Genomic DNA, 72,089 nt, shown 5'->3' with positions numbered 1-72,089 from the left:
TACCTGGGATAGATAACTGCTCTTATGTGCTTGGCTTTTATTCTACTCTAGCAAACAATTTGGGGTTGGTCATATGGTTATGATTTTTATGTTTATTGGTTGAAGAGTGAAGATTAGTTCTCAAGTCCAGTCCAGGTATTTTGAAATATAATCTACACAACTGAATTTCTAAACCTTGCAACTGTTTAGAAATATATGAAAATAAGACAGCAGCCAACAATTATATAGAAGAGTTTTTCATTGTAATATTTGAACGAATAAAAAAGGTGATTCAAATTCTATGCCACAAAAAAGCAGTTTTTAAACATGTCCTCCCTGTAATTTCAATTTATATTTTCTGACCTATTGAATGTTCCCACATTTTACTTTGGGAATTTCCATGACATGGTCACTCTCAAGACAATGCAAATAATGCAAATTAATATAATTCAGGAACATTCATGAGGGAACTCCTCAGTGCATTGCTTAGTCTTTACTGTTAACATGGTTGGGTAGAAAACACACCCTTTGGTGTGTTCAAAGGCTATTTCTAGAAGTAATTAGATCAACAAGGCATTAACCCATGCATAGTTTAATCCATTGAGTGATTCAAAATTTGAACAGTGTTTAGAGTCTGTGGAATTGTATTAGAGGGAGCAGGTTAGAGGAATTGGGTAGATGGAGATGAGCCATCCAGGGCTAGAGCCAGTGTGGGTCTTCTTTGTTGCCATTCCACTCTGCTCCCAGTGTTTCTTGAGGTGAAGAAACTCCACTTTCTTGATCCCACTGATAGGCTCTGTCCACTCAAAGGAAGTAAGCAACCAGGGACAGAAATATCTGTAACCAAGAAAAATATAGAGATGGCTGAGCACTTTAAAAGTGTTCTCCTTCACATGAACTCAATGGAGGGCTCTTTGACACCCCCCCCAAGGGAGGAATAGCCTTTCCAGGCCACAGAGGAGGACATTGCAGCCATTCCTGATGAAACCTGTTAAACTAGGGTCAGATGGAATGGGAGGAGGACCTCCTCTACCAGTGGACTTGGAGAGGTTCAGGAGGAGATGAGGGAGGGAGGGTGAGATTGGGAGGGAATTAGGGAGAGAGTTATGGCTGGTATACAAAGTAAATAACCTGTGATTAATATAAAAATAAAAAAATATATATAAAAGTGTGTTCTCCATCCAGAAGACCCAAAATCTATTCCCAATACCCAAAATTGGAGACTCATAACTTGTGTCTCCACAGGCAGAAACATAGATATAGTACACATAATCTCATGCAGGCACAGACAGACACATAAACTTACAAAAATACCTTTCAAAAAAGGCATAACTAACAACTTCTTCCTTTAAATTGTGTCTTAAAGTGTAGTTAATGCATATGGTACTGTATTCTGTTAAGGCATTCACATGTCTTCAAATGTTTAATGTTCAGTTCAGACTGTTTCTTGGCTCTGCCACTGTCTTCCTTTTTCGCTTCACTAACCTGAAACTACAAATCTTGAATAGTTGGTTGTAACCTATCTGACTATTTTTCATCAATTCTTACCTGTTCTTTTTTTTTCAATCAGTGTCCATTTCCTTTATAAGCCACAAGAAGATATATTAATAACTAATTCTCCAGTCAAGCAAAGGGATCAAGAAAATGCCAGAATCCATGGTGGGTTGGAAGCACAATGGCTGCAACAAAATAGGGCCTTTACTTAACTGCACTCTGCCTAATGTACTCAATACTTCAGAATGAATTTAAAACAAATACATCATAAATAAATACATGCATATGCATGAATTTTTAGAATATAATTTAATCAATATAACATATTTTAAATGTTTTTAAATAGTTTATTATTATAGATGTTAATGAGTGCTTTGTGGAAATGAAGATACAAAATCTTGCTGAAGTATACATATGCTATAGTCCTTTTATATTTATGTACTTTACTTGAGTTGAAGTATAAATTAAATTCTTATATATAAATATTTTACATAATAGTTTTCTAATTCTTACTCTTTTTTCACATAAAATTTAACCATTTATCTGGAAAAATGAATCCATTTAATTGAACAATAAAAAAGACTAGGACTTTTTTAATTTTGACCTAATTAGAATCATAAAGTTGAAAACACTTATTGTCTGTGACATAATTTAAAAATCTATTAGTATTTCTGAGTTGTCACTGGTCAAGCAGTTTTTGAAATCCTACCAGGTTTGATTGTAGATATTGTTTTTTTTCCATTTTTTATTAATCACATTTTATTCACTTTGTATCCCCCCATAAGCCCCTTCCTCCTCCCCTCCCTATCCCAACCTCTCACCCCCTTCTTCACGAATGCCCCTCCCCAAGTCCACTGATAGGTTAGGCCCTCCTCTCCTTCCTTCTGATCTTAGTCTATCAGATCTCACCAGGAGTGGCTGCATTGTCATCTTCTGTGGCCTGGTAAGGCTGCTCCCCCTTCAGGGGGAAGTAATAAAAGAGACAGTATCTCTTCCCATTACTATGTAACCCACTTGGACAATGAATTGCCACGGGTTACATCTGTGCAGGGGTTCTAGGTTATCTCCATGCCCGGTACTTGATTGGAGTATGAGTCTCTGGGAAGACCCCTATGTTCAAATTTCTGGTTCTATTGCTCTCCTTGTGGAGTTCCTGTCCTCTCCAGATCTTAATATTTCCCACTTCTTACATAAATTCCCTGCACTCTGCCCAAAGGTTGCCCATAAGTCTCAGCATCTACTTTGATAGTCTGCAGGGCAGAGCCTTTCAGAAGCCCTCTGTGGCAGGTTTCTAGCTTGATTCCTGTTTTCTTCTTCTTCTGATGTCCTTCCTCTTTGCCTTTAGGGATGGGGATTGAGCATTTTAGTCACGGTCCTCTCTCTTGATTATTTTCTTTAGATATACAGATTTTAGTAGTTTTATCCTATATTATATGTCTATATGAGTGAGTATATACCATGTGTGTCCTTCTGCTTCTGGGACATTCACTCAGGATGATCCTATCCAGGTCCCACCATTTACCTGCAAATTTCATGATTTCCTTATTTTTCATTACTGAGTAAAATTCCTTTGTGTAGATGTACCACAAATTTTGCATCCATTCTCCAGTTGAGGGGCATCTTGGCTCTTTCCAGCTTTTGGCAATTACAAATAAAGCTACTTCAGACATGGTTGACAAAATGTCCTTATTGTGTACTTGAGCCTCTTTTGGCTATATGCCTAGGGGTGGTATGGCTGGATCTTGAGGAAGCACTATTCCTAGTTGTCTGAGAAAGTGCCAGGTTGATTTCCAGAGTGATTGTACAAGTTTCCATTCCCACCAGCAGTGGAGGAGGGCTCCCCTTTCTCTACAGCCTCTCCAGCATGTGTTGTCACTTGAATTTTTCATCTTGGCCATTCTGAGGGAGTAAGGTGATATCTCAAGGTCATTTTGATTTGCATCTCTCTGATAGCTAAGGATGGTGAGCATCTTTTTAAGTGTTTCTTTGCCATTCTATATTCTTATGCAGAGAATTCTCTGTTTAGCTCTGTTCCCCATTTTTTAATTGGATTGCTTGGTTTGCTGCTTTTCAGCTTTTTTAGTTCTTTATATATAATGGATATTAGCCCTCTGTCAGATAAAGGGTTGGTGAAGAGTCTTTCCCAATCTGTAGGCAGTCATTTTGTTTTGATGATGGTGTCCTTTGTTTTACAGAAGCTTTTCAGTTTTATGAGGTCACATTTATTGATTGTTGCTCTTAGAGCCTGTGCTGTTGGTGTTCTGTTCAGGACGTTGCCTCCTGTACCAATGAGTTCTAGGGTCTTCACCACTTTTTCTTCTAACTGATTTAATGTGTCTGGTTTTATGTTGAGGTCTTCGATCCACTTGGACTTTAGTTTTGTGCAGTGTGATAAGTATCGATCTATTTTCATTTTTCTACATGTAGACATCCAGTTAGACCAGCACCATTTGTTGAAGATGCTATCTTTTTTTCCATGGAAAAAAAGCACCTGATCTTTGTCAAAGATCAGGTGTCCATAAGTATGGGGGTTTATTTCTGGGGCTTCTGTTCAGTTCTATTGATCCACCATTCTGTTTCTACGCCAGTACCATGCAGTTTTTATTACTGTTGCTATATAGTACAGCTTAAGATCAGGGATGGAGATACCTCCAGAAGATCTTTTATTGTAGAGGATTGTTTTAGCAATTCTGGGTTTCTTGTTATTCTATATGAAGTTGTGCAGCAGACCGGCCCAGCTGGGGCCCCACAACCGTGGGGAATCAGTTGTTTGGATTTTCAGGTTAGGCACAGGTAGGCAGATTGACAGTCAGAGACCAGACCAAGTAGTGTTTTGAATCTGTTGTGCTCTACTGACATCAAGCCAACACTTTTATAGTGAATACATATAGAAGCACCTGAAGTTGACATATTTCTCAGAACATTTACAAAGTTTATATTTTAACTGAAAGGCGATCTGGTAAAAGGCATTGTCTACAAAAAACCTTGGCCTAAAAGCCTCTTAAGCAGAGCAAACATAGGACTAGTGACTATTTACACAGAGTTATTGCTGCTAATTTAGTGAGTAGAGGGCCAGGAGCTGTTAAACTTGTGGTTTGCTTATGTAGTTTATTGTTATTAGCTAGGGCCTGTTAATAGTCCTCCAAGATAAGTCGCCTAAAAATTTACAATTCTTCCTAGAGATAAGCATCAGGAGGAATTCCTCCTGTTTGCCTTGCTAAGGATTTAAAATCTTTCTTTAGAGATAAGGCACCAAGGGGTACTCGCTCAAGCCAGTCTGTCCATAACATCCATAGTATAATATAAAACCTTCTGAAGTCCTATGATTGCCTATCTTCTTTCTGCCTCATCATAAACACTTGTGTTTGGTAATGGTTTTATAGTAGTTTTACTGCAGTGGTATTATCCAGAGCATTTATCCTAACAGATCCTGATTAAATATTTTCTTAAAAAGCCCTAAAACTCTTGTCCTTTTATTACCTACAATGTTTGGTTTTTCCACAAGCAATTCCTGATGCTGAATCTGATTTATTACCTCTCCTAAAATTTTATTTTCCTTTCACTCATATTTGCTAAATCTTTTAGTAATCTATCAGAAATGTGTTTCCTTGAATAGTTAACTGTGCTGTTCCAAGAATCATAGAGAAACAGCAAAAAAGCTCATCAATCCGACCCTGTAATTGAGTAAGCATGGGATTCTCAGAATAAGTCTTTCTGGCTTAGGTGGCCATGTTATGGTTCTTGCCAGTGACCTCCAGGGAGCTTATTTCTGAAGAAAAACGTATCTACCGTCTAGTAGCAAAATCTATTGATGTATTACAGCGATGATGCTGGAGAGGGTGTAGCAAAGTTGAGAATTTCTTTTTCCATGTCTGTAAAGAATTTTGTTGGTAATTTGATGGGAATTGCATTGAATGTGTAGATTTCTTTTGGTAAGATGGCCATTTTTACTATGTTAAACCTGCCAAGCCATGAGCATGGGAGATATTTCCATCTTCTGATATCTTCTTCTAATTCTTTCTTCAGAGACTTGAAATTTTTTTTCATACAAGCCTTGACTTGCTTGGTTAGGTTTACACCAAGGTACTTTATGTCATTTATGGCTATTGTGAAGGGTGTTGTTTTCCTAATTTCTTTCTCAGCCCTTTTCTCTTTTGTATACAGTAGGGCTATTGATTTTTTTTGAGTTATTTTTCTATCCGGCCACTTTGCTGAAGGTGTTTATCAGCTGTAGGTGTTCTCTGTAGAATTTTTGGGGTCACTCAGGTATACAATTATATCGTCTGCAAATAGTGATAATTTTCCTTCTTCCTTTCCAATTTGTATCCCCTTGATCTCCTTCAACTGTCAATTGCTCTAGCAAGGACTTCCAGCACTATGTTGAAGAGATATGGAGAGAGTGGGCAGCCTTGTCTTGTCCCTGATTTCAGTGGGATTGCTTTAAGTTTCTCTCCGTTCAGTTTGATGTTGGCTATAGGCTTGTTGTATATTGCCTTTTCTATGTCTAGATATGTGCCTTGTATCCCTGACCTCTCCAATACTTTAAACATGAATGGATGTTGGATTTTGTCAAATGCTTTTTCAGCATCTAGGGAGATTATCATGTGATTTTTTTTCTTTCAGTTTATTTATATGGTGGATCACATTGATGGATTTCCGTATATTAAACCACCCATGCATACCTGGGATGAAGCCAACTTGGTCATAGTGGATAATATCTTTGATGTGTTCTTGGATTCTGTTTAAAAGTATTTTGTTAAGTATTTTTGCATCAATGTTCATAAGGGAGATTGGCCTGAAATTCTCTTTCTTTGTTGAGTCTTTGTGAGGTTTAGGTACCAAGGTGACTGTGGCTTCATAGAATGAGTTTGGTAATGTTCCTTCTGTTTCTATTTTGTGGAATAGTTTGAAGAGAATTGGTGTTAGCTCTTCTTTGAAGGTCTGGTAGAATTCTGTGCTGAAGCCATCTGGTCCTGGGCTTTTTTTTGGATGGGAGACTTTTGATGACTGCTTCTATTTCTTTGAGGGATATAGGACTATTTAATTGATTTACCTGGTCCTGATTCAGCTTTGGTAAGTCAAATAGATCAAGAAAATTGTCCATTTTCATTTAGATTTTCAAATTTTGTGGCATATACACTTTTGAAGTAAGTCCCAATGATTGTTAGGATTTCCTCAGTGTCTGTAGTTATGTCCCCCTTTTCATTTCTGATTTTGTTGATTTCGGTGGTATCTCTCTACCTTTTAGATAGCTTGGCTAAGGGTTTGTCGAGCTTCTTGATTTTCTCAAAGAACCAGCTCTTGGTTTCATTGATTCTTTGAATTGTTTTATTTGTTTCCAATTGATTTATTTCAGCCCTGAGTTTGATTATTTCCAGCCGTCTACTCCTTCTTAGTGTGTCTGCTTCTTCTTTTTCTAGGGTGTTTAAGTGAGCCATTAAGTTGCTTGAATGAGCTGTCTTAAATTTCTTTTTGAAGGCACTTAGTGCTATGAACTTTCCTCTTAGCACTGCCTTCATTGTGTCCCACAAGTTTGGGTATGTTGCGTCTTCATTTTCATTGATTTCTAGAAAGACTTTAATTTCTTTCTTTATTTCTTCCCTGACCCAGCTGTCATGTAGTAACAAGTTTTTCAGTTTCCATGTGTGTGTAGGCTTTTTGCTATTTCTGTAATTGTTGAGGTCCAGCTTTATTCCATGGTGATCAGACAAGATTCAAGGGATTATGTCAGTCTTCTTGTATCTGTTGAGGCTTGCTTTGTGACCAACTATATGGTCTATTTTGGAGAAGGTTCCATGAGGTGCTAAGAAGAAGGTAAATTCTTTTGTGTTTGGATGTAAAGTTCTGTAAATGTCTGTTAGGTCCATTTGATTCATGACCTCTGTTAGAGACATTGTTTCTTTGTTTAATTTCTGTTTTGTTGACCTGTCCTTTGTTGAGAGTGGGGTGTTGAAGTCTCCCACTATTAATGTGTGGGGATCTATATGTGGTTTAAATTTTATCAATGTTTCTTTAACAAATGTGGGTGCTCTTGCATTTGGGGCATAGATGTTCAGGATTGTGATGTCTTCCTGGTGGAATTTTCCTTTGATGAGTATGAAGTGTCCTTCCTCATTCTTTTGATTAATTTTGGTTGAAATTCTATTTTATCAGATATTAGAATGGCTACTCTTGCTTGCTTCTTGGGCCCATTTGCTTGGAAAGTCATCTTCCAACGTTTTACCCTCAGGAAATATCTCTCTTTGTGCCTTAGGTGTATTTCTTGTATGCAACAGATTGATGGGTTTTGTTTACATATACAACCTGCCACAGAGGGCCTCTGAAAGCCTCTGCCCTGCAGACTATCAAAGCAGATGCTGAGCCTGATGGCCAACTGTCAGGCAGAGTGAATGGAATTTTATGTAAGAAGTGGGAAATAGCAAGAGCTGGAGAGGACAGGAACTCCACAAGGAGAGCAACAGAACAAGAAAATTTGAACACAGGGAACTTTCCAGAGACTCATACTCCAACCAAGGACTATTCATGGAGATAACCTAGAACCCCTGCACAGATGTAGCCCATGGCAGTTCAGTGTTCAAGTGGATTACATAGTAATGGGAAAAGGGACTGCCTCTGACACAATCTGATTGGCCTGCCCTTTGATCACCTCCCCTTGAGGGGGGAGCAGCCTTACTAGGCCACAGAAGATGACAAAGCAGCCATTTCTGATGTGATCTGATATACTAAGTTCAGAAGGAAGGAGAGGAGGATCTTCCCTATCAGTGGACTTGGGGAGGAGCATGCATGCAGAAAGAGGAGGAAGGGTGGGATCAGGAGGGGAGGAGGGAGGTGCTTATGGGGGGATACAAATGAATAAAGTGTAATTAATAATAATAATAATAATAATAATAATAAAAAAGAAAGAAAACAGTGTTCTGTATATATTTTTAAAATTGCAATAACCAAAATGTTTTAATTTATGTAAGAGATATTAATTTATTTATATATTATTATTTATTCTTACATAATTTTTCTTACATTTTTCACCCTCCAGAGACTTAGGCAAATACTCTTTGTTCTTTTGAAAATTCAAGCCACTTTTTCATAAACTTTTTATATGCTTAACATGTCAAATTTTGATATGTAATATATTATGCTATATTATGATACCAGGAATATATAACAAACCACTGAATTTTATCAAGGGTACTTATTATAAATAGTATTACAGGAAAAGGAAAATGTGTAGAAATGAAATAGTATTCTTTTCAGTTGTTGTTAGGAGACAGTTGCCTAAGTCCAGTCACCCCAGGAAAAAAAACACATTTTTTATTGATTATTACAATTAATTCACTTTGTATACTGAATGTAGGCCCATCCCTCACCTTCTGCATGTCACAACCTACCTCCTTTTCTCCCTATACCCCTCTCCTAGTCCACTTATGGGGAAGTCCTCCTCCCCTACTATATTATACTAGCCTATTTTATCAGAACTCACTAGGAATGGCTGCACCCCACCCGCTTCTTCTATGGCCTGGCAAGGCTGCACCTCTCAGGAGTAGGTGATCAAAGAGCCAGCCACTGAGTTCATGTCAGAGAAAGCCCTTGCTACCCTTACTAGGAAATCCACATGGAGACTGAGATACTTATGGGCTACATCTGAACAGGGGCTCTAGTTGTCCTCCATGCATGGTCCTTGGTTGGAGCAGGAACCCCAGGGCCCATATTTATTTTGCTCTGTTGGTCTCCTTGTGGAGTGCCTGGTCCATCCAGATCTTTATCTCCTGAATCTTCCATATGATTCTGTGCTCTCTACCCAAAGTTTTTTCTATCAGTCTAAGCATCTGCTTCAATACCCTGCTAGGTAGATTATTTTAGAGGCCCTCTGTGCTAGGTTCCTGCCCTGTTCCCTGTCTTCTCACGTTAACAATGTCTATCCCATTTGCCTTTCTGAATGAGGATTAAGCATCTTCCCTAGGGTCCTCCCTGTTGGTTATCTTCCTTAGGACTATAGATTTTCGTATGCTTCATTCTATATTACATGACTTATATCCACTTAGAAGTGAGTATATACCATGTGTGTCTTTCTGAGTCTGATACTTCACTGAGATGATCTTTCCTAGTTGTATCCATTTGCCTGCTGATTTCCTTGTTATTAAATACTGAGTAGTACTGCACTGTGTAAGTGTGCCACAATTTCTGTATCCACTCCTCAGTTGTGGGACATCATCTAGGTTGTTTCCAGATTCTGGCTATTATGAACAAAGCTGCTATGAGAATAGTTGAGCAAATGTCCTTGTTGTATGGTTAAAAATCTTCTGATTGTATGCTCAGGGGTGGTATAGCTGAATCTTGAAGTAGCATTATTCATAATTTTCTGAGAAAGCACCAGTCTGATTTCCAAAGTGGTTGTACAAGTTTACATTTCCACCAGCAATGGAGGAGGGTTCCCTTTTCTCCATATCCAATCCAGCATGTGTTGCAGATGATGTGATAGTACATATGAATAAGCTTAAAAATTCAACCAGGGAACTCCTACAACTGAAAAACACATTCAGTATGGTTGCTGGATACAAAATTAAATAAAAAAATATATCTGAAGCCTTCCTGTATACAAAAGACAAAACTTTAAGGAAGATATCAGAAGATGGAAAGATCTCCCATGCTCCAAGATTGGTGGGATTAACATAGTAAAAAATGGCCGCTCTACCAAAAGAAATCTGCAGACTCAATGGAATTACAATCAAAATACCAACACAACTCTTTACAGACCTTGAAAGAACAATTCTCAGTTTCATATGGAAAACAAAAAACCCAGAATTGATAAAAAACATGCCTGTTCAATAAGAGATTTCCTGGTGGTAATTTCATCATGGATCTCAAGTAGTATTATAGAGCAACAGTAATAAAAAATGGTATGGCACTGGCACCTGTACTTTAAATCTTAAAGGGTGTGCATCTACTCATTAATCATTTTTATTAAATCTTCAAGAAGCTGAGGAGAAAACACAAACATAGGAGAATCTCAGTTTTAGAGATTTTCAGTTTTAGACCCAGTTTGAGAGTACCCAGACTGTCAATGCCACCTTGGCCTATTGTTTCAGCCCATCAACCTTAAAACATCCCTGGCTTTACTATTAATAGTGTACTTTTATTAACTTTAAATTGTTCTCTAAGATTTTTATACCAGAGCCATAAGCAAAAACATCTTCCCTGACCTTGTTAAACAATCTATTTTTCCAAATTCTTTCTAAGTATAATGGTGATTGCTAACAATCTACATCTATGGCTCCTTTCAAGGGCAGTGGTTGATTCATTAATCTGCTCCAGTAAACATGTGAAAAGAGATCAAGCATTGTTAATTTTAAATGCTAGTGATATTGCCCAGTGATGGGCTAGAAGCCTCCTTATAGTTTTCATACTCCTCATGTTTTGAGGAATATGGGCATCATAAGGGCAACAAGCAGAGATATGCTACATAAGAGTTCAAAGTCCTCAGGAAAAGCAGTTCTTGGGATTATGCTTCTCCAAGACAAACTCATCGTGACTATGCTAACAGGAGAGCCATATTCCATGAGTTCTACAGCTGTGCTGTTGCTCCTGCATGGCTCTTGACAGGATCAGGTAACCAAAATAGTTTGCCTATATATGGGTGAGGGGGGAGTAAGGTTAGCTCAGGCCCTGGGAAGAAGAATTCAGGGCATTTTATGGGCTATACTATCCTGGAGGAACAGATAACATGGAAGGACTGAAGGATTGCTGGGAGAAAATGACAGGTAGGTTTAATTTGATATGTTAACTAGGAACCTCTGCCATTAGTTCCAGGTTTGAATCCTACTTATATGGTAACACAAACTTCAGAGAGAGAAGAATGGTCTCCATTGGATAATGATTATCATGTGAGCCCACAGGGAAGAAAGGTGGTAAAGACAAAGATTCTGTTTTTCTTTTCTTTGTATATATCTTCTTTCTTTTCTATGAGGGAGGGTGGTTACCTAAACTGGACTCAAATTATTGCTATTATGTTTATTTTTCTGACTATTTTTTTATTAATTGTTTTTATTTTTTCACAATTTATTCATATATATGCTGATTGAAGTTCACTCCCTCAACTCCTTCTGGCCCCACCCTCCCTCCATCTTTCCCCCCCTCCACTTTCCCTAGTCCATACCAAAGGGCAGTTCCTCTCTTCTGCCATCTACCTATACATGATCAGAACAATACTCAGTTATTAAAACAGAAAAAAAATGTCTGCTCTTATTTATTTTCCACAGTTCACTGTACTCACATCAGAAGACTTCATACCATGAAGCTTGCCTTCAACCTTACCGTGAAATAAACACTAGGTATAACTCATTTTAAAGAGTCCTACTGCCAAGACACTGTTTGATTTACCATCTCACATCCAGAATCATGTGAAATTGAAATGCTATGAACTTTGAAACATTTTATTACAAGAATTTCAGAGAACATGATTCTCTTGCTGCCTGGAGGGCTGTTTCCCACCAGCCCAGGAAGGCACGAGGGGAAAAAGATGAGGTATAAAGCTTGGAAAGCCTGAAAGGATAACAGTGATCTGCCAATCTGGGAACTACCTCAGAAAGTAAGTTCAACTTTAATTCCAGAAAACAGAGGCTTATACCCCTTGGGGAGTGACTGCATGCTTCAAGCATAGGTGTAGATAATTGTTTAATACTAGCCAATTCAAGGATGCTCAATTTGCATTAAACAGCACATTCCTATCATATGAACAAGAAGAACAAGAACACAGAACCAAATTACCCTATATTTGAAGAGAGGGGAGGTATATCTATCAAATATGGTTGGTGGTATCTATGTCTAAAGACACTTTCCAGATGAAGCCAGGCAGAGAAAACTCACCCTTGACAAGGTTACACATCTAGGCCAGAAGCAGGCTCATACATGGAAAAGAAAGCTTCCTCCCTCATATCTCAAAATTCAGTGTGGGTTGTGATGTTTTTCAGTAGTTCCCCTGGAGCAATAGATATGTGAACAAAAGAAACTTCTACAGGCTACCACCTTTGTGATTCTCTCAGAAAACTTCCTGGCTGGTGTTAGTTCACCATTCCCTACATATTCATCCACTGGACTAATAGTTTCTTGTGTAAAGTGAGGCAATTGAAAACAATAAATGTTGAGAATCAGGATTATCAGTAAGTCTTCCCTAAGCACTTTATAATATTTTTGTGTGTAATTGATATTTGCCATTGTATTCTTTTTAAAAATAAGTTTATTTACTTTACATTCCAATCATAGTCCCCCTCCCTTCTCTCCCACAGTACTACCCTCCATTCCTATTGCCCCTATCCACTTCCCCCTTCTCCTTCAGAAAAGGGAGGTCATTTCCATTGAGCTAGTTTTACAGTTCTGTTGGATCTCAGTGGACCAAAGTACACAAAGACCTTTCCACATTGCTTATACTCACAGAATTCCTCTCCAGTAAGGATACTTTTATGATGATGATGACTCTAGATTTGTGCAAGTCCTCACCATTTTAACACATTCATAAGTGTTCTCTCCAGCATGAATCCTTTCATGATGATGAAGATTATACAAATGTGGAATGTTTTCACCATTTTAAAAGCATTATAGGCTTTCTGTACATTAGGATCCCTTTCATGAATGTGAAGATGATTCTGAAGTCCAAAAGTTTTTTTCACATTGGTTACAGTCAGACAGCTTCTTTCCAGTATGTGTTCTTTTACGTATTAGGAAATGTTATGTGCAAAGGCTTCGCCACATAGTTATATTCATATGTTTACCCTCCAGAATGTGTTGTTGTCTTAGGAGATGATTGTTACATGCAAAGGCTTTATCACACTAATTACCCTCACAAGGCTTCTCTCCACTGTGTTTTTTCATGTTTTCGGAGACTGCTGTGCAAAGGCTTTATCATATTGGGTATATTCATAAGGTTTCTTTCCAGTATGTGTTCTTTTATGGCTTATGAGATTATTGTTGCGTGCAAAGGCTTTACCACACTCATTACATTCATAAGGTTTCTCTCCAGTGTGTGTTCTTTTATGCCATATGAGAGTACTGTATTCTGCAAAGGCTTTACCACACTGATTACATTCATGAGGTTTCTCTCCAGTGTGTGTTCTTTTATGACTTAAGAGATGACTGTTTCGTGCAAAGGCTTTACCACACTGGTCACATTCATAAGCTTTTTCTCCAGTGTGTGTTCTTTTATGCCATATGAGAGTACTGTGTTGTGCAAAGGCTTTACCACACTGATTACATTCATGAGGTTTCTCTCCAGTGTGTGTTCTTTTATGGCTTACGAGAGTACTGTTTTCTGTAAGGGCTTTACCAGACTGTTTACATTCATAAGGTTTTTCTCCAGTGTGTGTTCTTTTATGGTTTATGAGATGACTGTTTTGTGCAAAGGCTTTACCACACTGGTTACATTCATAAGGTTTCTCTCCAGTGTGTGTTCTTGTATGGCTTAAGAGATTACTGTTTTCTGCAAAGGCTTTACCACATTGGTTACATTCATAAGGTTTCTCTCCAGTGTGTGTTCTTTTATGCCTTATGAGAGTACTGTTTTTTGCAAAGGCTTTACCACATTGATTACATTTGTAAGACTTATCTCCTGTGTGTGATCTTTTATGACATATGAGAACAGTGATATTGGGGAAGGCTTTACCACAGAGAGTGCATTTAAAGGGTTTCTCTCCAGTATGACAGCTTTCATGCCTGCAAAGAAAAGTGGCACATGTGAAACATTTACCACAGTAATTTCATTACACTAATAAATATATTTATCTATATGAATTAATTTTATAATTTGGTCTAATGGTAAAGAAGAATCAAATTTTAAAGTTTTATCACTTTTTTTTACATTCATGGTATTCCCCTTCATTATGGGTATTTTTGAAGATCCTTGTGATGGTAAGAGCATTTGTTATGTGGTTCATTTTATAGCATCATTTTTCTATAAGAGGTTTTCTCCTATATATAAAGAGTATTGTAAGAATTCAGAGTTTTATCACAGCAATCCCATTCACAAATTTTTGTATTGTATGAATAATACGTCATTTACAAAGTAAATGACCAGGACCAGCAGAAAAAATTCCAAATTCCTAATATTCATAGGTATTTTCAGCAGTATGAGTTTGTTGATGAATTCTCAGTGAAGTTGCAAACCAATTAGCAGTAACCATTTATCACATTCAGAAAATTTACTCAAAGTGGGGACTACTACAAAACCAATTGTTCTTGGAGAAAGACAGGGACACTGCTTCTTTCAATATCCCTATGCTCATGTGTCTTAAAAACATTTTGACATACGTTATACCAGTTTAATTTACAAGAATAATAAAAGAAAGATTCCCACATTGAATTAACACATTTTGTTTTTTGTTCATCATAGACATGTCATATAGGGATTAAGGTTTCTCCACAACAATAATCTTGACTCTCATAAGCTGCTCCTTTCACTAAACTTTACAATGTTACTGCATGAAAATGAGTAACACTGGTTGTACTATGAAATTTTTGCTTATTAGAAGGTTTTGGACACATACTGATCACCAATTCAATGTGTATACCTCGTACAATATCTGAGTAGATAGAATGAGACTAAACAGATTGGCAGTTCAACTCAGTAGCTGTAATGTCCATATGATTCAAATGGTATTTTCTGTTACAACATTATTTTATTTTCTTCTGTCTTAGGGGAGTGCCTTGTAAACACAAATCAGATATATGACATTGAAGTACATGGAATTGTGAGGTTTTAATGATCATCAGTACACTTAAAGCAGTGCTGTTTTTATGCTGTTGCTTTTCTTTAAAACTTCCAGGACACAACTAGGTGTGCTGGTACATGTCTTTAATCCCAGCACTTGTAGAGGCAGAACCAGGCAGATTTGTGTGATGTTGAGGTCAGGCTGGCCTAACAAGCAAGTCTAAGTCAAGCCACAGCTACACAGAAAAAATAAACTATTTCAAAAACTGAAAACAAAAAGCAGCCAACAAACAAACAGACAAAAAAACTTCCAGGACACATTAAAATTTTTTAAGATTCATATCTGTATCAGCATGCAGATAAAGTTACCTTTTATTACTTGTAGAACTATGAAAATGTTCTTCAATATTATGGTGTTCCCAATTGTAGCCTAAAATATAGTACCAGAAAATATATATTATTGGAAATATATTATTATTAAGGCAAAACTTAAATCACTATCTTCTGTGACCCTTAGAACCATGCCTTATTTATTCACTTCATTCCTCCTCAGTCTCAACTGGAATTACAGAAGAGAATCAATAACAAAATAAGAGTTTTCTCCTTATTTTAAAAGTGAAAGAAAATTTACAGTCTTACTTATAGCAGTGAGGTTTTTACAGGTCTCTAGCATCACATCTTTGTAGAGTTGCTTCTGGGAAGATTCCAGCGAAGCCCACTCTTCTTGGCGGAATTTCACATGCACATCATTGAAGGTCACTGAATTCTAAAATATGCCATACATTTGTACAACAGAAACAGTGGCAACAATATAAATTTATATTTCATTGGCAATATAATCATACAATTCTAGTGATTCTTCCATTTATATTCTGACACAGAAGTGCTAATGTTAGACAGTTGGGTGAAGGAGGAGAGAAGAAAAAGCTTAAACGTTAAATTGTAAGGGAAACCAAAGGCGTGCTTTGAAAACCTGTGTTAAAGGAGTTTCATTAGTTTGTAAGACATGAAAATGAAGTAGCCATTAGTTGGATTCTTGAGTGATCTATGAATCATCTTTAGTTACTTGGGCAAGCAGGTCAGGACCCTGTCATAAGACAGGTGGGAGGAAAAAACACAGTCGTGATGTTTTATCTAGCAACAAATGAGATGTGGCTATCAGGGGATGGTGAACAAATGGGTGATGTCAGTCAAATGACAATATGGCACTGAATATCATGTTTTGACCAGGGATCAGAGATATGGCACATCAGTATATGAAAAGGGGAGCTCATATATTTGTGGAAGGGAAAGTGGACTACAGTGAATAGATGGATAAAAATAATGTGAGTGGCAAGCAACAATGATCATACCTGATAACATCATATTTCTGAGTGACCAAACAAAAGATAAGGCATAGAACACATGATTATTCTTTGATCATTGTTTTGTATATTCTCCCTTCTAAATCATGTATAGTGTATAATTTAAAAATAAATAATAAAACTTTTCTATTAAAAAAGAAGTGTTAATGTTATCACTAAGTCACTTTAGAAGAAAACTGAATTTGAGGTTTAACTGTGTCATATCTCAACTTTTTGAATAGGATATAGCTTTGGAATAGACATGCCAATTAATGTGGACAAATACAAACTGAGAAGAGAGTGAAATAAAAAGAGAGAGACAGAGACACACAGAGAGAAATTAAGAGATGGACAGTACTAAGTACACATCAGAGAAATTTATGAACAGTTACTAACGACAAAAAATGATGGACAAGCTGGGTGTATTCTGTCATGCCTTTAATTACATCACTCCGGAGGTAGAGGCAGGTGTATCTTATTGAATTGGATGTCAGCATGATCTATGCAAAGAGTTCCAGGACAGCCAGACCTATATAGTAAGACAGAGTCTCCCCTAAAAGTCAATCAAACAAACACAAAAGATTGAAAGAACTGAGAGGTCTTTACTGAAGCTTCTACAAGGAATTATACATTCACTCCAGTTGTGTATTCATTTTCCAGAAATCTGCACTGCCCTAGCTTAAACTGCAACTTTAATAAGATCTTACTAAAAGGGAATGCATGTTTAAACAGCTAAAAATAGAAAGGTGAAAATATTAGCAATGTAAATGATGATCATAAATAAGCAACATAAGGCAGGAGGGATGGCTTAGCAGTGAGGAGCTCTTGCTGCGCTTGCAAATAATTGGGCTCAATTGTCAGTGTTTAACTGGGACCCGATACTATCGATTCCTATAAGTTCATGAGTTATGAACACATCTTTGGACTAATGTGAGGATCAGGCACACAAGAGGTTCATATTCATGCATACAATCAAAATACTCATATTCAGTAAAAATTAAAAACAGATCCCAGATGGCAGAGCTGATTGCACACTGTGTCTGATCAACGGGGTAGCAGAGACTGCATAGTGACAAATAGTTGGGACTGTTGGCCCCCAAACACCATTGACTGTGTTTACTAGGTGATAAGAAACCCACTGATGAGAAAAACAATTGGGTTCAATCACAGAGCACCCAGCTAATCCCTGGAAAATTTCCTGGGCTGTTTTGGCAGGAGTAAGGTTTTCAAGCAAATAGACCCAAGAAGCACATCCTGATCGCCTCCCCAGGCTGAACTGTGCACCCCAGGGCAACAAAGACTGAGAGTCCCAGTTTCAAGAACACCCACAGGGAAGGAAGCAAGTGGGACTGACCGAAGGTCACATAGTCTATCCCTGGAAAAGGTCCTGCAGACCTGTGGGCGCACAGTAGCCAGCCCTGAGTGGGGTTCCAGTCACCAGCCCCTCGTACCCGACTCTTCATCACAGACAGAACTGTGTGCCCCAGGGCACTAGAGGCTGGGTTTCCCTGTTGGGAGAAAACCCACAGGGAGGGAAACAGCAGATCCCAGCTTAGAGCACTCAGCTGACCCCTCCCCCACTACCACCACCACATACGGGAATGTTCTTGGGAAAAGTTCTCAGGTTCCTGTCCAGTAACCAGCTTGGAGCAACAACTCACAAGCGAGTGCCTATGCACTCTACATGCCCACCCCCCAAAAAATACAGACTGGGTCTTCCTGTTGGGAGAAAACCCAAAGAACACCTAGCTCCAGAAAAGTTTCTGGTTATCCACAGGCTCCAGACTCAAGCCTCCTGCTGCACACATGAGAGTGGCGCTCACCTCTTGGGTACTGGGATACAAAGGTCCAAACTTAGACCTACAGAAGCCTAGGTTCCCTGAGATCAACCCCCAGATACTGCTCCAAGGGGCAACCAGTTATCCCTAAGTAAACTGACCAAACCATGGGGTACCCAGGCTAAAGCTGCAACTCACTAAATTTATAGCAAGAAACCTAGAAGCAGGGCAGCTGTCTCCAGAACTTCTCTGGGTGAGAGGAGAGCCCCCTTGACTAATACAGACCACAATTACCACTCAGGTCTGTACGTCTGTGGCAATTCCTGAAAAACCTGCCATTCAGTGACTGTACCCCAAAAGCTGAGGAGGCCTCCTTTGGGAAAAATTACCTTCCTGCCAAGGGGATTCTCCACACCACAAGGTTCCAGGAAGCACCAGAAACTAACACTCAACACCTAAGATACCCAAATGGGTAGAGTGTAAAATTTCAACGAACAAAAGACACAGCAAAATGGCATCTCCAGAACCCAGTTATCCTGGGGCAAGTAGCCCTGGACACACTAGCGTAAGTGAAATTCGAGAAGATAACCTTACATCTATGCTTAAGAAGAGAATAATAGAGGAAACAAATAAACTATGTAAATAACTAGAGGAAGATAGTCTATCAAGATCTGCAAAGAAATGGAAGAAGATAAAGACAAACAGATTATGGCCATCCATAAAGAAATACAGGAAGTTCCAGCCAAACAATTTGTGGCCTTTACAGAAGAAATACTTAAATCACTGAAAGAAATTAAAGAAACAGATGATTGTTCAAACAAACAGCTGAAGGAATTGAAGGAAAATACAGTCAGACAGGTGAAGTACTTCAACAAAACAGCTCAAGATCTGAAGATAGAATTGGAAAAATGAAAGAAAACATAAATGAAGGATATTCTGGAGAGAAAGAATTTAGGGAAGAAAACAGGAACTATAGAGGTAAGCACAACCTATTGAGATGGTTATAACTATAAGAGATGGAAGAAAGAATCTCAACTGTGAAAGACACAATAGAAGGAATCGATGTATCCATCAAAAAAATGTTAAATCTAAAAAATTCTTGACACAGACCATCCAAGAAATCCAAGAAAACATGAAAAGACAAAACCTAAGAATAATAGGAATAGAGGAAAAAGATTCCCTCCTACAAGGCCCAGAAAATATTTTCAGCAAAATCATAAAAGAAAAAATCCCCAACTTAAGGGAGAGGTCTAAAAGAACACAAGAGGCCTACAGAACACCCAATAAAATAGACCAGAAAAGAAAATCCTCCCACCACATAATAATAAAAACAGTAAGTATACAGAACAAAGAAAAATACTAAAAGCTGCAAGGGAAAAAGGCCAAGTAACAACCCAACAGAATCACACCTGACTTCTCAACAGAGACTATGAAAGCTAAAAGGGCCTGGACAGATATCATCCAGACCCTAAGAGAACATAGATTTTAGCCCAGGCTACTATACCCTCATAGACTCTCAGTATTCATAGATTGAGAAAACAAGATTTTCAACGACAAAAGCAAATTTCAACAATACCTACACACAAATCCAGTGTTACAGAAGACACTAGATGGAAAAATACAACCCAAGAAACCAACTACTTTCAAGAAAACACAGGAAATAATTAATCTCACTACAGCAAAACAAAAAGTAGCCAAGCACACAAACTTACTATCACAGTCAATATCAAAATCAAAGGATCTAACAGCCACTGGTCATTAATCTCTCTCTCAATGGACCCAATTCTCCAATAAAAAAGATGCAGACTAACAGAATGGATGCCTAAATAAGACCCAACAATCTGCTGCATACAAGAAACACACCTAAGTCACAAGTTATTACCTGAGGGTAAAGTTCTGGAAGCCATTTTTCCAAGAAAATGGAACCAAGAATCAAGCAGGAGTAGCCATTCTAATATCTGATAAAATAGACTTTCAACCAAAATTAATAAAAAAAGAGATGGGGAAGGACACTTCATACATATCAAGAGAAAAATTCCACCAGGAAGATATCACAATCCTGAATATCCATGCCCCAAATACAAAGGCACCCATGTTTATAAAAGAAACATTAATAAAACTTAAACCACACATAGATCACCATACATTAATAGTGGGAGACTTCAACACCCCACTCTCAACAAAGAACAGGTTGACAAAACAGAGAAAAAAAGAAACAATATCTCTAACACAGACCATCCAAGAAATCCAGGGGTCATGAATCAAATGGACCTAACAGACATCCAAAGAACCTTACACTCAAACACAAAAGAATTTACCTTCTTCTCAGCACCTCATGGAACCTTCTCCAAAACAGACCATATAGTTGATTACAAAGCAAGCCTCAACAGATACAAGAAGATTGAAATAATCCCTTGTATCCTATTTGATCACCATGGAATAAAGCTGGACCTTAACAACAACAGAAACATCAAAAAGACTACACAAACATGGAAACTGAATAACTCACTACTAAATGACAGCTGGGTCAGAGAAGAAATAAAGAAAGAAATTAAAGTCTTCTTAGAATTCAATGCAAATGAAGACACCAGATACCCAAACTTATGGGACATGATGAAAGCAGTGCTAAAAGGAAAGTTCATAGCACTGAGTGCCTTCAAAAAGAAATTTGAAACATCTCATTCAAGAAACTTAATGGCTTACCTAAAAGCCCCAGGGGAAAAAAAGAAGCAGACACACAAAAAAGGAATAGATGACTGGAAATAATCAAATTCAGGGCTGAAATCAATCAATTAGAAACAAATAAAACAATTAAAAGAATCAATGAAACAAAGAGCTTGTTCTTTGAGAAAATGAGGAAGATAGAAAAACCCTTAGCCAAACTAATTAGAAGGCAGAGAGACACTATCCAAATTAACAAAATCAGAAAAGTAAAGGGGGAGAAAACAATAGACACTCAGGAAATCCAAACAATTAGGACTTACTTCAAAAGTCTATATGCCACAAAATTTGAAAATCTAAATAAAATGGACAATTTTCTTGATCAATTCCACTTACCAAAGCTGAATCAAGACCAGGTAAATCAACTAAATAGACCTATAGCTCCTAAGGAAATAGAAGCATTCATCAAAATTCTCAGATTCATGAAAAGCCCAGGGCCAGGTGGTTTCAGTGCAGAATTCTACCAGACTATCAAAGAAGAGCTAACTCCAGTTCTCTTCAATCTATTCCACAAAATAGAAACATAAGGAACACTACCAAACTTATTCATTGAAGGCACAGTCACCTTGGTACCTAAACCTCACAAAGACCCAACAAAGAAAGCCTGTTTCAGGGCAACCTCCCATATGAACATTGATGCAAAAATACTCAACAAAATACTTTGCAAACTGAATACAAGATCACATCAAAGATATCATTCACTATGAGCATGTAGGCTTCATTCCAGGCATGCAGGGGTGGTTCAATATACAGAAATCCATCAATGTGATCCACCATATTAACAAACTGAAAGAAAAAAACTACATGATAATCTCCTTAGAAGCTGAAAATGCATTTGACAAAATCCGGCATCCATTCATGTTTAAAGTATTGGAGGTATCAGGGATACAAGGCACATACCTAAATATAGTAAAATCAATATACAGCAAACCTATAGCCAACATCAAACTAAATGGAGAGAAACTTAAATCAATCCCACCGAAATCAGAAACAAGACAAGGCTGCCCAGTATACCTGAGTGACCCCAAAAATTCTACCAGGGAACTCCTAAAGCTAACAAACACTTTTAGCAAAGTGGCTGTATACAAAATCAAGTAAAAAAATAAGTAGCCCTCCTGTATACAAAAGAAAAAAGGGCTGAGAAAGAAATTAGGTAAACAACACCCTTCACAATAGTCGCAAAGGACATAAAGTACCTTGGTGGGACCCAAAACAAGGAAGGCACAAACTTGTATGAAAAAAAATTCAAGTCTTTAAAGAAAGAATTACAAAAAGATATCAGAAGATAGAAAGTACTCACGTGCTCATGGCTTGGAAGGATTAACATAGTAAAAATGGTCCTCTTACCAAAAGCAATCTACAGATTTAATGCAATTCCCATCACATTACCAAAACAATTCTTTACATACCTTGAAAGAAAAATTCTCAACTTCATATGGAATAACAAGAAACCCAGAATTGCTAAAACAATCCTCCATAATAAAAGATCTTCTGGAGGTATCTCCATCACTAATCTTACACTTTTCTGTAGAGCAACAGTAATAAAAACTGCATGGTACTTGCATAGAAACCAATTAGTGGATCAACGGAATCAGATAGAAGTCCCAGAAATATACCCACACACTATGGACACTTTATTTTTGACAAAGATGCCAAAACCATACAATGGAAAAAAGATAGCATCTTCAACAAGTGGTGCAGGTCTAACTGGATGTCTACATGTAGGAAAATGCAAATAGATCCATATTTATCACTTTGCACAAAACTAAAGTTCTGGTGGATCAAAGACCTCAGTATAAAATCAGACATACTAACCCTGTTAGAAGAAAAAGTGAGGAAGAGCCTTGAACTCATTGGCACAAGAGACAACTTCCCGCACCAACAGCACAGGCTCTAAGAACAACAATCAATAAATGGGACCTCATGAAACTGAAAAACTTCTATAAGTCAAAGGAAACTGTTATCATAGCAAAATGACTGCCTGCAGATTGGGAAAGGATCTTCACCAACCCTATATCTGACAGAAGGTTAATAGCCAGTATTTATAAAGATTTCAAGAAGTTAAACACCAACAAATCAAGTAACCCAAATTAAAAAATGGGGTACAGAGCTAAACAGAGAATTCTCAATAGAGGAATATAGAATGGCAGAGAAACCCTTAAAGAAATGTTCAGCATTCTTAGTCATCAGGGCAATGCAAATCAAAAGCACCCTGAGATTTCACCTTATACCCATCAAAATGACTGAGACAAATAACTCAAGTGACAACTCATGCTGGATAGGATTTGGAGAAAGGGGAACCCTCCTTCATTGCTGGTGGGAATGTAAACTTATACAACCACTTTACAAATCAATCTGACACTTTCTCAGACAATTAAGAATAGCGCCTCCTCAAGATCCAGCTATACCACTCCTAAGCATATATCCAAAAGGCACTCAAGTATACAACAAGGACATCTGCTCAACTAAGTTTGTAATAGCTTTATTTGTAATAGCAGAAGCCAGAAACAGCACAGTTGGCCCTCAGTTGAGGAATGGATACAGAAATTGTGGTATATCTATATGATGGAATATTACTCAGCAATGAAAAACAAGGAAAACATAAAATTTGCAGGTAAATAGTGGTAAGTGGAAAAGATCATCCTGAGTGAGGTATCCCAGAAGCAGAAAGACTCACAGGGTGTATACTCACTCATAAGTGGATATTGGATATAAAATATAGGATAAAAATACTAAAATCTGTACACTTAAGGAAGTTAATCAGGAAGGAATATGCTGGCTAAGATCCTCAAACCCCATGCAGAAAGGCAAAGAGGATGGACATCAGATGAGAGAGAGAACAGGGACAGGACAGGAGCCTACCACAGAGGGCCTTTGAAAGGCACTACCCTGCAGGGTATCGAGGCAGATTCTGAGACTCATAGCCAAACTTTGGGCAAAGTGCAGGGAATCTTATGGAAGAAGTGGGAGATAGTAAGACCTGGAGAGGACAGGAGCTCCACAAGGACAGAAACAGTTCCAAAAATTCTGGACACAGGGGTCTTTTTGAAACTGGTGCTCCAGCCAAGGACCACTCATGGAGATGGCCTGAAATCCCTGCACAGAGGTAGACTATGGCAGTTCAGTATTCAAGTGGGCTTCATAGTAATGGGGACAGGGACTGTCTCTGACAGGAACTTATTGGTCTGCTCTTTGATCACTTCCCCCTGAGTGGGGGAGCAGCCTTGCCATGCCACAGAAGAAGACAATGCAGCCACTCCTGATAAGAACTGATAGATTAGGATCAGAGTGAAAGGGAGGAGGACCTCCCTTATCAGTGGACTAGGAGAGGGACAGGGGTGGGGAAGACCTAGGGTCAGATTGGGAGGGCAGGAAGGAGGAAGTTACAGGGGGATATAAATTGAATAAACTGTTATTAATAAAAATTAAATAGCACAATTTCTGTACCCATTCCACCGTTGATGGACATCTGGGTTGTTTCCAGGTTCTGGCTATTACAAATAGAGCTGCTATAAACATGGTTGAGCAAGTGTCTTTTTTGTGTACTTGAACAAACTTTGGGTATATACCTAGCAGTGGTATAGCTGGGTCTGGAGGAAGCACTATTCCTATTTGTCTTAGAAAGCGCCAGATAGCTTTCCAGAGTGGTTGTACCAGTTTACATTCCCACCAGCAGTGGAGCAGGGTTCCCCTTTCTCCACAACCTCTCCAGCATGTGTTATCGCTTGAGTTTTTCATCTTGGCCATTCTGATGGGTGTAAGGTGATATCTCAGGGTCGTTTTGATTTGCATTTCCCTGATGGCTAATGAGGATGAGCATTTCTTTAAGTGTTTTTCTGCCATTCGATATTCCTCTGTCGAGAATTCTCTGTTTAGCTCTGTTCCCCATTTTTTAATTGGATTACTTGGATTGCTGCTTTTCAGCTTCTTTAGTTCTTTGTATATACTGGATATTAGTTAAAACAGGATCAGATGAATGGGGAGGAGGTCCCCCCCATCAGTGGACTTGGAAAGGGGCACGGTGGAGATGAGGGAGGGAGGGAGGGAGGGACTGGGAGGGAATGAGGGATCGGGACACGGCTGGGATACAGAGTTAATAAAATGTAACTGATAAAAAATAAAATAAAATAAAATAAAAATTAAATAAGAAAAAAGAAGACAGTAAAATGTTGAAAGATTTTTTTAAAAACTATGCTGTTACACATATGTTCAAACTTTGAAAATATTGACTGATATCAGTTATTGCTCCTAAATTAAAAAATACTAAATAAATAAATAAAAAGAAATTAGGAAGGATACTTCATACTCATTAAAGGAAATTTCCACCAAGATGGCATCTGTATTCTGAGCATCAATGCCTTAAATACAAGGACACCCACATTTGTAAAAGAAATGTTAATAAAGCTTAAAGAATATATTAATCACCATTCATTAATAGTGGGAGATGTCAATATGTCACTATCATCAAGGGACAGAGCAATGGAACAGAACTTAAACTGAGAGATAATGACACTAACGGATGTCATGAATCAAATGGACCTAATAGATATCTAGAGAAATTTTTAACCCAAACAGAAAAGAATATATCTTCTTTCAGCACCTCATGGACCCTTCTCTAATACTGACCATACAATAGGTCTCAAACCAGGCCTCAAAAGATACAACAAGATTGAAATAATGTCTTGTATCCTATCAGACCATGATGGACTAAAGATGGACATCAACAATAACAGAAATAATAAAAAGCCTACACACATGTGGGAACTGAACAACTCCCTACTCAATGAAATCTAGGTCAGGGGAGAAAGAAAGAAAGAACTTCCTACAGTTCAATGAAAATGAATGCACATCATACCCAAACTCATGGGATGCAATAAAAGCAGTCCTAAGAGGAGTTTTAATAGCACTAAAGGCCTTCATAACCTATTGGAGACATCCCATACAAGCAACTTAATGGCACACCTGAAAGCCCTTAAAAAAAAAGAAGCAAACACACCCAACAGGAGTAGACCACTAGGAATAACCAAACTCAGGGCTGAAATCAATAAATTAGAAACAAAGAGAATAATTCAAAGAATCAACGAAACCAAGAGAAAATCAAATACATAGACAAACTCTTAGCCAAACTAAGTAAAAGACACTATCCAAATCAGCAAAGTCTGACAGGAAGAGAGAGATAACAGACACTGAGAAAATCCAAAGAACTATTAGCTCTTATGTCAAAAGCCTATATGCCACAAAATTTGAAAAATCTAAATGAAATATAAAATTCTTTTGTTAGATTCCACTTACCAAAGTTGAATCAAAATCAGGTAAAGATATTAAATAGTCTTATACTGCCTAAAAAAATAGAAGCAGCCATCAAAATCCTTCTAACCAAAAAAAAAAAGCCAAGTGCGAGATGATTTCAGAGCAGAATTCTACAAGACCTTCAATGAAGAGTGAAAACTGATATTCTTCAAATTATTCCACAAAATAGAAATGGACACAACATGACCAAACTCCTTTTGTAAGACAACAGTCACCTTGATAAATCCTCAAAGACCAAAAAATAGAAAGAGATCTTCAGACTAATCTCTTTTATGAACAATGATGCAAAAATACTCAACAAAATAATCGCAAACCAAATCCCAGAACATACCAAAAATATCATCCAACATGACCAAGTAGGCTTCATGTCAGGCATGCAGAAATGGTTCAATATATGGAATCTTAATCCATCATATAAACAAATTTAAAAAAAAGCACAGGATCATTGTCTTATAAGCCAAAAAAGCATTTGATAATATCCAACAGTTATTCTTGTTTAAAGTCTTGGAGAGACTGGGGACACAGGCACAGATCTAAAAATAGTAAAGACAATGTACAGCAATCCTATAGCTAACATCAAACTAAATGGAAAGAAAGTTAAATCAATTCCACTGAACTCGGGGACAAGACAAGGCCACACACTCTCTCCAAATCTCTTCAATACAGTACTCAATGTCCTATCTAGGGCAATAAGACAACTAAAGGAGATCAAGGGGATACAATTTGATAAGGAATAAGTCAAAGTATTGCTCTTCACAGATGATATGACAGGTAACAAAAGTGACCCCAAAAATTCTACTGTAGGGAACTCCTACAGTTGAAAGTGGTTGGATATAAAGTTAACTCAAAAATTTAGTTGCACACCTGTATGCAAAAGAAAAATGGACTGAGAAAGAATTAGGAAAACAACACCCTTCACAATAGGCAGGAAAAAAACTGACGTATCTTGGCGTTATCCTCAACAAGCCAGTGAAAAACCTATATGAAAAACAAAACAAAACAAAACAACAACTTCAAGACTCTGGAGAAAGAAATTGAAAAAGATACCAGAAGATAGAAATATCTCTCATGCTCATGGATCAGTAGGATCAACATAGTAAAAATTGCCATCTTACCAAAAAACAATCTACAGATTCAATGATATTCCCATCAAAATATCAACACAATTCCCCCTGGACCTTGAAAAAACAATTCTCAGCTTTATATGGAAAAATAAAAATTCCAGAATAGCTAAAATAATCCTGTACAATAGCAGATCTTCAGGAGGTATCCCCACCCCTGTTCTCAAGCTCTACTATAAATCAATAGTAATAAAAACTGCATGGTACTAGAATAAAAACAGACTGGTGGATAAATGGAATTAAAGTGAAGGCCCATAAAAAATACCCACACACCTATGGACATTTGATTTTTGTCAAAGAATCCAAAACCATGCAATGGAAAAAGGACAGCATCTTCAAGGAAATGTGCTGGTCTAACTGGAGGTCCACATGTGGAAAAATAAAAATAGATCCGTATTTATCACCCTGCAGTAAACTAAAGTTCAAGTTGATCAAAGACTTCCAACATAAAACCAGATACGCTAAATCTGTTAGAAGAAAAAGTGGGAAAGAGCCTTGATCTCATTGGCATAGAAGATAACTCCCTAAACAGAGTACCAAGAGCACTGGCTCTAAAATCAACAATTAATAAATAGGATTTCATGAAATGAAAAGATTCTATGAAGCAAAGAACTTTGTGAATAGAACAAAATAACAGCCTACAGCCTGAGAAAGACCTTCTCCAACCCTACAAACAACAGCTCTTTAAAGAGCTCTATAAATAACAAACAAAATATATAAAGAGCTCTATAAATTAAACTCCAACAAACCAAATATTCACTTTCAAACTGGGGTACAGAACTAAACAGAGAATTCTCCACAGAGGAATATCAAATGGTGGAAAACACCTTAATAAATGCTCAATATCCATAGTCATCATGGAAATTCAAATCAAAACTACTCTGACATTCCATCTTAAACCCATAATGGCTAAGATCAAAACCTGAAGTGAAAGCACATGCTAGTGAGAATGTGAACAGGAACACTCCTCCATTGCTGGTGGGAGTGCAAACTTATACAACCACTTTAGGAATCAATCTGATACTTTCTCAGACAATTGGAAATAGTATTACTTCAAGACCCAGCTATACCATTCCTGGGCATATAACAAAAAGATGCTCCACCATTTAACAAAGATATTTGCTCAACTATGTTCATAGCATCTATATCCATAATAGCCAGAATTGGGAGACAACCTACGTGTCTCTCAACTGAACAATGGTTACAGAAATTGTGGTATATTTGCACAATGCCATGCTACTCAGGTATTTAAAAATAGGAAGCCATGAAATTTTCAGGCAAGTGGATAGAACTACAAATGATCATCCTAAGTGAGGTAACCCTGAAGCAGAAAGACATGCATGGTATATACTCTTTTGTAAGTGGATAATAGCCAGAATACAGGATAAACATACTACAATCCACAGACCTAAAGAAGCTAAATAAAAAGGAGGACCCTATGAAGGATGCTCAATTATCATTCCAAAGGGCAAATAGAATTGAAGTGACTAAAGAGAGGGAACAGAATGAGAGGTTAACATAAATGTCCCCTGAAAGACTCTACCCAGCAGGGGATCGAAGCAGATGCTAAGGCTCACAGCCAAACTTTGGGTAGAGCACAGGGAATCATAGGAAAGAGTGGGGGGATAGAAAGACCCAGAGCTGGAAGGACCTCCATAAGAAGACCAAAAAGGACAACAAATCTGGGCCCATGGGGACTTGGAGAGATTGATGTACCCACAAAAGACCATTCATGAAGAGGACCCAGACTGTAGTCATCTGGAAATGCAAATGACATTCCATCTTAAACCCGTCATGATTAAGGTCAAAACCTGAAGTGACAGAAAGCTAGTGAGAATGTGGAGAAAGAGGAACACTCCTCTATTGCTGGTGGTAATGCAAACTTATACAACCACTTCAAAAATCAATCTGATGCTTTCTCAGACAATTAGAAAGAGTGTTACTTCAAGACCCAGCTCTACCATTCCTGGGCATATGTCAAAAAGATGCTCCACCATTCAACAAAGATATTTGCTCAACTGTGTTCATAACATCTATATTCATAATAGACATAACAGGGAAACAAACTATATGTCTCTCAAACAAACCATTGTTTTACAGAAATTGTGGTACATTTACACAATGGAATGCACCTCGGGTATTAAAAATAAAAGGAAACTATAAAATTTTCAGGCAAATAGATGGAACTAGAAATGATCATCCTAAGTGAGTTATTCCAAAACCAGAAAGACATGCATGGTATATACTCATTTGTAAATGGATAATGGCCATAATATAGGATAAACATACTACAATCTATAGACCTAAAGGAGCTAAATAAAAAGGAGGACCCTATGGAAGATGCTTAATTCTTATGCAAAAGTGCAAATAAAATTGACACCAGAAGTGACTGAGGAGAGGGAAGAGGATGAGAGCCTAACATACATATCCTCCGAAAGACGCCCAGCAGGGGTTCGAAACAGATGCTAAGATTCACAGCCAAACTTTGGGTAGAGCACAGGGAATCATAGGAAAGAGTGGGAGGATAGAATGTAGAAAGACTCAGAGCTGGCAGGACCTCCATAAGAAGACCAACAAGGACAACAAATCTGGGCCCATGGGGACTTGCAGAGATTGATGGACCCACCAAAGACCATTCATGAAGAGGACCCAGACTGCTTCTCAAATGTAGCTGATAGGCAGCTCAGTCTCTATGTGGGATCCATAGTAAGGGGAGAGGGTGCGGGCTCTGACATGGACTCTGTGGTCTGCTATTTGATCACTTCCCCTTGGTGGAGGGGGCATTTATATGCCACAGAGGAAGAGGATGCAGGCAGTCCTAATGAGACTTGATAGGCTGGGTTCAGATGGTAGGAGAAGAGGGCTCCCTGTATCTGAGATATAGGAAATGGGATAAGGGCGAAAGAAGAATGGAGGGTGAGACTTGGAAGTGACAAGGGAGATGATTACAATTGGGATGTTAAGTGGGTAAATTATTTTTAATTTAATTTATTTATTTATTACAATGTGTTCACTTTGTATCCTTGCATAGCCCCCTCCCTCATCTCCTCCCAGTCCCACCCACCTTCCTTCTTCTCTCCCTATGCACTTTCTCTACTCTCCTAATGGGGGAGGAACTCCTTCCCTTCTAGCTTATCAGGTATAATCAAGGATGGCTGCATCATCTTCCTTTGTGCCCTTGCAAGGCTGCAACACCCAGGAGGAAGTAATCAAAGACTTGAGTTCATGCCAGAGAATTATTTATAAAAACAAATTTAAATTAAAAATAAATTAAATGTGAATAAAACAAACAAATAAAATAAAAAATAAACAAATACAACAGGTAAGAAGAGCATCACACACTTACAATTCAATGACTCAGAAAGATCAGATAGTGTTAGTGTCATGAATAAATGCCATCCTAAGAAATTAAATATACTCCTTGCCAAATTTCAAATGCAAGATGTTGATGAAGATCAACACAATAACCTATGCTTGCATATACAAAACAAAACAAAATAAAATAAATACTAAAAACTTTAAATTCCATGTTCAGCAGCCAATGATGGTGATGTTGATGCCAGGCATGTTGGCCTAGATTTAAGCCCAACACTCAACTGGAGTTAGAGCTGTAAGTTCAAAACCAGCCTGGTCTATATACAAACTTTCAGGAAACATCCAGGAACTCTGGGACATTATGACAACACACAACATGCTGATAATCAGATTAGAAGAAGAAGGATGAGATCAAAGGTCCAGAAGACATTTTCAACAAAGTTGTACAAGAAAAATTTCTTAACCTAAAGAAGAAGATGTCTATCAAGGCACAAGAAGCATACAAAATACCAAAGACACTGGACCAGAAAAGAAAGTCCTCTTAACAAAGAATAATCAAAATGCTAAATATACAGAACAAAGAAAGAATATGAAAAGCTGCAAATGAAAACAAACAAACCAAACTAACCAACCAATCAGACAAACCAAAACAAACAAAAACCAACCAAAAAAGAAAAAAGGCAGATCTATTGGAATTAATCCTGTGTTCTCAGTAAAAATGCTAGAAGTTGAATGGCTTAGACAGAGTGCTTCTGACTCTAAAAATCTACAGAAACCAACACAAATTACTAACTATGCCCAGAAACTTTCAATCACCAAATGGGGAAAATAAGATGTTCCATAAAAAGGTCAATTTTAAATAATATGTATCTATAAATACAGCCCCACTCAAGGTGCTAAAACCACCACCACCACCAAAATAACAATCACTGTTCAATGTTATCTCTTATTAACATTGAAATTCACCAATAACAAGACACAGACTCACAAAATGGATGATAAAATAGAATCCACCCTTCTTCTAAATACAACAAACACAGCTTCACATCAAGATAGACATTATCTCAAGGTAAAGGTTTGGAAAAAGATATTCTAAATAAATGGACTACAGTATCAAGCTTGTATAGCAATTTTAATCACTAATGAAACAGCTTTCAAAAAACTAATCAAAAGATGGCAAAGGACATGATGTATTCAAAAAATCCAGCAATATAACATTTCAATACTTAACATCTATGCCCCCAACCTAAGAGCACACAAGTTATAAAAGAAACACTTCTGCAGCTTGCATCACATCCTGGCCCTCATAAACTGATAGGGAAAGACTTCAATATATCACTCTCACCAATGGACAGTTCCTCCTGACCAAACTGAACAGAGAAATGCTCCAGCTAACATCAAAAATCTAAATATACCCAAATAATATTTACAGAACATCCACCCAAGCACAAAAGATTGTTCCCTCTTCTCAGCAACTCATATATTGCTCTCCAAAATTGATGATATACTTGAACAGTGGAAGTCTCAAAAGATATAAGAAACTTTCAATAACCTCCTGCATCCTATCAGACCACTAAGGTTTAAAGCAGCACATAACCAATAACAAAAACAATAGAAAGCTTACAAACTCATAGAAATTCAACAACTCTCTACTGAATAAAAAATGGATCAAAACTGAAATAAATAAATTAAAGACTTTCTAGAAGTCAATGAAATGAATACACAGCATATCAAAACTCATAGTACACAATGTAAATGTTGACCAGAAGACAGTTCATAGCACTAAGTACATTCAGAAAAAAAATAATCAGAAAGATCTCTTAGTAGCAACTTAACATCACACCTAAATACTCTAGAACAAAAAGAAATAAACATAACTAAAAGGAGTAGACAGTGAGAAACTACTGAACTGTGTCTTCACTGGTAAAACCGAATGTTTCCACAGGAAAAAAATGGTGGATCCTATCAAAATTGATAATGATTAGATTTGAATAGTAGAGATTCCCTGAATAAGCAGAGGTAACTGTTCATCAGACAGCTTGGTCATTGAGTCCACACAAACTTATAAAGACTAGTGTTTTCTTTTTAAATAAAAAAGGATACTTTTGTTGTTTCATATTAAAAACAGTTAAGAGGTTTAAAAGTTTTAAGTAAATTCAAAGGTATAAACTTGTTTGAGATAGAATAATTTGGAGTGAATATAAAATTTTTGAGCAGTGTGGTGATAGACAGTGCCTTTCATTCCAGCAGAGACAAGCAGTTCACTGATAATTAGTTGTTTTCTAAATTCAGGAGTTACAATGACAGGGTGTTGGTGGTTCATAGCCTTAATCCCAGCATTTGGGAGGCACATGCCTTTTACATACCACCTGGGAGGAAGAGGCAGGCACATAGGATTTATAGTGATTTCATTTAAAAGTTGCTTGTAAAAGGCAGGCTGAAAATCAAAATGAATGCCCTTTACTATCTAGAAATAAATACACTTTAAAGTATATTTGTAAACTTTCAAAGATTTTTTAAACTTTAATTGAGTATTTTAATATAATTTTATTATACTTTTTCTATTTCCAAAAAAAAAAAAAGATTTAGCTCTATAAAAGTTAAAACATGCCTAAAAGGCACAACCCTTACCCCAGAATTAGGGATGAGGCAGAGTTTTGAGTTAATCTTTTCAGGAGAATAAAATCATCCAACTAAAGAATATGGAGACCACTGGACACATGAAATTTCTGAAGAAAATGACAGATCACCAAAAGAAAATGTCAAAAGAGAAGGAATAAACTGGCCAACTGGTATTACCCACCTTCATGTTATCTCTTCTGCCTTCTACAGACATAAGTGCAAATTGTCTTTATGTGCTTGCTAAAGGACAATCCAAAATCTCTATCTCATATCAGAAAGGCCACCTGGTAAGAAACAGAGGAAAACAGAAAAATAAGTGAAGATTCTATTGCCACTAATCTCATAATCTTCTGGCATGATGTAACTTCTGTACTCACCACAAACTTCAACAATCAAGAGTATGTACAGTATCTGTGAGAGAAAAAAAAAGCCAGAAACATAAGCCTAAAATATAGCCTAGTTTACATGAAAATACCTGAAGAAACTCTGACATGAAAAATGTGCACTGGACCAGAGATACCTTTGATTTTTAAATTTAATACAAATTAAATAAACACAGATTTCAGAACTCCTACAAGGCAAACTTAAAGTGACACCTAAACTGTTGTATTTCTGACTCTCCAGCTACTACTAATCTCCTTTACAGAAAGTGTTTTTGCTCTAGAAGTCTCTTGGAAAATGGAGGTGATCATAAAGACAGGCTATGGCTTGCAGTCCATCATGTTACCTCATGGGTTCAGGTATAGCCCAGCCCTCACTGACACTCACACACAAAACAATGTTGGAGAATATTTTAATATCTGTTTCTTGCTGCATGGATTATGTCACAAGATGTGGAATCTTTCCTTTCCACTTATCTAAAACCAGGCACACCCAACACTGAGAAAATTTTGCATCTCAGAAAATCGTTTGAACCCAGGAATTGAATTTCACTGAATCACACCATTGTGCCCGTTGGTAGTTGAAAGGTAAAAAATAAATTAAAAAAAAAAAGTAAGCAAGTATTGCTCAATGATGACCACCACCACTTTTTTTTTTACCAGTTTCAAAACTATTTGTAAAATTTGTTACACAAAACCATGTGTGGAATATAACATGCAGCATTTCTAGAAATGAGACCTTCAGTTTTCCAATCTATCTAATGCACAGCAAAAGCAATGCCTGGGTGTGCACACTAGATAGTGATTCTATAAGCACCACGACTTCTGCTGCCCAAGACACAGGGTCCCCTCCTCCTTGGACAGTCAACACTCAAGAAGGATCAGAGGACAAGGATCTCTGCTGAAGTCACCACATGGAAAACAACAGAACCAGAGTCTGAACCACAGCTCATCTCGGTCAAAGCAGATCAGGCTGTAATGGTTCAGCAGCCTGCTCTTCCTGGCCTGGTGACAATGGCCCCACACTCAGCATGACATGGTCTGGTCTCACTCACAGCTCTTTAGAGCTACATCAGAGGAAAATCCCAGAACAAACCCATAAACTACCTCCCACTATTTCTCCTGACTGCTAGGCCTGCCCAGAGAACCTCATTAGCTTGAACAATACAGCTGAGTCTCAGGACAGTAGTAGCTCCTCTACCAGTGGATCAAAGATCAAATGATGCTGATAGCAGAGGCATTCTAGCTTTGCCCTAACCCATATGGGCACACAGAACTTTAGTGTTGTTATAAAAAAATGAAAATCTCAATTAATCGATTTAAAAACCTGATAGCGCAGAGAGGCAGAGAAAGCATCCATCTGACCTTCCTACTTACCTCACCTCCAAGAGGAAAAAGCCCCAAAACCTCACCAGTTCAGATGGCAACTCAGGGGGGATAGACCAAAGGAACCCAAGGCCAAAGGCTTTCTAGCTCACAACCCAAAAAGCCCAAAAATCTACCAAGCTAAAACTCCTTCCACTTTTACACTCTGTCTTAAATATATTTCAGCTGAAAGTTCCACTCACTCTTTAATCCCTGTCAGCTGGTTTCTTGCTTTGCCTCTTGACCTAGGGTTAACATTATTTACTCCTGTGCAGAGAGATCTTTTGAATTAAAGGTATGTTCTAGGGCTGATAGAACCATAACATAATTACCTGTTTACAATAAACAGAAAGCTCTTGGAACTAAGGTTTGTGTTAGGGCTCACCCACACCAAACAAAGCACAGGTTTTTACAGTTCACAATATAAGAGATCACACTGGGATCAAATATCCTGCAACATATTCATCTTGAAAATATTTTAAAATAAAATCTTCCACTTTCCCAGGGCACCTGCTCATCTTCCAAGATACAGGTCATTTATGTTGCACATTCCATTACACGTTCAGTGTTCAGTGCAGTCATCTCTACCTCATAGTTGGGAAGTCCTTCAGACAAACTTCAGTCAAAGCCAAACAGTAACAACCATTAAAGAAACAAATGGCCATGAATTTGAAAGCAAAGAGTAGTTAATGGGAGCTCAATGAAAATGAGAAAGAAAACAAAAAGGATATGGCTGTAACTAGGAATGTTGGAGTAGAAAGTTTTTTATAGATAGATGAGAGAACATAGTCAGACACAGGGAAATCTGGGACAGTCTAAAGTTGACATGACCCTGAGCTATGTGAGATGAGAGGAGAGAGGGAAGTGGAGAGCCAGAACAAAAGGCCAGGAGGGTAAATGATAAATGAAAAAAACCAGGTAACCAAAACAGTTGGAATACATAGGGAAGGACAGCTCAGAGGAGGGCAGCTCATCTCCTGGTCTAGAGACCTGGGTATGACACCTAGACCTTGTAACAGGTAAGGACTGAGGGATGCTGGGAGAACCTGACAGCCACGTCTGCTTTGATTGTTAAGTAGCCACCTTAACCATTCATCCCAGCATTTGAGACGTAAGAGTAGAGGGAAGGTTGAATTGATTTCATTATAATTTCAAGAATTATTTTTAAAAGTTGAAAATGGCTTTATGGTCCAATATTCTTCAGGGAATTCAAGTATGTATTAGAGCACACAAAGTATTACACCTTTTCTCTCAGGTTGTGCATTTTCAAATGGGGAGGGAGGAAACATGCCTGTTAGTCACCACTACAGCATTTTATCAAGAACTTATGTGTTGTTTGAACTCGTGCAACTATAGAAATTTGCTTTCCAGTTCAGCAACTAATCCATATTCTTGATTCCCTTTGTGTATGACTCCCCATAAATGTAAAGTTTTCGCTTTTATTGACCATCTAAAATTGATTACCTGACTCATTACCATCTTCCCTCTTCCCCCTCCCTTTCTGTGTTGTGACTACACCAGCTTCAAAGTAGGTCAGTGAACTCAATTCTTACACAGGTCCCTCTTTATTTGTAATTGCCCACCTCCAAAAAATATCAGAGTGCTCAGTGGACATTCTTTCACTGGTCTCTTTTACTTCACACTCACCAGTCAGGCCCCACTTAAAAAGAGCTTCAGGACTATGTTCTAGGCATTGGGCAGTAGGGGCAGCATTCAGTGTGCAAAGAAATTCTCGGTTACATAACATGTGAAAGGTTGATCTACAGGAGACATTGCTTTAAACAAAAACAAATATAAAACCACCAGAGAAAAATGAATGAAATTCTTAATGACTGGGGATTATCAGAGAATGTTAACTAATAAGAGACTAGAGCAGTGATGCATCAACAAAATAAAATTTAATAATACCAACAACTGACTTATTTATTTATTATGTATACAGTGTTCTGCATGTATGTACACTTGCACACCAGAAGAGAGCACCAGATCTCATTATAGATGGTAGTGATCACCATGTGGTTGGTGAGAATTGAGCTCATGACCTCTGGATGAGCAGCCAGTGCTCTTAACCTCTTAGTTGAAAAAAACACATAGGCATACTGACTTTGAAAAAGAACATGCCATTCTGTTATAGAGGGAAACCCATTAATAAGATACTGTTTGATGTTACCCCTGTGTACAATCATCTGCTTAGACCTGTAACCTGAGAGACATAGATTTAGCCAATAGCCTGTGTCTCAATTTTGAACTGACAGAACTGTGTCAATGAGGATTGTGCATATGGGCATAGGACAGTCCCTTAATTCAAAATTCAACATTCACTGGATCAAGTTACCTGAACTAAACTGTACACCCACCAATCTGGTCTGTTTTCACTCACAATCATAAATTAATAAATACACTTTGGGAAGTTACAAATTAAAAAAACTCACCCTGCCACATTTCTAGATAATCCTGGTGAGCAAACATGTGTATCCAGGGATCCTAATCTCTAACAGACCTGGTAGCATACTACTTATCTGTGGAGTGTTTTACAGACAGTCTTCCCTCAGCTACATTCTAACTGGGACCACTAGCTTCTGAGCAATAGGAAATCATTTACATCATCATTTCTACTCTTCTATATCACAGTTTAATATTGGAGTGCTCTCTGACACATGACATACAATTTACAACCCACACAAAATCCAAATGGATCTTTTAGAACGGAGAGAACCTACCTGACACCCCCAAAGGTCACCACAAACTAGGCCTAAAAAAGGTCTCCTAAAGGTCACCAGAATAGTGATTCTATTATAAAGCCACCAGGAATTGGACCATGGGTCACCAATTCCAAAAATAAGGTCATAATATTCCCTACCCAAGTAACAGCCTGAGGATAACCAAAGGATGAGAAGGTATCTTATCTCAAAGTGGGGCATTTGTGCTTAGCAGTCTACCAAACTTGTAATAGAACATTCAGTGACACAGAAAATACCCAATATTTCTGAGGCCTAGAGATAGCTCGCTGAATGTTAGTTATGTTAGCTAGCAAATCACTTTGCAAAAAGCTCGCCCTTGCTGAATGTCACCCAATCCTGTAACTGTTAAATTGGAACTTCCTTGTCCTTTCTAAAACCTGAATCAAAACCCTGACATGAGGCTGCATGGGGCTCTCCTCTCTGATCCACTGTGTTGGGTGATGGTGCAGAAACTGAGCTTAAGCCCCAATAAAGCTCTCTTCTCTTGTGTATGTGTTCCAGCTCTGGTGATCTTTGGGGACCCTAAGATCTGGGCATAACATTTTGGGGCTCGTACCAGATCCCCAAGGTCCCCAAGGACTGCAGGCACATGGAGCTGAACACCACCTGTAAGTGAGCACTCTGTCCATGTCTGTTTATCTGCTTCAGTCTCTGTATTTCTCTAGTTTCTGTTTTGGGGCCTGGAGGCAAAATCATTGTGGTCAAAAAGGTTAGAGCTGATGTTGTGGATAGAGGTGGGCCACAGGGCCTGGAAGACTTTTCAAACCCACCTCAAAAGGGCACATCTATAAAGGGAGTTGATTACCGAGTTTTCTGTGATCTCTGGACTTCAGAGAGGATGAATGTGCCCCTATCTGTAAAGGGTAGTAGAGTACCCAGTTTTCTGTGATCTCTGAATCTTTGGACAAGGACAATGCAGGTAGCTGCTGCATCAGAGATTCACTGATATTCTACTTTCAGTTTTTCCACTGTAGGAGTGGTTGGATCTGCTGTCTGAATCTGTGTATTTTTCTGGTGCACAAGTAATGGGATCTAGCTGTTTGTGTCTTAACTGTTTTGTCTGTTGCTGCCAGTTTTTTGCCTCTGGGACTGACCGAGGACATGGGACAGAATCCTTCTATCCCTCTAGAATTGATTCTTCTCCATTTCAGGGAAGCTTGAGCCATGCTCCACAGGCTCCAGTGAGAGTAGTGAGGAGGTGCCAAGGGATGGATACAGTATGTGGAGCCCCAGGCTTGGCACCTCTGCCAATGTTCTTGTTTCTTCTTTGAGGAAAGTTGGTGACATGACGTTACCTCTGGCTTGGAACAATGATTGTTAAATATGCTCTTAACCAAAATGTATTGTGGTTATTACTATCATTATTATTATTTGGTTAGGGTTTCCTGTAGCCCAACCTGGCCTGAAACTCAACAGCTATAAGATAACCTTGAATTTTTGATCCTTCTCCTCCATCGTTTATCAACTGAGCTACTTCCCTAATCCTTCAAACTTCTTTTTGAGCCATAGGTGACTTCAACTATGAAGTGGACAGAACCCAAAAGGAGAAGGCTTGGCTTAACCGAGCTCCTGGGTCTGTGACAGTGTACTGACACTGTGCCAAGAATACCTCCTGAGCCCCTTGGCACATGCCTTATTAGCCGGGGTGCTGTTCCATGCATTGGCACTTAAGAGATTGTCCCCTGAGAACCAAGCCAATCATTTTTTCAGGCAAGGTCCCAGACTGGTAACTAGAAGAATTTTGTTAGAAAATCTTAGAAAGCACAGGTATGATTGTGGTTTACATGGGTGGGGAACCTTTGTCAATGTGGTCCCCAAAGTGCTAAAGAACATAAGGGGTGATAGATGAGGAATTAAACATGTCTGGGTATCTCCCCTTCCTCTCCCCTGAAAATGAGTTTCTTTACTTAATCACCAGTGCAAGAAAAAAATAGTTAGAATGCATTTGGGGTTCAAGGTCTAGACATGAGTCAGCAGGGTCCTTTGGGCAATGCTTTCACAGAACTGCATCCATTCAAGACGAATGTTTGTAAATTCACACTGAGCAAGGAAGGAACAGAAGGGGAGGAGAGGAACATGTTCAAAAATTTCCTGGCAAGGAAACAAAAAAGAAAAAAAAATCTGCTTAATTAAGTTCCACCTTTTGTGTGTATGTCCATGAATTCTTAAGTTGTGTTTATGTGTACATCTTTTCATCATATTTACATGCATATATGTACTCTAAAATCTTGCTGAATAATGGTGTTTTAATGTCTTCCTCACATGTCAACTGAATTATTTTTGGGCCCTAAATCTAAACCTAATTCTTATCAATATTTGGAAGTTTTGCTTGTTTTGAATGTGTGGTTTTGTTTTCTTAGTTAACAGTGTGTACACAGTCCCTTACAGAAGGGGTATCATACTTGGGTCTCTAAAAAAACTAATGAAAAACAATAAGAAGTACTAATAGTGTTAATGACCAAAATGAAAGTAACTGAGTGCTTTGTATAATGATCTCAGATGCTCTTTTCAGAAATTTTATGATGATTTTTTTTCATTAGGCACAAAATGCCTGTTAAACTTAGGGCATGTTTACCACATTTTGTTGAAAACAAGGTTCAAGATCCATCCTGAAGTCATAACATCAAATGATATACAAAGAGGACATTATCAGCTTTGGAGATATGTCTCCTAGGGATATGTATGGCAGGGTGCAAAGCTCAGGACATTTTCTGAGGATCTAACCTCCCATAAAACCTAATGAAAACATAGATTCTTTCCAGAAAATGAACATGTACATAAAGCCAACTATGTATATAGCAGGTATACAGTGAATGTCAGGAGAGGAGACAGGTTAAAAACTAACACCAGATAAATAGCACTGTTGCTGTATCCGTAATTTCTATCTTGTTTGGAAAGCAGAGAAAGGTAGACTCTTAACCCCTGTATTTAATGCAGAGCATCTGCATAAAGAAAAGCAATGCTTTGCTTCTGTTCCTTTTCTCTCTCCTCCTCCTCTTCCTCTTTCTTTACCTTGTATATGTGAAGCAAATGTTCTACCTCTGAGTTGTATTCCTAGCTTCTGTACAAAACAGGCAGAAACAGATAGTCTTTGGATATAATAAAGCCAGATGTGAAAACTCACTAAAGCTTAAAGGAAGTAACTTTTTATGGGATAAATTAAAGAGAACACAGAGAAGGCAAGAGGCATAGAGGAGGCTGTCCTAGTAACAGCAGTAACAGAACAAGAAAAAAAGACTTCCGGAAATGTTTTTTTTACAGGTGGCACAATGGCTGTCATTAACTAATAAAACGCTACATGCTCCCATCCTTTAGGTGGGAATTCTGTATTACTATCAGATTACAAAGACTTTGTTCAATGCATTTACTACTTAAAAGGTTATTTGTCCTTCCGCAGATAGTTACTGTTTGTGAATTAGGTATCCAGTACTGTGCTGAACACACAGAAAATGATTCATGCAAACACCATTCTTTCTCTATAAGCTTACAGTCTTGTGGTGTTATCCACCATAAACAAACCTATAGACCATGCATAGAAATGTATATATCACTATAAAATCCAATATGAAACTTAAAGAGAAGCAAGAGGGATCTAACACCCCAGAAGGGGTAAAGAACATATGTATTCAAAGGCCCAGAGTTGAGAACATTTTAGTTCCATAAGGGAAATGAAAGAAGATGAATTTGTTTGGAATATAAATGGGAAGAAAGTAATAATAACAACAACAATAATAATAGGAATTGCCAGAGCCTGCCAGCAGAGTCAAACGGTTCTTGGGTTGGAAGTGAGGACTGAAATTAATAAAACAAAAACAAACAAAAAGATCATAAATCAAGTGTTGTGACACATGCCTGTAAATGGAGCATCAGGAAGGTAAGGAATGAAGGTCAACCTGGACTATAAGAAACTCTGTCTCAAAAACAAAACAGCAGAAGCAACAACAAAACAGCACAAGAATCTGAGTGTCTGGGATGCTTTGGGACATTCAAGTTTTTTATCTTAATTCTTGGCTCCATAGCAAGCTATTGAGGAGTGTAGTTCTTTGAATGAAAATGACCCCTACAGTCTCACATGTTTGAAGATTTGGTCCCCATTTGGTGGAACTGTCTTAGAAAAATTAGGAAGTGTGATCTTGTTGAAGAGGTGTGTCACTGTGGGTGGGCTTTGAGGTTTTAAAACCCCACACCATTCTCAGTTAGCTCTTTGCCTCATAATTGTTGATCAGGATGTAAGCTCTCAGCCACTGTTCTCTCTGGTTCTCTGCCTGCCATTCCTGTCGGCCACTATGGTCTCTGCCATGATGCTCATGGATTTACCCTCTGCAACTCTAGGTACCCAACCGACTGTTTCTTCTATAAGCAGCCTTGGTCATGATTATCTTAGCACAGTGATAGCAAAGTAGCTAAGACAAGGGGTTTGAAAACAGGAGAGAAATGCTTCGAGGTACATTCATCTCAAAGATCCTTTTGTCCTGTAAAATTAATAGTAAGATTCCAGAAATTTCAGGCCTCACAGCGCCCTGACCCAGAAGGCAGAACCTACCGGGTGGGGCGGGGGAGGGGCTTGCGCGAGGCGCGGCGCAGGCGCAGTGAGCGCCTCCATTGTCTAGCGCCGTTGCTATGGCTACAGACGCTGAGGGGAAAACGCTGAGTTCCTCCCGGGCATAGTGGGCGGGGGCAGGGATGGGAACCCGCTTCCGAGGCGCGGTGGCAGCGGTCGTGGCTTGGCTAGTGAACTACTTCTTCATGGTAGGCAGGGACCCGGAGAAGCCTGGTAAGGGTGTGGGGCGGGCACCGCCTGGGCACCACCTCCGCCCAACCAGGCTCCCCTTCTGAACCCCTGGCCCTGCCTCCGCCCTTCCTAGGCTCGATCTCCGCCCCTCCCCCCCCCAGCCTCTGCTCCGCCCGGACTCCGCCTCCGCCCTTCCCCGGGCTCCGCCTCCGCCCCAGGGCTCCGCCCATGGCCTCCCCGGACTCTGCCTCCGCCCCTCCCCCGGGCTCCGCCCATGCCCCCGGGCTCCTCCCTGACCCTCCCCCCCCTTCCCCCGCGCCCTGGGCTCCGCTTCTGCCCCAGGCAACAGTCCAGTGAGCTCTGCGGGGCGGGTCTTCGTGGCTGGGAGTCTGGGAGGAGAGAGGGTTGGGTCGCGCGGTGGAGGAGTGGAGGGTCCACGGGTTATTGGCCATCCCAGAGCGGCGGAGCCTGGCTGGCTGTGGGCGTGTGTGAGGAACCCACAGGATGGCTTGGGAGTTACAGGCCGGGGGCTGGCGGTCTGGGCGGGTCAGGAGAGCCTGCTCAGGTTCTGCCAAGAGCTTCTGTGGAGGCTGCCAGTACCCGGACTCCGCTCTTGGGCCGCCAGGGTTAGGAGGGAAGGAGCACAGTGTGAGGAGTTCCTAGGGATACTTGTGCCCTGCATCCTGAGGAAGAGTGATGCTGGGGCTAGTCCTCCCAGAAAGGAAGTAAAGAGAGTCCGGTGCTGCCTCCCTCCTGCCCTGGGGGTGGGGTGGAATGTAGGAGCTTGGACATCCAGGTCCAAAGAATTCTGGGTACTTGGAAAGGCCATAGGATCCTTGCACATATCTAGGAACACTGTTTCCAGACATATGTGGCAGCATTCCAGAATGAAGTGACTCTTCTTAAGTAAAGACAGCCACTGCAGGTGCTCTGTCTCACTTAGCTTTCACATGATTTGATTGTTCTTTTTATTCATCAGAGAATTCTTCATAAGGAACAGTTTGGTAGATACACTGCTGTTTATACTTTGATGGACTTGCACACCCAGGTGTATACACGGTTCACGCAGGCTTATTTTCTTATTTTTATATCTTTGTGTTGTTATGTATAGATAAACAAGATGTAATCACAAGTTTACTGTAGAGCCTGGAAAACTTTTATTTCAGGGTAATTCCAGTTTTACATTTGCAAGGAATTTTAGCTACCAGCCCTACAGCCCCTTGTCTCTGGAGGTGCTTAGGTTGTGTTTTGCTGATTGTTAGTCGCTGGTAGCACTAGGGTACCCCTGTTTATTATTTATTCATTCCTAAGAATTTGTTTAAGAGAAGGGTTTCTTCCTAATTTTTTCTCACTACTGCTTAATTGAGGTCACTTATAAAACCACTTGCAGGTCGATGAGATGGCTCAGCAGATAAAAACTCTTGCTGGGCAAGCCTGGAGACCTGAGTTCGATGCCTGAATTTATGAAAAGGTGGAAGGCAAGAAGTGATTGCACAGAGTTGTCTTCTAACCTTCCTATGTGTTCCCTAGTATGCATGCTTCCCCGGCATCATGAACACACACACACACACACACACACACACACACACAAACACACATTGGGCTGTATTTAGAGAATATTCTTGCTGCTCCAAAATGTCATGTCATTTCACTTGTCAGTCTCTTACAGACATAATCTTACCCAGACTGCTAGTGTGGAGAATCAGTTTTGTTTTTAATCTTGTTCAGTTTTCAGTTACATTGTTCTTCCCCCTACAATAATTTTATTTAGTTCTTTTTTTTTTTTTGAGACAAATTCTCTCTACAGAACTCTGGCTGGCTGTCCTGGGATTCCCTATGTAGTACAGGCTGGTCTTGAACCTACAGAGATCCGCCTTCCTCTGTCTCCCAAGTGCTGGGGTTAAAGACAATGCCCAGCTTCCCCCACAACAATTTTAAAACAATAACAAACTTGAAAAAAGTTCCAAGTATGGTACACAGTTAATTGCTGTTTTACTTTGGATATTTTGAGAGGAAGCTGCTGACCTTATGCCCTGTCACTTTGAATGGTTTAGTCTCAATTTTATGCAAACAAGAACGTCGTCCTACATAATGACAATTCAGTTATCAAAACAGGAAATTCACACTGACACAGTATTTCATTTAATTTGGGTTTTGTTGACTATGTTATTACTCACATAAATGTTGAAAGAAGTTGGTACATTTCAGTGTTGCATTGTTTCTTTATCTCTTTAGTCTCATTGAATATGGAAGAGTTCTCTCATTTTTTCATGATCTTATCACTTTTGATGACTGCAGGGCAGTTGTATGTTTTCTTCATTAACTTATTTGTTCATTTTACATCCCACTCACACCCTCACTCCCTGTTCTTTTCCCAGTCCTACCCTTTCACCCACTTTCCCTACATACTCCCCTAAACAATCTGTCCTGGCACATCAAGTTACATCAGGTTTAAGTACCTTCTCTATCACTGAGGCAAGACAAGGCAGCCCTGCTAGGGATATGGAATCCAGAAGGGGTCAACAGAGTCCAAGGTAGAGACAATCCCTGCTTTTGTTGTTAGGAGACCCACTTGAGGACAAGCAGCCCATCAGTTTCATATGTGTAGGGGGCCTAGGACTTGTCCAGGTATGTTATTTTGTTGGTGGTTCAGTCTCTATGAGGCCCCACTGTCCCAGGGGAGCTGGCTGTGTAGTTCCAAATCCTAAATCCTTCCTCTGACTCTTCCACAAGACTCCCTGAGTTCTGCCTTATTATTTGACTGTGGGTCTCTGCATCTGCTTTCATTATCTGCTGGATGAAGCCTCTCAGATGACAGATAATGCTGGTCTCCTGTCTACAAGTATAGCAGAGTAGTATTAATAGTCTCAGAAGTTGGGTCTCTCCCACGGGTTGGGTCTCAAGTTCTGCCAGTCCTTGGTTGGCCATTTCCTCAATTTCTGTTCCATCATTTATCCCTACAAATCTTGTAGGGGGACAAATTCGCATCTAAGGTTTTGGGCGTTGGTTGGTGTCCCCCTCCATATTCTGGCTACAGGATGTATCTACTTCAGTCTTAATATCCCTGCTGTTAGGAGTCTCAGCCAGGGTCACCCCCATATCTTCCCAGGTGCCTCCAAAATTCCAGGTCTTCCTCTGGTCTCAGAGATGCCCCAACACCATTTTCCCTCTCCCCCAGCCATCTCACCCCCTGCCCCCTTTACCCAAACCTGATCCCCTCTCCTGTTCCTCTCTTCACCCCCCCTCCCACCCACTTCCTCTCTCCCTCCACTTCCTATGTCTCTGATGTCTATTTTATTTCCCCTTCTTAGTGGGATTCAAGGATCCTCTCTTCAACCCTCCATGTTACTTAGTTTATTTGGGTCTGTGGGTTGTACCATGGTTATCCTGTACTATATGGCTAATATCCCAGGTTAGTTATTTTTGTAGACTCTCTCTCAGCTCTCTGTGTTGTCATGGATAAATATATAAACTTGGACAAGGTTTTCACACCAGTGTAACAGACTGTGTCCTGTCAGATGTTACATACTTTAACTTTAATTACTTGTAATCAGTGTCTGTCAGGCTTTTCTACTACAGATTTAATACCCTGGACTCCCATGACACTGTCTTGGTCCTCATCAGAATGTTAATGCATTTGCCATACACTTACATCAATATGGATTTATGTGCCTTCTGTAGTGGACTGTACTGTTTTTGTTTTGTTTTAGCTGTGGGGGTTTCTATGACAAATGATTTATAAACAAAGACTTTATTTTTCACAGTTGTCAACTCTGGAAAGTCTAATGTTACAATATGAAGTCTACTTGGGGGCATGCTTGTCTACAGTCCTGTTTTCACTTTAATCTAAGTGGCCTAAAGGGCCACATGATTTTATAGGTTATGAATTTATTTATCTATTTATAAGGACTTCACCCCCAAGACCTGAGTACTTCCCAAAGATATCATGCAGTTCTGTTACTTTATGTCTTAGGACTTCAACATAGGAATTTTGGGAGGACATAGATATTCTAACCATTCATTTTGATGTTTAAATTGTTTTGTCATTTGACCAAGAGCTCAAATATCCAGCTTCTGTGTCTACTGGAAAAGATCCTACTGAGTGAGTATTCTCAGAAGCAGAAAGAGACACTGGGTATATACTCAAAAGTGGATATTAGTCATATAATATGGGATAAACATTTTAAAATCTGTATACCTAAGGAAGCTTATCAAGAAGGAGGACTCTGGCTAAAATGTTCAGTCTCTATTCAGAAAGGCAAAGAGGATGGATGTTGGAGGAGGGAGAAAACAGGCAACAGGACAGAAGCCTACCACAGAGGGGCTCTGAAAGGCTCTACCCTACAGGGTATCAAGGCAGATGCTGAGACTCATAGCCAAACTTTGGGCAGAGTGCAGGGAATCTTATGAAAGAAGTGAGAGATAGTAAGACCTGGAGAGGACAGGAGCTCCACAATGAGAGCAACAGATCCAAAAAGTCTAGAAAGAGGGGTGTTTTCTGAGACTGATACTCCAGCCAAGGACCACACATGGAGATGGCCTGGAACCCCTGCATGGAGGTAGCCCATGGCAGTTCAGTGTCCAAGTGGGTTCCATAGTAATGGGGACAGGGATTGTCTCTGACAGGAACTGACTGGCCTGCTCTTTGATCAACTCATCCGAAGGAGCAAGAAGATTTCCCAGGCCACAGAGGAAGATAATGAAGCCACTCCTGATGAGAATTGATAGACTAGGGTCAGAGGGAAGGGGAGGAGGATCTCTCTTATCAGTGGACTGAGGGTGGGGCATGGGTGGGGAAGAGGGAGAGAGGGTGTGGTTGAGAAGGGAGAAGAGAGTGAGCTACAGGGGGGATACAAAATGAATAAATTGTAATTAATAAAAATAATTATTATAAAGGAATTTTTATTATTTATACAGGGTTCTGCCTGCATGTATGCCTGCAGGCCTGAAAAGAGTAGCAGATCTCATTATAGATGGTTGTAAGCCACCATGTGATTACTGGGAATTAAACTCAGGACCTTTAACCTCAGAGCAATCTCTCTAGTCCCTTCTGTGTCTTTTTAACATGTCCCATTTCCATCATTCTTTGAGCATCGTTACTTTTTGATCTAAGGTATTTCTGGCACACATGCACACACATTTCTTCTCCTTTGTTGTGTTAATCCTCTGACATAGGGCCGCTTACACAATAGGCCAAGTGCAGCCCTGTAATCAACTATTCCTCTAGGGATCCCTAGATACTAATTTCTCATCACTAGCATCATTATTACTGTTGGGTTACAAGTATCCCCAAGTTCTCTTCATGTGGAGCTAGAGGATATATTTATCCATATTTTCACATATATCTATATTTCTGTATCTGAACATTGAAAACTGTGAACTATTTCAGTACTTCTAACTTCAGCCCAGAAATCTAGCATTTGCATTTTTGATGTTGTAATGGTCTTCTCAAACATTGAGAAATCAGGTTTTGCACACATGCACACACACACACACACATCTTGTTTATTTTTTGCTCTTCTTTATAATGACTTGTTTTCTCTCCCTACTGAGGCTATTTCTTCATTTCATATCCTCCTCCCTTCCAGCCCTGTTGGAACTAAGAACCCATGTTATGATGCCACCACACAGGGTTCCCCAACTTGCTTGTGGTCTGATGTGCTTGGGGTTAAGATGGTTTCTGTGGACACACTTCCCATTCTGCTCATCCTCTGACCTCCCACTTAGGCATCTTCACTCTCACTCCCTTTGTATCGTAATGCTCCAGGCCAGTTTGTTCCTCCAGATTTGACCCACAGTCTTTGATAAAATGTGTTTGACTTTGGCCATTCTCTGACCACATGGACTCTTCTTCCCTTTCCCAAATCTTGCTGGAGATTTTGTAGTTCCCACCTCTATCCTGTGGCTAATGTGACTACCCTTCTTCCACACTGAATAAAGGGAAGATTTCTTTGTTTTGTTTTTTAAATGAAATTCTGAATGTTGCATAAATTATAATCTGAAGTAGGAAATGTATACTTTTTGTCATTTTTGTGTAATTTGTGTAGTTTATTCAAGCATAATTTAGGTGTGAAAAAATTAGGAAAACAGTTCAGTGGTTTTAAGGAATTATATACACTAGTATAATCACTACCACAATCAAGATATAGAACACTTACTTGCCCATAAAAAGTCCTCTAATAAAGCTGGACATGGTGGTGCATGCCTGTAATCCCAGCACTCAGGGAGGCAGAGGCATTTGAATCTCTGTGAGTTTGAGACCAGCCTGTTGTAGAAAGAGATGATTGGCAAGGCTACACAGAGAAGTCCTGTCTTGAAAAACAAAACAAAAGTCCTCTTGTACTCTTTTGAAGTCTGTTTTCTCCTTACCCTCTGGTTGCAGATCTGCTTTCTGTCTGTATGATTTTGTTGTTTGTAGAGTTGCATATAAATCGAATCAGACAGTTTTTTTTAATGTTTGGCTTATTTTCCACTTAGTTTCATATACTGAGATCAACAAATGTTGTGTAATTGTACCCTTGCACCACTCCCCTTTCCCTTCAGTGCTGAGTATTGCACTCAGGTCTGCACTCATGCTAAGCATATACTCTACCACTAAGCTATACTCATTTCTGTCCCTTCCTTTCCCATTACTCCCTTCCCCTCCCATCTCTTCCCCTCCCCTTTCTCAATACTTTTAATCACTGACCCATCCCCAGCTCTCTTTACATTTTTAACAGATATAATCATGTGACTATATCTGGATTAGTGGAATAGAAATGGAATGATGACTATAGTGTTTCAAAAGTGTTCTAAGGAGGTGATGGTGTGTATTCCGAGCTATTCTTTACCTGAGACTGAAGATCAGCTGGATGGTGGTGGCTCAGGCCTTTAATCCCAGAGTTTGGGAGGTGAGGTAGAAGCATTTGGATCTCTGCATTAAAGGTCAGCCTGATTTATAGATCTAGTTTCAGGACAGCCAGGAAAACTACACAGAGAAACCCAAACCAAACAAGCAAGCAAAGGACTAGAGATCTAGCAGTCATTTTGGGTAGGAATAATAGAGCAAAGAGCTAGAAGGAACTTTGATAGCTAATGACTGACAATAGGGTTGCTTTAGCATATCTAGATAGCCGCTTTGTGTTTTTGTTTGTTTTTAACATGATAAATAATAACATTATATGTTTAAGTCACTGTAAATCTGGGTTTTTAGTTTCATGGTAACAAAACAGGTACAAGGTGACAGGATGGGGTTATCAGGATCCAAGGTCATAGACAGTGAAAGAATGTTTCTCATTGTCATGTGTAGCCAATTGAGGCCACTGAGAAAAGCAGTTATTGAAGAACTTTGTGGTTGAATGTACAGATGATTTATTAATATGCAATGTACAGTTAAAGAGGAGACAGTAAAGTCTCCCTCCTCCCTGTGGCCTCTTATTTTTTTCTTGTGAGTATTTAACTCCATCATTGAAATGTAAATCATGAACTGCAAGTTTACTCTAGTGAATGATGTACTCTTTTGAGTACATTTTATACAGGTTTTTTTTTCCTCTTTGTTTTTTTAATTAAATTTTTAGTTTTTTTACATTAATTGCATTTTATTCACTTTGCATCCCAGCTTATCACCCTCCCTCATTCCCTCACAATCCCAACCTCCATCCCTCATTTTCCATGGCCCTCTCCAAGTCCACCAATAGGCGAGACCCACCTCCCCTTCCATCCAACCCTAGCTTATCAGCTCTCATTAGGACTGGCTGCATTGTCCTCCTCTGTGTCCTAGCAAGGCTGCTCCTCCCTCAAGGTGTTGGTCAAAGAGCCAGCCACTGAGTTCATGTCAAAGACAGTCCCTTTTTCCCTTACTAGGGAACCCACTTGGATACTGAGCTGCCATCAGCTACGTTTTATTGTTTTTTGTTTGTTTCTCCAAGACAGGGTTTCTCCATGTAGCCCTGACTATCCTGGAACTTCCTCTGTAAATTGAGACTGGTCTCAAACTCATAAATCTGCCTGTTTCTGCCTCTTGAGTGCTGCCTCTTGTGCCACCACTGCCTGGCATATAGGATCATTTTTAACTCTGCCTTTTCTTAGTTGATTATTGTTTTATTAACCAAATTGCAGAATATTGGTAGAAGAAATGATAAGAATTGAGGTTAGTCAAATAAACACCCCCATGTGAGAAATGTCATTGTGATAAATATGAATATATACTTGGAAAACTTTGTATCTATTTAATTAAAACTTAAAAAGACCAGCTCCATGTACTAGTGTGGTCTAGCATTTTACTTTCTTTGCTTTGCTTTCTCTTTCTTTCTTTCTTTCTTTCTTTCTTTCTTCCTTCCTTCCTTCCTTCCTTCCTTCTTTCCTTCTTTCCTCCTATCCCTCCTTCCTTCCCTCCTTCCCTCATTCCTTCCTTTCTTTTGAGACAGGATCTCTGTAGCCTAGACAGGCTTGTCACTCACTAGGTAATTGCCACAAGTACTTGCAAACTATACGTTATTTTTTTATTTTTTATTAACTACACTTTATTCACTTTGTATCCCCCATAAGCCCCTCCTTACTACCCTCCTAATCCCACCCACTCTCCTCCTTCTTCACGAATGCCCCTCCTCAAGTTCACTAATAGGGGAGGTCCACCTCTCCTTCCATTTGATCTTAGTCTATCAGATCACATCAGGAGTGGCTGCATTGTTATCTTCTGTGGCCTGGTAAGGCTTCTCCCCCTTCAGGAGGAGGTGATCAAAGAGCAGGCCAATCAGATTATGTCAGAGGCAGCCCCTCTTCTCATTACTATGTAACCTACTTGGACACTAAACTGCTATGGCCTACATCTGTGGAGGGGTTCTAGGTTATCTCCATGCATGGTACTTGGTTGGAGTATGAGTCTCTGGGAAGAACCCTGTGTTCAAATTTCTGGTTCTGTTGCTCTCCTTGTAGAGTTCCTGTCCTCTTCAGATCCCACTTCTTACATAAGTTCCCATGCACACTGCCCAACAGTTGGCCATAAGTCTCAGCATCTGCTTTGATAGTCTGCAGGGCAGAGACTTTCAGAGGCCCTCTATGGGAGGCTCCTAATTTGTTTTGTGTTTTCTTCTTCTTCTGAGGTCCATCCTCTTTGCCTTTTGGGATGGGGATTGAGCATTTCAGCCAGAGTCTTCCTTGTAGATTAGTTTCTTTAAGCGGACAGCTTTTAGTAGGCTTATCCTATATTATATGTCTATATGAGTGAGTATATACCCGGTGTGTCTTTCTGCTTCTGGGATAGCTCACTCAGGATGATCCTTTCCAGTTCCCACCATTTACCTGCAAAATTCATGATTTCCTTGTTTCTCATTGCTGAATATTATTCCATTGTGTAGATGTACCGTACTTTCTGTATCCATTCTTCAGTTGAGAGGCATCTGGGTTGTTTCCAGATTCTGGCTATTACAAATAAAGCTGATACATACATGGTTGAGCAAATGTTCTTATTGTGTACTTGAGCCTCTTTTGGATATATGCCTAGGAGTGGAATAGCTGGATCTTGAGGAAGCGCTATTCCTAGTTGTCTGAGAAAGTGCCAGATTGCTTTCCAGAGTGGTTGTACAAGTTTCCATTCCCACCAGCAGTAGAGGAGGGTTCCTCTTTCTCCACAGCCTCTCCAGCATGCGTTATCTCTCCAGAATGCGTTATTTTGATCTTAGCCATTCTGATGGGTGTAAGATGAAATCTCAAGTTTGTTTTGATTTGCATTTCCCTGATGGCTAATGACATTGAGCATTTATTTAAGTGTTTCTCTGCCATTCAATATTCCTTTATCAAGAATTTTCTGTTTAGCTCTGTTCCCCATTTTATAATTGGATTACTTGATTTGGTACATTTCAACTTCTTTAGTTCTTTATATATACTGGATATTAGCCCTCTGTCAGATAGAGGGTTAGTGAAGATTTTTTCCCAATCTGTAGGCATTTGTTTTGTTTTGATGATGGAGTCCTTTGCTTTACAAAAGCTTTTCAGTTTGATGAGGTCCCCTTTATTGATTGTTACTCTTAGAGCCTGTGCTGTTGGTGTTCTGTTCAGGAAATTGTCTCCTGTACCAACGAGTTCAAGGCTCTTCCCCAATTTTTCTTCTAACCAATTTAGTGTATCTGGTTTTATGTTGAGTTCTTTGATCCACTTGGACTGTAGTTTTGTGCAGGGTGATGAATATGGTTCTATTTTCATTTTTCCTAGGACAACTCTTAAACAATGATTAGGACATAATACTTAAAATGTAAGTAGATCTGTCAAACTGTGATCAAAAGGGGTAGAGTTGATAAAAATGTAAGAGTACTATTCTGAAAGCCAATTTTAGGAGTTAAAATTCAATAGCAGCAGGCAAAAAAAAAATGATGTAATTACATTACGATTACAACAACAACAACAAAAAAAAACAGAAAGAAAAGAAATACCATTCAGTTGCTTTTTCTAAATATGAAAATTAAAGATAAATTGATAAAATTAGAAAAAGTATTTTGCTTAGTGAGGTAACACAGATGCAGAAATACAAACCTGTATATTCTCTACCTTTGAGGTTCCTAGCTCCAAATATGAGTACATTTGGGACTATATATAAAGGCTTTGCCTTATTTGGTTGTATCTTCTTTTTCCTGTTTAACTGACAGAATCTTACAGGCCTGTTCTTTTCTAAAGAGGAAATGAAAGAGAAGTGGATCTAGGGTAGAAGGGAGGTTATGGAGAGCTGCTTGTTTGGCAAACAATGCAAAACATGTTTCCTTCCTAGCCTTTACCTTGCCAATAACAGGATGTTTTGCCAAGCTACTTTATCTTGTTTGTGTGATCTTGCACTATTTCTGCTATACAGAGATATGGTCTAAGAAAACGAGTTTGAACCCCTTCCTTGTATTGATATATTTTGCTCTGACAATAAAAATGAGGTGTGAAGTAAACCAGGAGGCTATAGTTTTCACTGAGAGCCCTCTCAAGCTGACCTCTTGATGTCTTGTTTATTTCAGTCCTCATTCTGCACTCAGGTAATGTTTGACTTTGGTGGAAGACTATGGGAAAAGTGGAGAGAGGCAAAAGTGCAATCTGGATATATTTATTGTACAAGAAAAACATTTACTTTCAGTAAAAATAAAGAAAATAAACATCTGAAATCCAAAAAAAAAAAAGCGTGGATCAAAGAGGGATCTCTAAAGTGTTCTTCCTGCTATTCATTTTCAAGAAAACACAGGACTATATTTTCATATTTGGTACCCTATAATCTTCGCAACTATGAACCACTTAAAAGATCAACATGATTGTCTTTATACCACAGATAAGTTTAATACTTAACCTAATGAAGAGTTGTGTAGCTTTGTCCCTAGAATACACATCTAAATCTCCTGAACACAAGACTCAGGGATCATTGCAAGAGAGGGATGATAACATTCTAAGAAACAATGTAATGGTATTTTGTCATGAGATTGTATCCCCCAGTGCCACATCCACTCCAGTGTCTTTTGTGTAGAATAACACTGATTATGCTGGTAGGCGGGGGATAGGTTTCCCTTGGGAATAGGCTCCCCGGAGGTCCCTGGCAAAGTGCTCGCAACCTGACCACCTGAGCCAAAAAGACATACTCCGAGATTCCTATCCTTCCTCGGTTGTGGGGTTGGATTAATGAGTTTTTTGCTGTTTCTCTATGTTTCTTGGAATATCACAATTAACTATTCAAGGAAACACATTTCTGATCGATTACTAAAAGCTTTAGCAAAAAAGAGTGGAAGGAAAATAAAATTTTAGAAGAGGTAATAAATCAGATTCAGCATCAGGAATTGCTTGTGGAAAATCCAAACATTGTAGGTAATAAAAGAGTACGGGCTTTATATAGGTGTTTATGATGAGGCAAAAAGAAGATAGGTAAACATAGGAGGTCAGAAGGTTTTATATTATACTATGAGTTTCATGGACAGGCTAGCTCTAGCGTCTTATCTCTAAGGAGGATTGTAAATCTTTAGCTGACTTGGCTCAGAGGTCCATAACAGTCCCTGGCCTTCCCCTCACTAATTAGTAGCAATAAAACTGTGTAAATAGCCACAGGTTTAAAGTTTTATGTCCCTTATTTGCTTTGATTAAAAACTTTTAGGCCAATATTTTTTGTAGACACTGCTTTATATCTGGTTGCACTTTCAGTTAAAATGTAAACTTTGTATTATTGGTAAAAGTCTAAATGATCTGGGAAATATGTCAACTTCAAGGTGCTTCTTTATATAATCACTATATAAGTGTTAGCTTGACTTCAGTAATTTGCAGCAGGTTCAAAAGACATCTTGGTGTTGTCTCTGTCTGTCATCCGCCAAACCCATACCTTCCTGAATATCCAAAACCCTAATTCTCCTGCGGTTATGGGACCCGACTGGGTCAGTCAGTGGCATCCCAGCAATACTATACTCATAAAATCTTACCAGCATGTCTGCTCATACATAAGTTAGGTGGGGATGACACCAGTACACATGCTAACTTACATGGGGAAAAGCCCTCAAGGCCCCAAAATATAATAAAAGAACTAGAGACTACAAAGATATTATTAGAGAGGTAAAAAGTCTTTTCCCTTGGAAGAACATGCCAATTGATTACTCAATACTAAACAATCATCCATGTAAACACAATTTGAAATAATATACAGAATGAGCAGGTTGTACTTATGCATGTGTGTGTGAGTATATAAAAACATATATATGTAACAACAGTTAATCAGAACAAAGGTAATGTATTTTCAAAAGAGCAGCCAGGGATACTCAGGAGAGTTTGGAGGGAGAAATGGACAGGTAAAAATGAATCAATTATATTTTAATCTGAAAAAAATAATAAAAATATTATCAATAGCATTTCTTTGTATATTTGTATATCTGCAGCTGACAACTTTGAATGGAAATTATATCAGAAAAATAAAGGATAAAATAGCGTCAACTGATTTACTAAAAAGGAAGAGGCAATTTAGTGTATTGCTCTTGTCTCAATCAGTGTTCTATTGCTGTTTGTTGACACTGTGACTATGGCAACTCTGTTAAAGGAAAACATTTAATTAAGGATGGCTTAAAAATTGAGACAATTCACTGTCATCATGTCAGGAAGTATGGTAGCATACAGGCAGGTATGGTGCCAGGAAGTTGCTGACAGGTCTAATCTGGATGTACAGGTGAAAAATAGAGAGAGGTTGGAGAAGGAAGGAGAGAGGATGGAGAACAGGGAGAGAAAGGCTCTGCCATGGGCTTATAAAACCAGGGAGTAGAACTCCAGTGACACACTTTTTCTAACAAGGTCACACCAGCTACAATAAGGCCACACTAACTGCCCTTGTCAAGCAGGGCCTCTCCCTAGTGACAAAGCATTGGAATGAATGAGCCTATGGATTATATTTTTTTAAACCTTTGCTCTTTTTTTTCCTTTTTTCTTAATTTATTTATGAGTGATCATATACCCTGCATGTCTTTCTGCTTCTGGGATACCTCATTCAGCATGATCTTTTCCAGTTCCCAGTAGTTACCTGCAAATTTCATGATTTTCTTGTTTTAAATTGGTGAGTAGTATTCCACTGTGAAAGTATACCACAGTTTCTGTATCAATTCCTCAACTGAGGGACATCTGGATTGTTTCCAGATTTTGACTATTGCAAAAAAAGCTGCTATGACTATAGTTGAGCAAATTTCCTTGTATACTTGAGCATATTTTTGATATATGCCTAAGGGTGGTATAGTTGGATCTTGCAGTAGCACTATTCCTAATTGTGTGAGAAAGCACCAGATTTATTTCCTGAGTGAGGTATCCCAGAAGCAGAAAGACACACAGGGTATATACTCACTCATAAGTTGATATTAGACATATAATATAGGATAAACATGCTCAAATCTTTATACCTAAATAAGCTAATAAAGAAGGAGGACTCTTGGTAAGATGCTCAATCCTCTTTCGGAAAGGGAAAGAGGATGGTCATCAGAAGAGGGAGAAAAAAAGGGCACAGGACAGGATCCTACCACAGAGGACCTCTGAAAGGCTTCATCCTAGAGGGTATCAAAGCAGATGATGAGATGCATAGCCCAACTTTGAGAAGAGTGCAGGGAGTCTTATGAAAGAAAGGGAGGATAGAAATACCTTTGCACTTTTTTTGACATGTATTTGGTATTTAAAATAAAATTAAATGGCTCTGAGTGTGGTTTGATAGAAAAATATTATCATTTATATTTCTCTAAAAACTGGTATCAAACCAAAAGGCAACAAAATATAAAGAAGCAGTATATATCTTTCAGTAATAACTCACTATAATGGACTTAATTCCACAACAAAGAGACAGAAAGCAAAACAATTAGAAACAATTATCTTCATGCAAGGGTCTCTAGCATCTCTCTGATTTTTGTCCATCAGGACCCCAGGTGTCAGGTCCAAAAGAAACTGATACAAATTGCTAACTTGGGGTACATATTAGCATAAAAAGCACATTTTAACTTCCAAACTCTCTCAGAATTTCAAGCACCTGTTATAAAGTCCATGCTGACCTTTTGGTTCTTATCAGATCTTCTCAACCCTCCCCCTAATATAAATTTCTCCTGTCCATGGGCTTATCTTCCCCCTCAGTTTTTCAATCCTATTTAGGCTTGCCATTTTGATTTTGTACCCCATGGGTCTCTATTGGTCCTCTTAGATCCCTTTCTCTTAGCCCTTTCTCCTGTTGCTTCTCACTCTCTCTTTCTCTCCTTGTCACATTTTCATCACCTGATCGAATTCAGCCTAATGATCTTGTTTAGTTCACTACATTCTCTCCCTGCTCTAAAATTTTCCAGATGCCTATGGCTTTACTCTTTTTCATATCTATAATAAAGATTTTCCTTTCAACACTACCTTGGAGTGTTCATCTTTACTTTTTACACAGAGAATCACTTGTAATTCTCTAGTTTCCTCTTCCCTGTTGACTATCAGACTCTCCTCTAGTCCATTTCCATTCCTCGGTGTCAACCACCAATATCTGGAGACACTCTCTACTTAGGAACCCTCTGACAACACCACTGAAGTATCAGCTAAGCCAGCTGCACTTTCCTTCCTGGCCTTCACTGAAGATTCCTTAGTCTCATTTCCAAATCTGTAAAAGACAATTTCCATGGAAATGTCTACAACTCTATTCCCATTCTCTAGACACTGTGCCAAATACTTCAGTGAATCCAGAGTTCCTCCCTTCTGAGGACATGTTCATTCCACTCTTCTAGTCCACTCCCATTCACTTGTGTCAAAAAGCAATAAATAAAATAACTATCTACCTAGGATATGGGTAGACAAAATAAGGCTGGACACGGTGAGTTATTCTTACTGTCTTTTCTGTAGTCCAGTGCAATCTCTTTAATCTCATCCACAGCACTGCAGCACACCATTTTAATGGAGATTGTCTTCCACCCTACATCTAAACAATAAGAACTCTGCCATACCTTTTGGTAGACCCAGATTGTTCCTACCTGAGCATTTCCTTAACACCCTCTCCTTTAGCCAACTCCCATTCTTTAGTATGATCCCAAGTATCTAGAAACAAGTGCTTCCCAGTATCCACAGTGGCCACACCTGGCATGGTCTTAGAAGCACTCCTAAAAAGGCAACCTACCACCAACACACTTTCCTAAGATCCAAAGCAGGCAACAGAAATCAAGAAACAAAACACCGCAAACTTACCAATGTCAACTCTAAATATGAACACCTAACATCACAATGTTCCCAATCCATGATAATTAAACACGGTGCAAAACCAAAATTATTAACACTGAAGATAATATGACTCCAACAAATTCAGGAGCCCTACCTACTAGAATAGACCCTTCAAAATGCAATAGAGTCAAAGTAGAAAACAAAGACTTCAAAACATGAATATGCTCAAGGACATTACAGTGGATATGAAAAAAATCTTAATGATGTCTGTGAAAACACAAAGAGTGGAATACAATGATGAAAACAGTTCAAGATATCACAGTAGAAAAAGACACACTAAAATTGCAAACTAGATAAAAATAGAAATGAAAAAATGAGGAAGTTAAACAAAAACTCCAGAGTTAAGCCTCATCTACACAGTCTAAGACATAGAAAAGAATCTCAAGACAAGAAAAATGCTATTCTATTGAGAAAGTTTTTATCTGAGTGAATGGGTTCAAGGCTATTATTGAGTTTCTCTTCAAATACCTTAACTGCACATGAACTTTGCTGAGGTTTTAACCCATTTGGAGGTGAGTTTTGAGTGAAAACAGGGCTCTGTTCCTATGTTTCTACATATAGACATCTAGTTTAGCTGGCACCATTTGTGAATATTATATCATTTTTTCAGTGTGTATTTCTAGCTTTGTTATAAAAGGAATATAGAGTACAAGTACATTTACATAATATTTACATAGTCAAATATTACTCAGACATTTAAAAAATCAAATCATGATACTTGAAGGTAAATGCACCTTTGCAGGAAACTGAGAATGAGAGAACCTAGACCCTAAAAGTCATACATGGTATGAATTTGCTCATACATAAATATTAGTTTTAAGACATATGATATGCAAGCAATTAAATATAATGTCACAGGGGACAAATACAGATTAAGGACTGGGTATAAGAGGGAGGCAGAGATTTCTCCCTAGGAATGGGAAATAAAATAGGTAGTTACAAATTGAAGGTGGGCTAAAAGGATACAATTGAAGGGGATTGTGGAAGGAAAAGGGCAATGAAAAGGTAACACAAGAAGAGACAGGTAAAATTAAGGGTCCTTTGTTTGGTACTGTAGAAACCTAATGCAATAGAAACTTTCTAAAATATGTACATGTAAGAAGCCAATATAAATGAAATCCCCACATAACAGGAAAGTCCCAACTGGAAATCTCTTGTCACTAAATAAAGTATCCAGTACTAGTAATCGGTTATATTTTACTGAGGTATTGGTCAAAGTAGTGTGATTGTAATGCCAAAACAAAACAGGCTTTTGTCAAGACTATAGGTTGCTCTCCACAAAATGACTGGAATGTCCTATTACTTAAGACAACACTTACACAAATCATTGAACATAAATAAATAGAGCTTGTGCCTACATAGATCCTTCACACTTCCATTCTAGCAACTTTGATATGGGAAGTATTCTGCAACTACAAGAGAAGAAATATAAACACTAACCCAGCTACCAAACATTTGAACTATAACAATGTCCTACCTGTAAGACAATATTAGTGCAACAGTTGTAGGAGTAAATAACCAATCTATAGTTTGATTTAAAATCCACACCTGACACTGGTTAATTGATCAAGAAAAAGAAATTACATAGCCCATGGTTCTAGGGAAAAAGCAAATACTACATTCTACTAAAAGTAACAAAATGATCCTTGCCACCATTCTGCTATTCTCATAGACCAGCATCTTGTTCATCCATCATCATCCTACTGCAGCTGATGGAAACAAATTCAGAGACCCATAAAGAAAATAGAAAATCAGTGAGAGACCTCACACTATGCCCTCAAGGCGCTTCAATAATTCAGCCAGAAGAGTGTAAGAGCCAGAAAGGATAGAGGATATCAAAGAACAAAACACTATAAATTAAGAGGACTGAAGAACTGTGAGAGACTGAGGAAGCATGCACAAGGCTTTTAATGTTGTCCCTAGCCCTATCTCTAATTGATAAGTGATTGCAAATTAAAATATAGTTTTCTCCAAGGGACACTAATTTTATCCAAGGGACTACTCTTAATTGTATTTTTAAGAGTACATTCCAAAAGGTAGATGGCCAAAAATTTCCCTCACTGGCAAGTTTGGATTCTCATGTCCTAGAATTCTGGCATGCAGTTAAGTTTTTTATCATAGTTCTCATTTTAATTTGTTGAAGATTTTTTCTACTGTTAAAGCTACATCTCCTCTGTGTGTATACCATTGTTTCAAGTTTAATATTTTATGAGATTCCTGCATGTATGAACAAGTCTGCATCATTTCCCAACTTGGGCTCTTTTTCTTTTTGTTTTCCCTACTCACATGTGTTTGCTTTTGTCTTTTTGCTATTTTGTTTTCCTATTATACATTATAGCTCTCCTTGTTTTATATAATGGTGAATTTAGACAGGCTAGAAGGGAAGATGGAAAAGAGTTGCCAGGATTAGAGGAAGGGAAAACTTTAATCAGAGTGAATATATGGCTAAATTGACTATTTTGAAAAGACAAAAAGGAGGAGGAGAATGAGGAGAATGAAGAGAAAGAAAAAAAGGAGGAGGAGGAGGAAGAAAAGCAGGAGGAGAAGGACGAGGAAATGAAGATGAAGATGATAATAAACTAGGAGAAGAAAAACAAAAACAACTGGATAATTTCATCAAAAGAAATGTTAAATAGCCATACAAAAAGATCCAGAATATCTAAAAAGTGCAAAAAAGTAATTTATGAATAATAGAAATAGAGGAAGAAACCAAAACTCACATCAAAATCCCAGAAATATTTTCAGGAAAATAATAGTATATGAGTGCTTGAGAGATGGCTCAATGGTTAAGAGCACTGTCTCTACTTCCATTGGATCCAGGTTTAACTCCCAGCACCCATATAGCAGCTAACAACTGTCCATAAGCTGTCCAGGTGGTCTGACACCTTAACACCAATGCACATAAAATAAAATTAAATAAATTATTTAAAAAAATAATAGAAGGAGGAGTTGGAGAAAGAAGAGAAGCAGGAGGAGGAGAAGGATGAAAAGAGGAAGAAGAATAAGAAAAAGAAGAAAAACAACAAAAATGTCAAAAGTAATGTTAAATAGCCATGCACAAAAGATCCATAAAATCTAAAAAGTGCAAAAAAGTAACTTCTGAATAATAGAAATGGAAAAAGAAGACAAAACTCACATCAAAATCCTAGAAAATATTTTCAGCAAAATAATAGAAGAATGTATCCTTAACCTAATGAAGAAGGGGTAGCCTATAAAAGTACAAAAAGTATATAGAACAACAAAGCATACCAGAAAAGAAATTGTGCTCAGCACATAAAATCAAAACCCTAAATGTAAAGAAAAGTATATTAAACAAAGAAAGTATATTAAAAGTTGCAAGTGAAAAGACTAAGTTGCATATAAATTCAGGCTCATTAGAGTAACTCCTGATCTCTCAAGAGAAATTCTAAACCTAGAATGGCTGAGACAGATTGTATATAATCTTTAAGGGATCCTTATTACTATATCCAGTAAACTTTCAATAATAAATGGTGAATAAAAATATATTGTACAATAAAACCAAATATGAGCAGTATTTCTGTAAAACTCCTTCACTACAGAAGCCAATCAAAGCAAAACTCCTATCTAAAAATGTTAATCACATCCAATAAAAGACAAAAAATGAATAATCCCTAGCATCAAATAAAAAGAGGCAAACCCCCACACCATAACTACAAAATAAAGGGAAATGATAAACATTGTTCATTGAAAATTCTGAACTTGGTTGTTCAATTCTCCAATAGAAAGATAGGAACTAAGATAATGGACTAGACAAAAATGTCCACTCTTCTGCTGCATGTACTGAACACTCTTTACCATCCAGGTTAGATAGCATCTCTGTGTAAAAAGATGGAAGGAGACAGTAGAAGAAAGTGGACCAAGAAAGAAGTTTAGGGGATCTTTATTTTATACAGTTACCACACAAAAATACCTAAAATTCTTAGATCAATTTAAAAGAGAATATATACTGTACACTCTGAATGAGGAGTTCCACCATTATCCATATGAAAACAACAGACCACTTGGGCAGGTCCAGCACACATCTATCCTCATGTTTACTGAAACACAGCTAACTGTGTGCTAAGATAGAATAGACTTAATTGTCCTGAATCACGTCAGTGCAAAATATTACATTATTCAATTTCTTTATTCATGGAAAACATGTACTTTTTTCGGATTTTAATATAATCACAATATTTCTCATATCTCTGTCCTCCCTACAAAACCTCCCATACAGCCCTCTTTTGGCTCTTTCAATTTCAAGTCTTCTGTTGCCAATAACTCCTATTACATGTATCATGCATTATGTATGCCTGTGTGTGTGCATGTGTGTGAGAGAGAACATTTAACATTTCAAGAAAGTCAACCATTTTACTTTGAAATTGTGGATGAACTAAAAATGTATCATCAAAAATTGTGACCTTAGCTAGACACAGAAATCAAACATTGTCTGACTTCATTCCTAATTGGGCTCTAAGCAGTCAGTACCTTGAAATAAGAATTGAATGGTCAGTGTTAGAGCCTGAACATCAGGGTGTAGTGGCATGACATGTCAAAGAACACATTTCAGTGACAAGAGGAAGAATATAAAGATATACTTCAGGGTGCATGCATAGGAGCTATTTCTAATAGCTTACATTGTTTACTTGAGAAATATTCTGTGTATGTTTTTCAAATCTCAATAACCAAAATGTTATAACTACTGTGTAAGAGATATTAATTTATTTATATATTATTCTTCCATCAATTTTCCTTCCATTCTCACTCTCCAGAGTTTTGAGTAATCATTCTTTGCAATTTGAAAATTCAAGCCACTTTTTCATAAACTATTTTTACACACTTAACATATATCAAAATTTGATTTGTAAAGTATTTTACAATATTATAATACTAGGAATATATAACAAAACGCTGAGTTTTATCAAGGGTATTTATTACATATAGTATTATAGGGAAAAGGAAAATGTGTAGAGATGAAATATTATTCTTTCTAGTTGTTTTTAAAAGACAGTTGCCTGAGTCCAGCCATCTCAGGAAAAAAAAACTATTTTTTTTTCTTTTTTAATGATTATTACAATTTACTCACTTTGTTTTGTGGCTGTAAGCCCCTCCCTCATTTTCCAGCAGTTACAACCTACCTTCCTCTTCTCCCGCTGTGCCCCTCTGCTAGTCCACTGATAAAGTCCTCCTTCCCTACTATCTTATCCTAGTCTATCTTATCAAGTCTTACCAAGAATGACTCTACCTTCTTCCTCTGCAGCCTGGCAAGGCTGCACCTTCCAGAAGTAGGTGATCAAGGAGCCTTCCACTGAATTCATGTCAGAGACAGCCCCTGTTACCCTTAATAGGGAACTCACATGGAAACTGAGATACTTATGAGCTACATCTGAATAGGGGTTCTAGGTGTTCTTCATGCATGGTCCTTGGTTGGAACAGGACCCCTAGGCCCATATTTTTTTGGCTCAATTGGCCTCCTTGTGGAGGGCCTCTCCCATCCAGGCCTTTTTAGTTCTTGAATCTTCCATATTAATCCATGCTTTTTGTACAAAATTTGGCTATGAGTCTAACCATCTGCTTCAATACCCTGCTATGTAGATTCTTTCAGAGACCCTCTGTGGTAGTTTCCTGCCCTGTTTTCCTATATTCCCCCATTATCAATGTCTATCTCATTTGCCCTTCTGAATGAGGATTAAGCATCTTCCTTAGGGTTCTTCCTGTTGTTTAGATCTTTTAGGACTATAGATTTTAGTATTTTTAAACCTTATATTATATGGCTAATATCCACATATAAGTGAGTATATACCATGAGTGTCTTTCTGCTTCTGGATACCTCACTCAGAGTGATCTTTTCTAGTTGCATCCATTTGCCTGCTGATTTCCTTGTTTTTAATTACTGAATACTATTGCATTGTATGAATTTTCCACAATTTCTGTGTCTATTCCTCGGTTTGGGGACATCTAAGTTGTTTCCATATTCTGGCTATCGTCAATAAACCTGTTATGAGTGTAGTTGAGCAAATGTCCTTGTTGTATGGTTGATAATCTTCTGAATATATGCCCAGGGTTGGTATAACTGAATATTCTAGTAGCACTATTCATAATTTTCTGAGAAAGCACCAGATTGATTTCCAAAGTGGTTGTACAAGTTTATATTCCCACCAGCAATAGAGGAGGATTCACTTTTCTCCACATCCAGTCCAGCTTGTGTTGGAGATGATGTGATAGTATACATGAATAACACTAAAAATTCAACCAGGGAACTCCTACAGCTGATAAACAACTTCATCAAAATGACTGGATACAAAATTAAATTTTAAAAAAAGTGAAGCCCTCCTGTACAGAAAAGACAAATGGGCTCAGAAGGAAGTTAGGGAAACAAAACCCCTTCACAAAAGCCACAAATAACATAAAGTACCTTGGTGTGACTCTAATCAAGCAAGTGAATGACTTGTATGAAAAAAAAAGAACTTCAAGGAAGATATCAGAAGATCTCCCATACTCCAGGATTGATAGGATTAACATAGGAAAAATGGCTATTCTACCAAAAGAAATCTAAAGACTCAATGCAATTCCAATCAAAATACCAGCACAACTCATTACAGACCTTGAAAGAACAATTCTGTTTCATATGGAAAAACAAAAAACCCAGAATTGATTTTAAAAAACGCCTGTACGATAAAAGATTTTCTAGAGGTATCTTCATCCACGATCTCAATTAGTACTATAGCGCTACAGTAATAAAAACATGGCATGGTACTGGCACCTGTACTTTAAATTGTAAAGGGGTGTGCATCTATTCATTAATCATTCTTATTAAATCATATCAAGAAGCTGAGGGGAAAAACAAATATACGGGAATCAACTGCTGTCTCGGTTTTAGACCCAGTTTGAGGGAGTCCAGACAGCCAATGCTACCTTGGGCTATTTTTTCGGCTCATCAACCTTATAACATCCCTGGCTTTTTTTATTAATGGTGTACTTTTCTTAACTTTAAATTGTTCTTTAAGATTTTTTACATCAGAGCCATTAGCAAAAACATCTTCCCTGACCTTGTTAAATAATCTATTTTTCCAAATTGTTTCTAAGTATAATGGTCATTGCTTACAATCTACATTGATGGCTCCTTTCAAGGGCAGTGGTTAATTCATTAATATGCTCCAGTAAACATGTGAAAAGGTATCAAGCAATGTTAATTTTAAGTGCCAGTAATATTGCCCAGTGATGAGCTAGAAGACTTCTTAGAGTTTTCATACAACTCACGTTATGAGGTATATGGGCATCATAAGGGCAACAAGCAGAGATATGCTACATGAGAGCACAAAGTTCTCAGGAAAATCAGTTCTTGGGATTATGCTTCTCCAAGACAAACTCATCATGACTATGCTCAAAGGGGAGCCACATTCCATGAGTTCTACAGCTGTTTTGCTGTTGCTACTGCATGGCTCTTGACAGGGGCAGGTAGCCAAAATAGTTTGCCTGTAGGTGGGTAAGGGGGGATGAGGTTAGCTCAGGCCCTGGGAAGGAGAATTCAGGGTATTGCATGGGCTGTACTAGCATGGGAGACCAGATAACATGGAAGGAGTGAAGGATTGCTGGGAGAAAATAGCAGGTAGATTTGATTTGATATGTTAACTAGGAACCTCTGCCATTAGTTCCAGGTTTGAATCCTACTTCTGTGGTAACATAAACTTCAGAGAAAGAAGCATGGTCTCCATTGGATAATGATCTTCAAGTGAGCCCACAGGGAAGAAAGGTGACAAAGACAAAGATTCTGGTTTTCTTTTCTTTCTATATATCTTCTTTGTTCTCTTTGAGGGAGGGTGGTTATTCAAACTAGACTCAATTTTTTGCTTTTTTGTTTTGTTTTTCTTACTATATTTTATGTTATTAATTGTTTTTATTTTTCACAATTTATTCATTATATATGCTGATTGAAGGTCACTCTCTCAACTCCTACTGTTCCCACCCTCCCTCCTCTTTCCCTAGACCACTCAAAAGGGGAGTTCCTCTCCTCTGCCATCCACCCATACATTATCAGAACAGCACTCAGCTACTAAAAACAGAAAATTAAATTTCTGCTCTTATTTCTTTTCCATGGGCCACTGTACTCAACTCAGAAGATTCCATACCATGAAGCTTGCCTGCAACCATACTGTGAACTAAACACTAAGTATAACTCATTTTAAAGAGTCCCACCCCAAGACACTGTTTGATTGACCATTTCACATTCAGAAACATGTGAAATTTGAAATGCTATGAAGTCTGAAACATTTTATCACAGGCATTTCAGAGAATGTGGTTCTCTTGCTGCCTGGAGGGCTGTTTCCCACCAGCCCAGGAAGGCATCAGGGGCAGAAGATGAGTAGTATAAAGCTTGGAAAGCCCGCAAGGATAACAGTGGTCAGCCACTGTGGCAACCACCTCAGAAAGTAAGTTCAATTTTAATTCTAGAAAACAGAAAACAGAGGCTTATACCCCTTCGGGAGTGCCTGCGATGCTCCAAGTATAGGTGTAGATAATTGTTTAATACTAGGCAATTCAAAGATGCTTGATTTGCATTAAACAGCACATTTCTAGTATATGAATAATAATAAGAAGAACACAGAACCAAATTATCCTATATTTGAAGGGAGGGGAGAGCTATCAGGGATCTGTGTCAAAGGCCATCTATCAAATTTGATTGTTGGTGTCAATGTCTAAAGACACTCTCCATATGAAGTCAGGCAGAGAAAACTCACCCTTGAAATGGTCACACATCTAGGCCAGAAGCAGGCTCATACATGGAAAAGAAAGCCTTCTCCCTCATATCTCAAAATTCAGTGTGGGTTGTGATGTTTTTCAATAGCACCCCTGGAACAATAGGTATGTGTACACAAAGAACTTCTACAGGCTACCACTGTTGTGATAGTCTCAGAGAACTTCCTGGCTGGTGTTAGTTCACCATTCCCTACATATTCATCCACTGGACTAAAAGTTTCTTGTGTAAAGTGAGGCAATTGAAAACAGTAAATGTTGAGAATCAGGATTATCAATAAGTCTTTCATAAACACCTTATTATATAATACTGTTGCATGTAATTGATATTCACCATTCATTGTATTCTTTTTAAAAATAAATTTATTTGCTTTAAATTCCAATTGTAGTCCCACTCCCTTCTCTCCCTCAGTACTACCCTCCATTCCTATTGCCCCTATTCCCTTTCCCCTTCAGAAAAGGGAGGTCATTTCCATTGAGTTAGTTTTACAGTTTTGTTGGATCTCAGTGGACCAAAGTACACAAAGACCTTTCCACATTGCTTATACTCACAGAATTCCTCTCCAGTAAGGATACTTTTATGATGATGATGACTCTAGATTTGTGCAAGGCCTCACCATTTTAACACATTAATAAGTTCTCTTCAGTATGAATCCTTTCATGATGACGAAAATTATAGAAATATGGAATGCTTTCACCATGTTAAAAGCAGTCATAGGCTTTCTGTCCATTAGGATTTCTTTCATGAGTGTGAAGAAGACTCTGAAGTGTAAAAGTTTATTCACATTGGTTGCAGTCATACAGCTTCTTTCCAGTATGTGCTCTTTTATGTATTAAAAGATATTATATGCAAACGCTTTGCCACATAGTTATATTCATATGGTTTCCCTCCAGAATGTGTTGTTGTCTTAGGAGGTGACTGTTACATGCAAAGGCTTTATCACACTAATTACCCTCACCAGGCTTCTCTCCACTGTGTGTTTTTTCATGTTTTTGGAGACTACTCTGCTGTGCAAAGGCTTTGCCACATTGGGTATCTTCATAAGGTTTCTTTCTAGTATGTGTTCTTGTATGTCTTATGAGATGACTGTTTTTTGCAAAGGCTTTACCACACTGGTTACATTCATAAGGTTTTTCTCCAGTGTGTGTTCTTTTATGGCTTAAGAGAGTACTATTTTCTGCAAAGGCTTTACCACACTTGTCACAATCAAAAGGTTTCTCTCCAGTGTGTGTTCTTTTATGGCCTATGAGATGACTGTTTTGTGCAAAGGCTTTACCACACTGGTTACATTCATAAGGTTTCTCTCCAGTGTGTGTTCTTTTATGGCTTAAGAGAGTACTGTTTTCTGCAAAGGCTTTACCACATTGGTTACATTCATAAGGTTTCTCTCCAGTGTGTGTTCTTTTATGTCTTATGAGATGACTGTTTTGTACAAAGGCGTTACCACACTGGTTACATTCATAAGGTTTCTCTCCAGTGTGTGTTCTTTTATGGCTTAAGAGATGACTATTTACGGCAAAGGGTTTACCACATTGATTACATTTGTAAGGCTTCTCTCCAGTGTGTGTTCTTTTATGCCTTACGAGATCAGTGGTATAGGGGAAGACTTTACCACATAGAGTGCATTTAGAAGGTTTCTCTCCAGTATGACTACTTTCATGCCTGCAAAGATAATTAGCACATGTGAAAGATTTACCACAGTCATTGCATTACACTAATAATGATATTTATCTACATGAATTAATTTCATAATTTGGTCTAATGGTAAAGGAGAATCAAATTTTAAAGTTTTATCACGTTATTCACATTAATGGTTTTCCCTTCATTATGGGTATTTTTGAAGATGCCTGTGATGGTAAAAACATTTGTTACATGGTTCACTTTTATACCATCATTTTTCTATAAGAGGTTTTTATTTTGTATATATGAAGAGTGTTATAAGAATTCAGAGCTTTACCACAGCAATCCCATTCACAAATTTTTGTATTGTATGAATGACACTTCATTTAAAAAGTGAGCAGGACATGCAGAAGAAGTTCTAAGTTCCTAGTGTTCATAGGTATTTTCAGCAGTATGAGTTTGCTGATGAATTCTCAGTTAAGTTGCAAAACCAATTAATAGTAACCATTTATCACTTTCAGAAAAATCTACTCAAAGTGGGGACTACTAAATAATCAGTTGTTCTTGGAGAAAAACAGGTACACTGCTTCTTTCAATATCCCTATGCTCATGTGTCTTAGAAACATTGTGACATATTATATACCTATTTAAATTACAGGAATAATAAAAGATTCCCACATTGAATTAACACAGTTTGTTTTTTGTTCATCATAGACAAGTCATATAGGGATTAAGGTTTCTCCACAACAATATTCTTAACTCTCGTAAGCTGCTCCTTTCACTAAACTGCAATGTTACTGTATGAAAATGAGTAACACTGGTTGTACTATGAAATTTTTGCTTATAAGAAGGTTTTGGACACATACTGATCACCAATTCAATGTGTATACCTCTTACAATATCTGAGTAGATAGAATGAGACTAAACAGATTGGCAATTCAACTCAGTAGCTGGAATGTCCATATGATTCAAATGGTATTTTCTGTTAAAACATTATTTTATTTTCTTCCATCTTGGGGGAGTGCCTTGTAAACACAGATCAGATACCTAATATTGAAGTACATGGAATTGTGAGATTTTAATGATCATCAGTACACTTAAAGAAGTGCTGTTTTTACACTGTTGCTTTTCTTTAAAACTTCCAGGACACATCCAGGTATGCTGGTACATGACTTTAATCCCAGCACTTGTGGAGGCAGAAGCAGGCAGATCTCTATGACATTGAGGTCAGGCTGGTCTATCAAGCAAGTCTAAATCTAAGTCTAAGCTGGGTGTATGTGTCATGCTGTCACAGGTTCACAGAAAAAAAAACTATTTCAAAAACAGAAAATAAAAAACAGCCAACAAACAAACAAAAAACAAACTTCCAGGACACATTAAAATTTCTTACGATTCATACCTGTGTCCGTGTGCACATAAATTTACCTTTTATTACTTGTAGAACTTTGAAAATGTTCTTCAATATTATGGTCATCCCAATTGTAACCTAAAATATAGTATCAGAAAATATACATTATTGGAAATATCATTATTAAGGCAAAACTTAAATCACTATCATCTGTGACCCTTAGAAACATGCCTTATTTATTCACCTCATTCCTCCTCATTCTCAATTGGAATTACAGAAAAGAATCAACAACAAAGTAAGAGTTGTCTCCTTATTTTAAAAGTGAAAGAAAATTTGCAGTCTTACCTATAGCAGTGAGGTTTTTACAGGTCTCTAGCATCACATCTTTGTAGAGTTGCTTCTGGGAAGGTTCCAGCAAAGCCCACTCTTCTTGGCTGAATTTCACATGCACATCATCAAAGGTCACTGAATTCTAAAATATGCCATGCATTTGTACAACAAAAAGACTGGCAACAATATAAATTTATACTTCATTGGCAATTTAATCATATAATTCTAGTGCTTCTTCCATTTATTTTCTGACACAGAAGTGCTAGTGTTAGACAGTTGGGTGCTGTGCATCAGGTGAAGGAGGGGAGAAGAAAAAGCCTAAAGGTTCGATTGTAAAGGAAACAAAAGGCGTGCTTTGAAAACCTGTGTTAAAGGTTTGTATTAGTTTGTTAGACATGAATATGAAGTAGCCATTAGTTGGGTTCTTGAGTGATCTATGAATCGTCTTCAGTTACTTGGGTGAGTAGGCAGGACACTGTCATGAGACAGGTGGAAGGAAAAAAAAACACAGTCATGATATTTTTATCTAGCAACAAATGATATGTGGCTATCAGGTGACAGTGAACAGATGGGTGGTGTCAGTCAAAAGACAACATGGCACTGGATATCATCTTTTGAACAGGGATCAGAGATGTGGCATACCAGTATATGAAAACGGGGGCTCATATATTTGTGGAAGGAAAATTTTACTACAGTGAATACATGGGTAAAAGTAATATGAGTGGCAAGCAACAATAATCATAGCTGATAACATCATATTTCTGAGTTCCCAGACAAAAGAAAAGGCATAGAACATATGATTATTCTTTGATCGTTGTTTTGTATATTCTCCTTTCTAAATCTATAGTTTGTAGATTATAGTATAAACTATACTATTATAGTATAGTCTATAGTTTAAAAATAGAGATTAAAACTTTTCTATTAAAACATAAGTGTTAATGCTATCACTAAGTCATTTTAGAAGAAAACTGAATAATGAAGGTTAACCGTGTCATATCTGAACTTTTTGAATAGGATATGGCTTTGGAATAGTGATGTCAATTAATGTGGACAAAGACCAAGAGAGACAAGAGAGTGAAATAGAATGAGACAGACACACAGAGAGAAATTAACAGATGAACAGTACTAAGTACACATCAGAGAAATTTATGAACAGTTACTAACTACAAAAATTGATGGACAAGCTGGGTGTATGCTGTCATGCCTTTAAGTCCATCACACAGGAGGCAGAGGCAGGTGTACCTTATTGAATTGGATGCCAGCATGATCTATGCCAAGAGTTCTATTACAGACAGACTTATATAGTAAGACAGAGCCTCCCCTAAAAGTCAATCAAACAAACACAAAAGATTGAAATAACTCAGAGGTCTCTACTGAAGTTTCTACAAGGAATTATACATTCACTCCAGTTGTGTATTCATTTTCTAGAATTCTGCACTGCCCTAGCTTAAACTGTAATTTTAATAAGATCTTGCTAAAAGGGAATGCATGTTTAAACAGCTAAAAATAGAAAGATGAAAATATTAGCAATGTAAATGATGATCATATGTAAGCAACATAAGGCAGGAGAGATGGCTCAGCAGTGAGGAGCTCTTGCTGCTCTTGCAAATAATTGGGCTCAATTGTCAGTGTTTAACTGGGACCCACTACTATCAATTGCTATAAGTTCATGAGTTCTGAACACATCATCAGACTACTGTGGGGATCAGGCACACAAGATGTTCATATTCATACATACAATCAAAATACTCATATTCA

At 38.3% G+C, this 72,089-nt stretch overlaps 1 pseudogene; it reads right to left on the bottom strand.

Annotated features, from left to right (window-relative positions):
* Window positions 1-13,406: 13,406 nt before the first annotated feature.
* Window positions 13,407-68,598, bottom strand: LOC110540926 (zinc finger protein 84-like; annotated as a pseudogene).
* Window positions 68,599-72,089: the final 3,491 nt, after the last annotated feature.

Source organism: Meriones unguiculatus (assembly GCF_030254825.1).
Source record: "Meriones unguiculatus strain TT.TT164.6M chromosome 13 unlocalized genomic scaffold, Bangor_MerUng_6.1 Chr13_unordered_Scaffold_34, whole genome shotgun sequence".
In the NCBI taxonomy this organism is placed as follows: Eukaryota; Metazoa; Chordata; class Mammalia; order Rodentia; family Muridae; genus Meriones; species Meriones unguiculatus.
This window is presented reverse-complemented; position numbering and strand designations above follow the sequence as displayed.